Genomic DNA, 72,089 nt, shown 5'->3' on the forward strand with positions numbered 1-72,089 from the left:
TTAAAATCTATGCATCACCTCAGCTGAGGGCACAGTATGTGTTCATTAGCCAGCAGACCTCATTCTTCAACCACCAATGACCTAAATTAAGGTATCCTCAAGTAATATGTACTCAGAAACTTTTGAAGCCCTTAAGAGTTAACCTTGTGCTCAACACTGTAGATGCAATTAGGATAGAATTTGTCGATATATATCCCAAGAATGCAAAAAATTTACCATATCAGTATATAAATGGCATTTTGGAAGATCATTTGGCCAATCTAGAAACATTCATTGTGATAGCGACTGACGCTTCGGTTTATGGAGAGAAGGCTGGTGTAGGAATCGTATCATCCTCACTAGAGTGGGCTTTCTCAATTCGATTACCTGACTTTACACCTATTTACCAAGCTGAACTACTGGCAATAGTCCTTGCATTGCGTAAAGTGCCGCAAGATCTATCAGCGGCGATTATTATAACAGACTGTCTCTCGGTCTGTACTGCCTTAAGCTCACCAACTTTTTCGCGTACCTTAGAAACTTTTTTACTCGCTCATTCCTACACATGTGCGACTCGTCCGACTAGTTTGGGTGCCAGGCCATAGAGGATTAGCTCTGAATGAGCATGCAGATGCACTAGCTGTATCTTCCCTTGATTGTCCTGTTTTACCTATTTTGCCTACTTCTGAATATATCACAGCAGCAAGTTTTGATAAACGCACAACGGCCAATAACTTTGAAAAATCCCCTTTGTTCGTATCAGACTTCACACAGCTAAAGTTCCCTTGGAAGAACAAGTGGTGTTCATCAAGGAAGGAAGAAATAGTAATTACCAGGCTGCGTTGTCGAGTCCCCTCATTGAACTTTTACCTTCACAGGTCGGGTCTGGCACACTCGCCTTTGTGCCTTTATTGTAATGAGAGGGAATCTTTGGAGCACTTCTTTTTGTCATGCCGAAAATTGAAAACTCAAAGGAAAAATCTACTAGAACCCATACCAAAGTTGGGCTTAAACTTGACACTTCCGGTGATCCTTTCATTTGGCGCGGTCGCATTTGGATTCAGCCACAGGAGGGTTTTTACCGCTGTTACAAATTTCTTACGAGAATCAAAAAGAATGGGCTACTAAAAATAGGTAACTTCAGTTGATTTATGTATAACTTTTTTCTTTTTTGTATGTTTATGTTTTTTTTTCAAGGTTCTTTTTTTTAAATTTAACACCTATATTAACTAATTAATGCAACCCTCTCTTTCAAGAAGTGAATTAATTTAAAAAGCAAGGCACCGTCCCATTTATGGCCTATCCCCCTAGGTGGGTTGCGCCAAGGTGTTGAGGAACCAACCAACGAACCAACCAAATGCGAAGGGGTGCACACGGTATGCAGTGTGTGTGGAGAGGAAGAAGAAACTGCCCAACACTTGATAATGTTCTGTAAAGGGCTTCACCCTATAGTTAAGGATGATGGCGCAGAGTTTTTCAAAACACTGGGGTTTAGGGAAGGGAGGGCAAAATAGGCTTTAAGCGGGTAGACTTAACTGGAAGGAGGTTATCCGATTGGTGGCTAAAGTTAAGGCACGAGTGAAAATTAATTCCTTTACTGCAAAGTACGAATCCTCAACTCCACTATATTAAGGAAAAAAATAGTTATTCTAATGGTTAGTTCACTGAGTATTACGGCTAGGTGGCGTTAGCCGCCGCCCGATCTAAAGGGTACAACGATGACGATAGTAATAACGCGAGAACAAAACGACGACACAGAGACAAGAAGTTTCGTGTCCTTCTTGTCTCTGTGTCGTCGTTTTGTTCTCGCGCTATAACTATCGTCATGCCATACCAACTAGCCCAAGCTGCCACACTTCTAAGTTACTAAAAGGTACAGCCACATCCATTCATCCATTCATCCAGTCCGTACGTGTTGCCAGTTTTGCTGGGTGCGCTTGCAGTTTTGTGGTTTGTGTGCCCGTTCGACAATCTGGTCAGATTCTTGCGCTTGTTCGTCGAATACTTCACTTTACATGCGTAGTAGCATCAAACTCGTATTACCTGAGCCGTTAAATGCGCGGTACTTTAATCACTAGATCATTCAGAAAAGATGGCCGACCATTTCTGATTCCAAAGTACAGGCATCACACGATATAAATTTGATGGCTATCCAGTACAAGTTTCCTGATTGCATTAGATGCGGAAATGAGTCAATCACGGTCCATAAATTCACTTTCGATAGAAAGCTCCCATGTGACACTCGCAGGCTCAATCAAGCCTTGTTATTCGCTTTCATGGCTGCCCGAGCGCTGAAAAAACTTTCGACTTTGAGCGTGCGGCTAACACTCCAGGGTTTCTTGGCATGGAGCAACATATGCGGCTGCGGACTAGTTGGTATTCGATACTTCAAACCGCTCAGTGCTAAACACAGCAGCACAAGTTAGACGAGGATTAGCGCCGACATCCGGTTGAAACTTATCTCAACTCCCAAATGTGTTGCCTACACCCGAGATAAAAACAACATGCTTATGCTGAAAACAAAAAAAAAAATCGAAGTAAAGCATAAAATCAGAGGGACCACAAAAAAAAAACGAAAAGCGGTGACATAGAACAAGCCAGGTAAGCCAGTTCTTTGCAGTCAAAAGTATTGAACGTTCTGGGTGTCAACATGATGATTTATTTATTTGTATGGTTTAACGTCCCAAAACCACCATATGATTATGAGAGACGTCGTAGTGGAGGGCTCCGGAAATTTAGATGTCCTGGGGTTCTTTAACATGCACCCAAATCTGAAAACACGGGCCTACATTTCCGCCTCCATCAGAAATGCAGCCGCCGCAGCTGGGATTCAATCCCGCGACCTGCGGGTCAGCAGCCGAATACCTTAGCCACTAGACCACTGCGGCGGGGCACAGGTGCCATCATGAGGATGAGTGTTATAAACTTGTGTTTTCTCAGACAGGTTCTGGCAATCGTTTTCTTATTATGAGAAGCCAAACAAACGTTTCTACCCTTGTATTTTACTTTTTGCAAATTTTTCTGTAGCCATTTGGTTAGAAACTTTCCTGTTTGACCAACGCACTGAATAAGCAATCTCAGTTATGTGCTTGAACTAGTGTTGTTGGAAAACCTTTGAACCATAGCCAAGCTCTGCACGGCAAAACATTGTTTACTGTGCAGTAGGCATCGTTTACAGGATACCTTGGTTCTGTGCAGACAGTTGCGAAGGCCAAATAGATGGGTGCCTAAATATAGGGTTGCAGGAATATTGTCCAAAGATAAAAACCATAGAGATGGTTCTTTAGCTTCCGACTGTTGAGAATGTGCTTGCCAACCTCTGTTCGAAAAAACACAAGCTCTTGCAGCTCAACTTTATGATAGCACCAGGATTATCATTGAGGCTGCATGAACAGCTAAAAGAAGCTGGTGAGATTGAACCTTCGATGTTACTATCTGTTAAAGAACTGGCTTACCTGTATTCATCGCCATGTGCTATTTTGCTTTAGTTTTTTTGGTTTGTTTCAGTGCCCTTTGCTTAGTTTTTATCCTCTACCATGCGCATGTTATTATTTTGGGTGGGGGCTATATATTGTATGTTGAATAAAATTTATATTGGAAGCCTTTGCTTGCCTTCGTGACACTGGTGTTGCTTTATCTGTTGACTATTTTCAAATCTTTGTGCAGATGCGTTATATGCATGTTGATATCAACAGAGCAATAAACTAGAACACAAGAAAAATAAATACACACCACTGCGTCTAGCAACTATCCTAATAAGAAAGCACACCATTGGAAAAAAACCAAAGGTATCGAACTCAATGGCATGATTTGGCCGCAAAAGAGACACACACAAGAAAAGGAACACTCAAACGACAAGCACAGGCGGCGTTTGAGTGTTCCTTTTCTTGTGTGTGTCTCTTTTGCGGCCAAATCATGCCATTAAGTAAATACCAACTAGGCCAACAATCAGTATTATTACAGTATCGAACTCCCCTGATCTGGTGGATGACAATCACAAAGTTTAGTCCTGAAAGGCTAGCACAGTGCAGAAACTTGAAGTGGAAGAGGGGATGACAAACATCAAATAATGTTATTAAAAAAAGGCTTTTTTACCGCATCTTATATATGGGACATTTTTAAAAGAAATTTGTCATCAAAATTTGAGAGAGTAGACGATGCTGGCTTTCAGAATAGCTGAAATATGCATGCTCATTATGAAATAAAAAATATCTACACCGTTATGTTCTGGCTGCACGGGGTGCTTAGGGTGCTTGTGGAACACAAGCTTGAGACCAGTTAATCTGCGTAATTCACCTGAGCACATTTTCAAGGGAAAGAGGCAAGAAATAAGTGCAAGTGTCATTTAGCAAAGTGACACAACTTTCTTCCTTGTAAAGTACAAAACAGCTGCTGAAGTTCTGAAAATGCTCGCTTGATACGTTGCGAAATTTAGCAGCGACAAAAGAAAAAATTTCCGTATTAATTCTTCTCCAGAGACGATTTGTATGGTCGATCGCATGGCCTCGTCAGTCAGCCCCTACTAGGGAATCTACTTTTAATTAGAATAAAAGTATGAGCTTCAGTGTCTTTTGTGCAGGCTTGGTCACTCAAGAAAGGTTGGCGGGACACATGTTTCAGGCATCTGATTTAATCTGCAACCAGTGCAGAGTGTTGTTCTCCCGTGATAACAATGGGACAAAAAAAAATTGAGGCAGATTTTCAATAGTTGTGCCAAGCCTCAAAGAAGTGATACTAAACAACCCTCTTTGTTTTGAGTTATTAGTTTATTTCATCCTCCTATTTTTTATTTATTATTCCTGTCTTCTTTCTTTCAATTTATCTTGTTGTCTATTTAAATTACATTCTATATCCTTTTTTCACCTTTTTCCCTCACTTTCTTATTCTGTTTCTTCGTCAATCTTTCTATGCGATACCTTTCTTTCTCCCCACTTTTTTTCCCTGTTCCTCACTCTCGCTTATCTTCCCAAACACCTTGCACACTATACTGCAAAAAACTATGATAAATTCTGCTAGCGTGCCTGTATAGCCGAGTGGTTGTTTTCGCTTTGTCAGTACATAGATTCGAATGCAATTTTCTTGAGAATTTTTTCCCAACATTTTGTTTGATTTTTTTTTGTAGTGCATCTCTAGTTCATCAGTGTTAATGAATCCCATTCCGGACGTATCGGTGCATGTGTACTGGGAGCGAAGCACAGCAGGACAAAGATGAACAAGAGGCCAAAAAGCATGTGCTGGTTCATTATGATGGTTATTTTTGTTCTCACATCGCAAACCAATCCTCTGCTTAAACAGCTCTATTTTTGAAATATGAAAAAGGTTGTCACATGCACAGTCTTTTACTATGTTCCAAGTGATCTTCCAATTCGGTTTTATATATGTGTGTGCACCATCTGAGTATCAAAGCATTTTTTAGCGAAATAAAAGTATTTTGACGGTTTTTACCTATCCATCTAGCTAGCTGCCTATGTCTGGGTGCTCGCGTGATCACCTCTCTTACTAGTGCAAAATAACAAAGACAAAAACGCCGACCAAGGTGAAATACACAGAACTTTAAAAGACGTTTCGGCTCCCTACACGGGAGCCTTGTTCACAGTGACCTCAGTCCGACGGGATTCGGTTGGACTCTTGACTATATAAACTCTCTTACTTGTACATACCAATACTGGCATGCAAAAGTATGAGTGTATGACAAACTTGACTGAGGCATCAGGACTTGAATGGCATGAAATACCTGTCAGGTAAATCATGAAACCCTTATTCATACACATCTGGTGCATACCCATGAAATGCGGGTATGGCCCACAGGTTATGAGCCCACAGTAAGGCTTTGCCTTCTCAAGTATAGCTAAAACAGACATTGTAAATTTTACCCTAATAACTTTAAAGAGCTTGCGTGAAAAAAAAAACATCTTCTGCCCGTTTCACTGACAATGCTGGTGAGTAAAGTATTTGTAGACCATAAAAGATAAAAATCACAATTAAAGTCAAAAGTGAACCCAGGCATTCTGTGAAGCTGTGAATTTTTCAACTCTAGAGTTGTACGACTGCTTAAAGTTGCGTCCACCATGGTGGATCAGGGGCTAAGATGCTCACCGGCTGACCCGAAGTTCGGCAGTTTGATCCCGGCCACGACAGTCACTTCTCTAGGACTTGTCATAATGCAACAAGCGAGTATGCCTACAAACGGTTGTTATTAACATTGACGAAGCGTTACCCAACCCGAGCTGGTTGAAGCGGAAACTCAGCAAGCACGAGCTACACGAACGTCGTATTCTTTCACGCTGGCACATACTATTTGCTTATATATGAAATCAGTGCCTTACAACTTCTCAATTCTGAAAGCTTGATTACCACATGTATTCAACTATAAAGAAACGATGTGCCTTATTTTTATCATGCTTCACCTTGTTGCAGGGAGCAAGAGAAGATGCATTACCATTTATACCACAGTGTACACTGTATTTTATCACAGATAGATTTTTGCCCTCTGTGGTCTTCAATGCAACCAAAAAACACTCATACATGTAAACCCTCCTATGTTGGGTGCCTTATTTATAACTGCATGCTTGCTATGGCAAAAGGGCTAAGAAAGCATGTGTTCCTGGGAAACATCCATAAAGTGGCTTGTAACAAGCTCGTAATCAGTGTGTCTTCATTCATAAGACTACTATGGTGCACAAATCACTGGCTTTTGCCTTCTTGCTGAACGAGTTTGCAACAACGAAGAATTTCTAATTTGTTCACATTGTGTATGAAAAAATTTAGTTTCCTCAATCTCTTACTTGTCAGCAAAGTAGAAGGTGACATTCTTGTGTGCCTTAAAATAAACTGAAATTCATAACTCTGTTTCTCGTGTAGGTTAATTTATGCCACACATGCAAGCACAGTCCATGTACAGTTCTAGCCATGTTTCATGCAATGCAGCAAATGAAAAGAAACTTTCTGTTGCACGGTAAATGTATGATGAAACAAGCCTTGTGGGGATCACAACTCAGGTGACAAATTGCGAACTGAGATTTTTCCATGTTATACAGAATTATGCGGTTGCATTAACAAAGAAACAAACAAAAACCGTTTCCAAGGCAACAAACAATATTGCATTAATGCCCGGCTGAGTATTATTGTTTTCTATTGGTATGACTAATTTCTCCAGTAATATTTTTTATGTGGCTATGCAGAGCATCTTCTGATACACAATGGGGCAAAAACAACCTGCGTCTGCAGCTTCAATCAAGCCCCCCCCCTTTTTTTTTTCGCAAGCCTGCCTGTTCTACAAAAAATTTGTACAGTAGCCTGCTTAAAGATGGGACTGTGCTGCATTTGCCAAGATTGAATTTTCGCCATGCAGTTTTTTTACGAGAAAGAAATCAAATAGCACCATAATTAAAGGATAAGGTGAAAATGGCAAGCGCATGTTGTGTCTGTTGCTTTCTCTAATATATCTACAGTGCTGCCTGATTTTCCCCTAAAATAGATGTATTCTGCAGTAGTACACCTTCAGTGCATGCTGAAGCCAACAATGAAGAAAATGCGAACATTGCAACGAGGCCAAAGCACTCCTCATTCTGGTGCCCTCGGATATTGTTTACACTTAGGCCCGTGCTTTGAAGCAATTAACTTTCCATGGTTCGATGCAGTATCCAATATAGTGGATGTTCTCCTGGGTGGGAGTTTGATATAGCAGATACTACTTAATAATGATCAACAGTATTTAAAAACTGCTTTGTGTCATCACAGTGAGCATGCCACAGCTGCACTGAAAATCTTTTTTTATGGTAGCGAAAATCGTCAAGCGATGCCTTGTGCATTGTAAACCCTTGAAGGGATCCTGCAACACCTTTTGAGCATGCTGATCGGTAATCAAGGTTCGCTATAGCGCCGAACACGACCTGGAATTACAATACATTTTTCAGGTCAGCTTTTCTTGTGCCGACGAACGACGCTACTAGCTCAAAAATCGCTACGTTACGAGCCAAGTATCGGGCAATGGCCGATTTGGGCATGCGCTTCATCATTAGTAAAGCCGCTGCGGGATTCTGCCATTTGTCTAAGAGTGTGTGTGATGGCACTGAAAAGCCGTGCATTTGATAAAAAAATTAACAAACAAATATCATTGCTTAAGCACTGCGTCCAAGTGGTTAACCCGCGAAAACTGAAATGTGTGGCCCCAGTGTTGGGCAGTGGGTTCAACCCAATGCTTCTCTGGGGCCTTTCGCAATTATTGGTTACATCTGCGTGCTTCTTGATGAGGTTAGACACATATTTGGCTTAATTACCGCAGTGTTTATTTCACATGCCATACATTGTGTCTCTCAAGATCGCGATCATGGCGGAGTGTAATGAATGGTTAAATGCGTTTCGCAATGCCATAATCACATTAGTTGTTCTCGAACCGCAGGCGGTCACAGAGGTCGACACCAAAGTCAATGTGGCACGGGAGAAACTAGTTGAAACCTGGCGTTTGTCCCGGTGAGCTCACTTCCGTAATCATCACATTGACGCCGCGTTTTTGTAAGCCTTTGAAATTGCAAGCTAATTCGGCTGCGTGGTTTGCAGAATCCGCCTGCCACTGGCACTTGCGTTCCTGTTCGTGATTTAGCGCAGCTTGGAAGGCTGCAGATTATTGGTACGGAGATGCTGCAGGCTCTCGACCTCCCTGGCCTGTTTTTGTGCCCCGGCTGCCCCATCGTCTTGGCGAATGCGAGCTCTCCGACTCTTCTACTGTCGCCGTTCTCCTAGAGTTGTCCTTCGCATACCCATGTGGCAGGTTTCAGAAGAAACTGATGCACGTGTGCTCAGCGCCACGGCTGCGACAGGATGGACGACGTCACAACACAACCAAAAGCACGCGTGCTTGGGTACGATACTGCGAACAACGTAAGTGATAAGACAGCCAATGGAGATTGCTCGTAACACCGCTGCTGGACTGGTTTTCCTTTCTGCTAGCCATGTACAGCTTTCACTGTAAACAAAAAACTGCCCTAGGAACGCACCACGTATTTTCATTTGCAAAGAAACCATTTCGTGCAAATCATAAGGTTTCTTCATTGTGCCGACAATACGAGCCTTACCTTGAGGGACAAGCTGAAAAGGTTGTGCCCCCTGATGAAACTTCTAAAGGCAAAGTTCCTGCAGCACTTTCAGCCGGTGCGTCAGTTCAGTTACGACAAAAGCATGATAGAATAGTGGGTAGTCATGGCTGCAAGCAGTTATTACGCAGAGAACCTATCTGCTTTGGCTACAAAGTGATAGCCATTTTTCGCCTGAATGCGAAAAATGGCTACCTTGCAAACTTGATCGTCATGGCTGAAGTATACCTAGGAAAATGGGAAGACATTGTAACAAGCATGCCTTATGAAAAGGTTTCGGAAAAGTGGCAGTGCCTTTCCTTAAAATGGTAGAATTTCTAGTCGGAGTTCGTACCGCCATTTCATTTTTATTTCAACAATCTCTTCCCCAGCCTGCACTCAGGTGCCTGCAAGAAAAGAACTAGCACAGTGAGGCAAAACCGTGTGCCGAAAGAACCATGTGCCCCATCGCTCAGCCTGATTTGATCAAGCGCATGACCCATGGATACGAAGAGCACGCACTTTCGGATGATGGGATAATGATCGTACGCTGGATGCACAACTCTGTCGTAACAATTGCAAGAACCGTGCATGGCGTAAAACACATGTCCTCTGCAGATAGGTATTCCCGTGCGCAGAAGAAAAAGATCAAGTCCCTCACCCTAATGCCATTACTCAGTATAACAGCTTTATGGGAGGCACTTCTTAGATGGACGCAAATGTAGGTACCCACCTAATTGCAATCTGTGGAAATAAATGGGTGGTGGCCTATATTTACTAGGCTCTGCGACGTATTTACTAGGCTCTGCGAAGTAATGGCTGGGTGCTTATCCGCAGCTCAGGATCAAGCAGCGCTCAACTTGACTTCCGAAGGCAAATTGCTCAAAGCAACCTGACAAGATAGAACAGCAAGCCAAACGAACCTGGTCGTAGAAGAATGTTGACGCTTCATGACAGTGCGCTTCAAGACAGCGCGGTGTGCACACAGTGCATGAAATGTGACGTCGGCATGTGCATTCAACACTTTTTACCATATCACAGTAAATATAGTAAATAAGTGCCCAGCAGCTCAATATTTATATTTTTCACAATGTGTTAAGGCCAGAAATAAATTTTTTCGGCGTGTGAGGTCCGATTTGCGGCAGTTGTTGGCTTGAAAAAGCCAATGCATCAAAAGTCATTCACACCCGTCAGCCTGAAAGTTCGTGATGCGGCAATGGATGACGTCAGCGCCAATCTTAGAGGTCAAAAGAGCTCGCAGGGAAAGAACTTAGCAGGGACGACATTGGCATTATGTACGACGGTATGAGGCAAAAACATGGCTGCAAAGTGGCATGACACTGGACTTAGTTTTTATTTCGCAGTCCTGTCAAACTTCTTCCTAGCTTGCTGTTGGCACAACGCTCTGCCAGGTGGAGCCAGAGTTTCGCAAGTGTTTCATTGCCCTGTCCATAGGCGAAATGTCAGTGAGGAGTCTGCTCGAAAAAGCCGAGAGGGACAAACTCATAGTGCTGGCATATTTTACTCGCAGTGGCCACTACAAGAAGGATTGTTCTTTTTGGTGAGAATATTTCATTTGATTTAAGAATACCTTTCATAAATAAAAACTCAATTCTAACTTTAAACTCGCTTTTCTCATAACACAAATTTTGCCACTTTTTCCAATGCGCCCCTCCTTTTTCGGGCACTTCTAGTGCTCGGATCTGCATGAAATTTTGCCCAAATTTTTTCCAAAGTATGACAAATGCAATTATCTAGTTTAAATTTCAATATTTTATTGTATAATAAAAAGTTGTATGTATACCTTTACTAGGTAGGTGCATTATAGACTTCTTATGTTTATTATTTTTCACTAATAACACATATTTTGTATGTGCTTCCTAAATAGTTATTTTGCACTCTACACTATATTTGAAGCAGTATGAATGGTAAAAAATTATAGAAGTTCAAGGATGAACCGAGGGGGAGGGGGCAAAAGGGTTAAGGTTTTCACATTGTCATGTCGCAGAGCGAAAAGTGTGTAACTTCTTTGCTCTAGGGTGAATACTTAAAAAAAGTGTCAGAGTAGCATCTCCCCTCAAAATCTGTCTTAAGGCAGGAGGACATGTCGACAAACGAGAAGGAAAAGTTGGCCCAAGTATTTATCGAGCATCAATTCATACACGCAGGCGGCAAAAGTCTGGAACATGGTTAGTAGGGTAGCAGGAAGACCATGCACATTCACTCCTTGGTAAACACACAGGGGGACAGCTTGGAAGATCAGGTGAACTCCCTCGGCGCACTGTAAGTGAGGCTTTCCGAAGATACAAAATACAAAAGCAGAAAATAGAACTTAAATATATAAAATACGAGGCATACAGCCAACCTCTCAGCTTAGCTGAGCTACTAACAATACCAAACTACTGCAGTAATTCTCCCCCAGATTCCAAATGTTGAAAAACCTGCCCTTTGAAACACAAATAACCTAACTTTCCTTGTACAATGCTATCTGGTTGTCTGGCGCATATCCTTACTTGGAAAAAGGTTACTGTTATTTTCATTTTGAAACAGGGCAAGAACCCTTCCTCCTTTACAAGTTATAGGATCATCATGGCACTTGCTAGCTGCCTCTATAACTTTCTGAAAAAATGATAAACCGCTGTCTTGTACCTATTCTTCAAACAATCTGCGCGACCAATTTCAGTGCTGGTTTCCAGAGGGTACATCCGTCACCGACGACCTGATATGTAGAGAAGCACAAGTCCGAGAAATTTTCGTCCACAAACAGTACTTTGTGGGTACTTCGATATCGAAAAGGCTTAAAGCAAGGCACGGTGCTTTGGAATATTAGGAGACTTGTCTCCCCGTGATGTGCGAGGCGGAATTTTCATTATTATGAAAAGTTACTTGTCAAGTTGGATATCTGGTGTCCGAGTGGGCAGCATTCTTTTCCAAACATTTGTCTAAGCGGGAGTGCTGCAAGGTAGTATAATTAGCAAGGTGGTACACTTTTTATTATAAAAATGAATTCCTTGCACTTGTCTATCCTCGGCAATACATTTTACTGCACGTATAGTGATAATGTCAAGATTGGCAGCTGTGTCTTGTAAACTGGTAATGGAGTAGCAGATTCAGCTGGGTTTGAAAAAGGTCTCAGAATTAGCAGAGGAAAACTGGTTCCAACTTAATCCACAAAAAAGCAAAGCATGTGTGCTTTGTTCTCCGAAAAAAAAACATTACAAACTGAAATTCAAGTGCACGGTCAATGTCTCGTAATGCCAAAAAAAAATTAATAGGCCTATACTTGACACCAAGCAAACCCTCGTACCACACACCAAGTACAGTCGACTCTTGTTAATTCAAACTCAAACGCACCTCTGAATTTTGTTTACTTATCGAAAGTTCTCAGATGTACAACTTCAGGTGAGGTGACACCACACATTATAATTAGGCATAGGACTTGAACCCTAACTGCATGCAATGAACAGAAAGCAGAGATGTAGGATCCACGGTTTATTGGCCATTTACTGCTGATCAGACCTTTTTCAGAAATCGTGAATTGCCAACTGCTTTTTCACGATTTACCATGCGTGTGCTTCATTTCCAACATTTGTTTACTAGCAAAGCCCGTTTTTTTTTTTGAAGGCCTGAGGTGCTTTTTTTTTTTCATTTTCACACTGTTATGATTTGCATGCATAAATGTAAATTTTAAAATAGTAGTGGCAAAGCAGCAAATGTTTTCTGGTATAGAACCTCAAAAAGTATTAAATAACCGACTGGTGGGTTGAAAGAATAGAGGGCTGACCAAAAAATTGCACTTTGTTTTATTCACTGAAAGTATGAATTATAGAGAGCTTGAATTATCGAGAGTCTATCGTATTTAATTAAGAAACAGATGCATGAAAGCCGTGAATGTTCTGTATGTGTTGTCACACGCTATGTGGGGTAGTGACAAGAAGTGTCTGATGAACTTATATCGCAGCCTGAAACGCACTCACCTATACTAAGGGACAATAAGTAGGTCGTGCATTTTTTCAATGGGGGGCGCCGAATGGAACGGCCGGGGAAACGTAGTGTATAGGTGTTCCGTGGGGAAAACACTGCCGCCCGTGCCCGATGCAGGCTGCCATGCTCGAGGGCTCACGTTGCATGGCGCGTTGTTTAGAGCGTAGCTATGAACACGTTGTGGCGATATAGGTGTGAGCAGGATGACAGCGCTACTTGAGGACGTCCAGGAGGGTTTAGAGCTGTCACAACGAGCGAATCGCGTGGCATGTGTGAGGGGATAGTATGCCTACTACCACTACGGATGCCACGTCCTTGATGACAGAGTATGGGCCCAATCGGATATGTAATCGTGCAGCTGATTGACGCAGTGACTGCCTTTATAAATACCTTGTTACTTTTATAGATATACTTTAAAAGATTAGTGACTCCATCTTCCACCCGTAGTGTGTCCAGTATTTCCAACAGGTTTTTTTGAACCACGCTATCGTACGCTCCCTTGATATCCAAAAATGCTAACCACAGGGGCCTGTGTTTTTTTCTGCTATTTCTATGCACTGCGTCAGTGAGAACAGATTGTCTTCCAACCTCCTGTGTTTTCGAAACACGTTCTGCAGTTCCCCCAGCACTAGTCGGCTGCTGACCCGCAGGTCGCGGGATCGAATCCCCGCTGCGGCGGCTGCATTTTCGATGAAGGCGGCAATGTTGTAGGCCCGTGTGCTCAGATTTGTGTGCACGGTGAGGAACCCCAGGTGGTCGAAATTTCCGAAGCCCTCCACTACGGCGTCTCTTATAATCATATGGTGGTTTTGGGACGTTAAACCCCACACATCATCATCATAGTTCCCCCAGCACCCCCTCAGTCTCTATCCATGCCTGCAGTCTTCCCTTTATACAGAGTGTTCATGGGATGTAACTACCACCGTTGTCGCCCTCTCCCGCCATACCTGGGTACCTCTCTGGGGACCTATGGAAGTTCAAGTGCTGCGGTGCGGTTTGTTGCGGGCCGGTAATCTGTTGCTGAGTACGATGTTGAAAGGGAATAATTGTGTTTTTTTTTTGTCGTAATTGAACGAGCATCCGCCGTGGCGTCTGCCTAAGCAGGCGTTTGGTGTGTAGCGACACCACGGACCCAAGGTAACGGGAGGCAGGGGGAAGGTCGCAACAGAGAAGCATTGGTCACCCTGGTGCAGTGTCTGGCCATTACCTCCCACATGCATATTTATTTACTTATTCAAAATACCTTACAGGCCCACTGAAGGTCATTGAGTAAGGGGGCATCAGTATACAAATGAAATATCAATAAAAGAGAAAAGCAGACGAATATATATATATATATATATATATATATATATATATATATATATATATATATATATATATATATATATATATAAAAGATTACAAAAATCAAGGTGCAACTGCGTTATACAATATTACAGTGCAACGAAATCAGGTTATCACGAAAAATTTCACTGTTACAAATGAATACAACATGAGCCGGAAGAACGCTCCAATATGCAATGGCTCGAAATAGTGATGAAAAGGTAAATGCCTGCATGTGACCATGAATGCGCATAAAACTACGTGCATTGTGAATGCGCTGGGAAGTGCGCGCAGGAGAATAAAGTGGCAAACAGTGAATATTGTTATTATAAATGTACCTATGAAACAGACATAAAAGAGCAATGTTGCGGCGAATTTCTAGCGACTGAAACGCAAGGTCTTGTTTTATTAGGGTAATGCTTGAATGATAGTAGCAGTTTCCGGAGACGAATCTCGCTGCCCTATTCTGGGTGGCTTCCAACATACGTGCCAGGTAATTTTGATATGGTGACCATGTGGATGATGCATACTCTAGCTGTGGGGGAACATATGTAATATATTGCCACAGTTCGACCATTGCAGAAAACGCGTGCCACAATTCGCGTTCTTAAAAGCCGCCACACAAGTAGCAAAAGCCGCGCCATGGAACTCCGTCCTGCACGCGCCACGATGCTACGCTACGGGGCTGGCTTGAGACTCGAGGGGCAGATGAAGAGACCGACGAGGTTGGAGTCAGCGAGCAAGAGAAACTTTGGCTGACCATTTTTTGTTTTGGGTTTACGGGCACAAGTTCGCCCTAAATAAAGAGTTTATATAGTACCAGGTGCTATAATTATTCGTAACAGTATGATAATGCGCGTACGTTAGAAGGAGTGTTGCGCAAGTTTCTGCAGAGATATCCGAAAGATTGAGAGGCTTTCGACGAGACAGCTGCTATATGCGTAGTCCAGGATATAAGGTGAACGCGTAAATATTTGTAAGATGGTGTAGCTGACACAACGGCGTTATTAATCTTATAGCGAAATGCTAAATTGGTATGCTTTCGATTGAACGAGGATAACTTGCATTTAGAGGCGTAAAGGACATCTGCCAAGTTTCGCACCACCGAAAGGTTAAGCCAAGGTCATTTTGGAGAGTGGTAGGATCATTAAAACATTTAATGTGGCGGTAGAAGAGCCGGGTTCATGCCTGTGCCTGCGTTCCTTGTTCCATCCTCAGGGTTGCGGTCAAGTAGCCGGCGGTTACTTTTATTTTATTTTATTTTATTAGATCTACCTCTTGTTCCGCAACTGTTTTAGTGCATTGATAAGTGTAACTTCTTCTCATTTCATGTCTGTTTCTTCTCCGGGCCAGAGGCCTGCCCTCTGGTCAGCCTCTGTTCCCCCTCAAGATCTTCCTCTGGAGTTGTTTCTCCGCAATGGAACCCGTAGCGTTCCTGTCGCTTTGGTGCCGACCACCGGTGGGTTCACCCGCATGAAAAACCCCAAGACAATCCAAACGGAACTTCGTGCGATCACTCCCCACTCTCTACTGATAACACAGGTTCGTCAGTTTGGACGCGGGGGGATACTATGCTGCTCACCAGACAAGGCCTGCATCCAAGACCTTCTAAAGTGCACTACTTTTGCATCACATCCGGTGAGCTCTTTTATCCCACCTCATCTAGCTTGCTGCAAAGGATTGGTTCGGGGGGTAGACGCAAGTCTAAGCCCAGCAGAAGTCTTGGACATCTTTTCCCCAGCAGGTGTTATTTCTGTTTACCGCTGTACCAAACAGGAAAACCAACAGAAAGTTCCCACTGAAACTCTAATTGCCGCATTCGCTGGAACAGATCGCCCTTCGGAGATCAAGGCATGGCCGCTTATCTATAAGGTCGAAGCTTTGGCTCCCCGTCCGCTGCAATGTGCTAAATGTTGGCGCTTTGGACACAGTACTAAAGGTTGTCGATCAGAGACTCGATGCCGCATATGCGGAGCCATATACGGGGCTGGTCATAGTACTGCTGAGTGTCAATCAGACAATAAGACATGCTGTTTGTGCAAGGCAAATCACGCTGCAGACGATCCTAACTGCCCTGCAAGATCAAAGCAACTTCAGGTGATTGAAATCATTGAGAGGAGACGATGCTCTCGTAGAGAAGCAATTGCAGAAATTCAAAGCAGGAGTCAGGGTTATGCCGGTATAGCAGCTCGTCCACCTCTTTCTATGGATGCATCACTTTCTCAGTCTATTTCTGCTAAGGTAGAAAAGGCCGTAGAAAAAGTATTAGAAAAACTTTTACTCAATCTGTCCGACTCACTCAATAGTATTATGGATTCACAGATGTCGCGTGCATCTGATCGAATAACTAAGCGTATCCAACCTCCTAGTGCCTCAATTAGTAAACCTGCCGAACATCAGTCAGATGTCTCTATCGATAATGAGGCAATGCTTTCTAGTCCTAACACAACTGAGCAGGAAGGTATATCTGATTCAGAATCAATAATTAATCGGGACGTAGATATGGATGCTCGCCTTTTGAAACGCACCAGATCACCCACTCGCAAACTTAATAATTCTTCTCATCCAAAAACAAAAAAGAGTGTGAAGGAACCTAGGACTAAAGCGGACTTCTTAAAAGATAGTATCTTAGATCAAGCAGTTGCTACTGCTTGCTTATCATCATAGCGTATCTTAGAGTACTTCAGTGGAACTGCCGTTCAATTCTCTCTGCAACTACAGACTTATTATACCTAATTTCTCAACAATCTCCAGACGTCATAATTTTACAAGAAACTTGGCTGTCTGCTGATCAAAACTTCTATCTGAAAGACTATCAGTGCTTTCGACGGGACCGAGACTCACGTGGTGGAGGATTAATGTTTTTCATTTCATCCAAATTTTGCCATAAAGCACACTTAGTTTACCAACATATATCACACGATTATGAAGTATTGGTTCTGCAAATTCACTTTCCCGGATGCGCGCCACTATCTATAGTCAACAACTACTTTCCGGCTGGAATACAAGATGAAAGAGCCCTTGACGTGACTGCGAGATTTTGCAAAAACAGTATGCTATTTGCGGGAGACTTCAATTCCCATCACGTTTCATGGGGATTCCGCACTGATTCATCAGGAAAGCGGTTGTGGGACTGGACTAATCGGAATAACCTTATTTGTTGGAACTCCAGACTTCCGACATTCGTTCGATGTAATTCGAAGTCCGTCTTAGATTTGACATTCGCTAGCTCAAGTGTGACAATATCGTCTTGGACTGTTCTTGATACCGCTACAAGTAATGATCACTGCCCCCTGGTATTTGAAGTCAGCATTCCTTTAGTGACGGTAGATCGCCAGGTGCAAAGTTTTGTAAACTGCTCTAAATTTAAAAAGAACTTACAGTCAACGCTGTCTTCCTTGCCTAATATGGAAGCAAATATGAAAGCTATGAGCCTTTGTTCCACCCTAAAGTGTACAATTAAAAAATCACAGTTGACTATATCTTCAACAAAGGGAAATTTCATATCTGCCTGGTGGAATGCGGATTGCGCCAGAGATTATAGACGCCGCAACGCTGCATGGAAAAAACTCCTCACCAACCAATGTCCGGCTGATTGGAGAATTATTTATTTGCTAAAGCTACCTTTAGGAGAACAGTTTCATAAGCGAAAGACGATTATGAAGAAAAACGGTACAGCTATCTATTCAAGAGCGGCAACAAGAAAGCTCTATTCAGATTTCTCCGTAATCGTAAAGCTATTACAGCACACGTAAATATTGACTCAGTTATTTTTTCTCCAACTGATTTGGAAGAGACATTAACGGAAATTGCAATAGAATTGGAGAAGAGATTTACATCACAAATCAAAATAAAGTGTGCAAAACCGTCATTCGGAAATGATTTTATTGAAGTAAGTAGGGATGAACTTGCGCACGTCGTTCGTATTCTGCCAAACACAGGTCCTGGACCAGATGGCGTCACTTCAGAAATGTTAAAAATATAATTCGACATTTCTCCTGAAGACATCTTTAACGTTGTCAACTATTCACTTGAAAATAGTTGGATACCTCCTGACTGGAGACTTGCAAAAATAATACCGCTTCTTGAAAAACGGACTAGGAATGCAGATAGATAACATTAGGCCAATCGCTTTAACATCACACGTAGTTAAGTTAATAGAAAGAATACTTTACATTAGAGTTACGAAGTTCATAACAGATAATGCGATACTCAGTGCGTGCCAGATTGGATGTAGACCAGGTTACTCTATATGGTGGGCGCATGTTGATTTAGAGGCTCGTATAAAGCTTGCTCGGCACAGACGAATTTATGCGGCCCTAGTAACCCTTGATTTAGCCAAGGCATATGACAGTGTTGAACATGCTACTCTTAACAATGTCCTAAAAGAGCTTACGTTCCCGCAGTACATAACAAATTGGATATACGAATATACGAATACAGAAAATTTTATTGCTTCCAACGAGGTGTTTCCACGCCGAAGTATAGCCAAACGAGAGGTGTTCCTCAAGGCTCTGTTCTATCGCCTGTGCTATTTAACATTTTGTTAAGTTCAATACCACAGAGTGATAAGGTACACGTATATGTATATGCAGATGATATCGCGTTCTTTGCATCTGAAAACGATATTTATTCACTACATTCGACTTTACAGTGTTATTTGGCAACATTGGAAACCTGGTTTCAGAAAATTTATATGAACCTGAACGTAACTAAAAGTGCTATAATAGTTTTTCCGTTGGACGCACCAGTTACTATTTCTCTTCAGTACCATCAAGAAATAATACCCCAGGTTAATTGTATTAGATATCTGGGTGTACTGTACGATCAAAAACAGAGCTGGCGTGAGCACATTGAATATATTAAAATTAAGGCTACACGCGCTGTTGGAATGATAGGTAGGCTTGGCCGCCTCCGTTCCGGTCTTCGCAGAGATACGCTGATCATGATTTATCGCATGTATGTTCGTCCGATTCTTGAATTCGGATGTGTACTATTCTCTGGTGGACCAGCATACAAAATAAACCCCCTCATTCTCTTAGAACGGGAAGCCCTACGTAGTTGTTTAGGTGTGCCAAAATTCACAGCTAACAATGTTTTGTATCAAGAAGCTCGGATGCCCACCCTTGCTTGCAGATTTCGTATTTTAACAGTAAACACCTATTTAAAATTTTCTGAATCCACTTTAAGAAGGCGACAATTTGTATTTTTTGCCGAGCCTGGTGTCTTTTTCAATGAACATTGGTCCCGTGTATATAAACCCCAAGAGCTATTTGTTCAAACACTTCTAGATGCTTTAAATGTTAATATATTCGAGATCACACCATCTGTCAAACCAATTGGCCAAGTGCAAATAGAATTTGACGATATCTTCCCCATGAATGCAAAACACTTCCCCTTTAAATATTTGATTGCTTTATTAGAACAACACCTGTCTCAATTATGTACTAATACAGTAATTGCAACGGATGCATCTATGAGTGGCGAGAAGGCAGGTGTGGGTACTTGTTCTCTCTCATTATTCTGGTCATTTTCATTACGCCTCCCAGATTATACACCAATATTTGAAGCGGAATTAATGGCCGTTATACTAGCTATTCGTAAACTTCCTGCGACTCATTCGACAGCTGTGATAGTGACTGACTCGTATTCCGTGTGTTCATTCTTATCATCGTCGTCGACATCCGCAGTACTAGAAACTTTTAAATCATTAATCCCAGCAAACATTCGTCTAGTTCAAATGATATGGGTGCCAGGCCATCGTAGTATATTTATAAACGAGATGGCTGACAAACTTGCGCGAACATCTCTTGATCTTCCGATTGTGCCAATCGTGCCTCCTACAGCTTATGTAACAGCAGCGAGGTTTAGAAAACTTTCCTTTCTTGAAGACTCATTAAAAACCATGATACCGAATCCAGATTTCTCGCACCTGCACTTCACATGGAATAATAAATGGTGTCCCACGCGTAAATTGGAAGTCTTGGTAACAAAATTACATTGCCGTGTACCACCTCTTTTAATTTCTACTTAAACAGGTCTGGTCTGGTGCAATCCCCTCTGTGCTGAAGCTGTAACGAACCTGAACATATCGACCATTTTCATATCACATGTCACCGATTCAAAAATCAAAGAAAAAACTGCTTCGAAATTTTATTCAGAAAATTAGGAATATCACTTAATACTCCCAATATTTTGTCTTTTGGGGCCACTTCATTGGGACACAGCGACAGGAACATCTGCGGGGCTCTCAGCGAATTCATATATAACACAAGAATATTACCTTGCTGAGTCAGCGATCAGCTCTCGAATTTTACTAGTCACACTACCACTTATTATTTAGCTGATACACTGCATAGATTCAACATTCAGGAGAATTTCATAGAACGATTCCGCCGCAGATATTCAAAAAATTCTATTATTTGTCCCCTCCCCTTTTTTCTTTTTTTTCTGACATTGCGCCAAATTAATTTCACAGTCAAAACACAGTAGTCATATTCCCCTAATCTAGAAAATCTCTGGGTATTTACTTGCATTAACCACCGGCTTCTTGGCATCCCCCTTAGTGGGTGAGAGCCACAAAAGTAAGGAACAAGCAAGCAGGCAAGAGACCGACGAGGTTGGAGTCAGAGAGCAAAAGACATTTTGGCTGACCATTTTCAGTTTTGAGTTTACGGGCACAAGTTCGCCCTAAATAAAGAGTTTATATAGTACCAGGTGCTATATTTGTTTGTAACAATCTGGTGGAGGTGCGGGGTATGATTCCAAGCCCATCACAGGCAAGGGAGAGAAGTCCAGATCCCAGGAGATTGGAGCCAGCAGAATTAACACCTGTGCACCAACGCACGAGTCGCCGACTACGTGGTGAGCAGCCCGAGTTTGGCCTCCTAATTGACCCATCAAGACCTGTCGAGACCTCAAGCACAAGCGTAACTGCGATGGCCACCCCGTTCATGCCATCTCCATCGCACCTGATTGTGGATTCGCCACGTACATTAGAGGTCTTCCACGCCGAGGACTGGCTTGAAGGCTTCGAGCGCATTGCACGTTTGAATAGTTGGGACGAAGCCCGAAAACTTCGTTACGTTTACGTCGCCCAGCAAGATTCGGCACGTACGTGGTTTGAGAACTACGAAGCGTCCTTGCTGTCGTGGGACGACTTCCGACGAGAGCTAATCGACCTATCCGAACACAGACTGCAAAGAGAAAGCAGAGGCTGCTCTTCAGGCGAGGAACCAACGGAATAACGAGAGCGTGGCCATGTACATAGAAGACATGTCGCGGCTCTTCCGCCGAGCCGACCAAAACATGGCCGAGGAGAAGCAGTTGCGGCACCTCATGCGCGGAGTAAAAGAAGAAATTTTTGCAGGCCTGGTGCGTAATCCACCGCAAACAGTGGCGGAGTTCCGGTCCAAGGTAACGACCGTGGAAGGACACTATAACAACGTGCGCGACTGTACAACAGAGACTTCAGCGTCTCTTCAGTCAGGGCGCAGTCAACAGCCCTCCCCACCAACGTTGACGTCCTCCGGGAAATGGTGAGGGCTATCGTTAGGGAGGAGCTCCAGAAACTGCAACTCCCTCAAAGTCCTCCGGCGATGCCCTCAATCGCGAACGTTGTACGAGAAGAAGTGCGGCAAGCAATTATTCAAACACAGCCTAAGGTGCCCCACCACACGCAACCGGAACCTCAGCCACAGCTGTCGTACGCGCAAGTCGTACGGCAAGACATCAGACGCCCGAACTTTGCGCAAGCTCTCGTTATGCCACCGACCTTTCCTCGCAGTACGCCACCGCCGATGCCAGAAGCGAGACCCCGCAAAAGTGATGTATGGCGCACGGCATACCGGCGGCCCCTTTGCTACCACTGTGGGGAGGCAGGTCATCTTTATCCGACATGCCACTACCGTCGGGTCGGGCTACGTGGCTTCCCAGTGAATGCACCCTGCCCTCGTAACGGTGAGCGCCCTTCCGAAATCGAAGAATTTTTATCTTTGCGCTATGCCTCTCCAAACACTCAGCGACATGAATCGCGGTCGATTGTAAAAATGCGCAATAGGTCGCCGAGTCCACACCCATCATCTACTTTCCCGAGGCGTCGTTCACCAAGCCCGTGGCAGGAAAACTAGAACCAGCGACCTGTGGAGGCACGGCCGCTGATTTTCGGAAAACTAAAAACCGTTCATCGTTAACCGCATCAGACTACGACACTGACACATTGACGGAGAAGCGCAGTAATGGTGACGTGACATCCGAGCTACAAGTAAGAATCGATGACGTCGAAACCATAGCGGTAATAGATGCAGGTGCAGACTACTCAGTAATAAGTAGTATTGTCGCAAAGAAGCTGAAGAAAGTGCTCACTCATTGGACCGGACCGCAGATACGCACAGCCGGAGGGCACTTAGTCAGCCCCGTGGGATTGTGCAAAGCGAGAGTGGGAATGAGAGGCCATGTGTACGTCTGCAATTTCATTGTTCTCCCCGAATGTTCCCGTGAGGCCATTCTGGGCATGGACTTTCTGCAAGCAAACAGTGCCATCATCGACTTGCAGAAATCCCAAGTTTCTTTCTCTACAGAGAACGCTGTTGCCATGTGTTATGCGGAGCAACCAATTATTTCGTCACTTCCTATTGTGGATGAAGGTGTGACAGTGCCGCCACATAGCAGCATGACAGTTTCTGTGAAAAACGACGTTTTTTGTGAATATGACGGACTAGCTGATGGAAATATCCAACTGCTACTCACGAAGGGGATACGCGTGGTGAGAGCTCTTGTGAACCTGCGGAACGGATATACTGATGTGCTATTGACTAACTTTACCAACGAGGTACAGCATGTGGTGAAGGGAGCAGCCACAGCATCACTTCATGACTACGTACAAGTCTCAGATGTTTGCACCAAAGATAAAGTGCCCACAACGACCTTAACTGTGGATAGGGTCCTCGAGAAAATAGATATTGACCAAGAGTTTTCATCTCTGCAGAAAGACCAGATTGTGGAGTTGATCAAGGAATTCGCAGAGTGTTTTTCCTCTTCATCGAAAGTCGGACGTCCTTCTGTAGCAAAGCACCACATTGTAATCGAAGGGCATGTTAGACCAGTATGTCAGCATCCATACTGAGTAGCTCCGAAAGAAAGGGAGGTGATAAAGAAGCAAGTACAGGAGATGCTTGACGACGATGTCATACAGCCCTCCAAAAGCCCAAGGGCATCGCCGGTAGTACTGGTGAAGAAGAAGGACAACACCATGCGGTTCTGTGTTGATTATAGAAAACTCAACCTCGTCATGAATCGAGACGTGTACCCACTCCCACGAGTCGAAGATACGCTGGATAAACTGCGCAATGCTCACTTTTTTCATCGTTGGACCTAAATAAAGAGCGGGTACTGGCAATTAAAAGTCGACGAACGAGATCGTGAGAAGATGGCGTTTGTGACACCCGACGGACTCTACGAGTTCAAAGTACTCCCATTTGGTTTGTGTTCTGCTCCCGCTACCTTCCAGAGGATGATGGACACTGTGCGGTCTGGCCTCAAATGGCAGTCATGCCCTGTATATCTTGATGAGGTAGTAATTTTGTCCACTACGTTCGAGCAGCACGTACAGAGATTGAGAACGGTACTGGACGCTATTCGTACGGCTGCACTTACGATCAAACCCAAAAAGTGCCACTTTGGATTCCGGAGCTTCGGTTCCTTGGGCACATTGTCAGTTCTCATTGTGTCCGCCCAGACCCGGATAAGATCACTGCGGTCCGTGGACTACGTTCCTACGTCCTCCGCAACAACAATTTCTACAAGAGAACTCTCAACACACAGGTGAAACGTTCCTACTGCTGATACCATCATCACTGCGAGCGGAAATTTTAAAAGCGTGTCATGATGACCCATCGGCAGGTCACTTGGGCATTAGTAGGACCTTGGCAAGAATCCTCCAGAGATATTACTGGCCAAGTCGAAGTACCACGACTTTTCGTCCGTTGTCTACGTTCCTACGTCCTACGCAACAACGTTCTCTACAAGAGAAACTTTCAACACACCGGTGAAACGTTCCTACTGCTGATACCATCATCACTGTGAGCGGAAATTTTAGAAGCGTGTCATGATGACCCATAGGCAGGACACTTGGGCATTAGTAGGACTTTGGCAAGAATCCACCAGAGATATTTCTGGCCAAAATTAGTGGATTCAGTACAGCATTACGTAGGATCATGCCGAGAATGCCAAAGACGCAATGTACCACCCCTAAAGCCAGCAGGTCTTTTGAGAACGATAAAGCCACCGAAAGTCTCGTTTGAGCAAGTCGGAATGGAATTTCCCAAGGCCAAGAGACAAAAAAGCTATGCAACGTTTTCCTGGGGCTTTGTGCCTACTACAGGCGCTTCATTGAAAACTTCTCCAAGATTGCGGAACCACTGACACGGCTTACGAAGGAAGGCGTGCCATTCATCTGGAACCAAGAGCAAGAAGATGCCTTCCCAGGCAGCACAGAAGGTTGGCCCAATATTGGGGATAGATCGGCATTGCCTGGCCCATGAACGGCCCAGTTTTCACAACGTACCGCCAAGATTGGCTATGCCAGCCAAATCGAACGGCGACGTTGGACCAGCGTTGACAACGTACCCCCAATATTGGTTCTGCCAGCCGAATAGAACGGCTATGTTGGACCAGCATTAACAACATTTCGCCAATGATGGCTGTGCCAGTCTATTAGATTGGTTATATTGGGCCAGCTTTCAAAACTTTCCGCCCATATAGGCTGTGCCGGCCTATTAGAACGGACACATCGGGCCAGGTTGTACAAGTAGCAGCCAATACGGGCGGAGCCATCCAATAAGACCGGCATTATTGGCCCGCCGTTTGAACGTTATTGCCGGCGTCAGCTGAAAAGTCAACATCACGATGTCATAATATTAGAATATGAGCCAATTTCTGCGTGTGCTGCTTTTTGGCGCTGTTCTGGCCCCAATTCACGCGCCGATTTTTCAAGTTAGAGAGAGAGTAATATATGTGCCGGGCACAATATTAGAACTATCTTTTCGTCATTAAAACATGCCCCGCCGCGGCGGTCTAGTGGCTAAGGTACTCGGCTGCTGACCCGCAGGTCGCGGGTTCGAATCCCGGCTGCGGCGGCTGCATTTCCGATGGAGGCGGAAATGTTGTAGGCCCGTGTGCTCAGATTTGGGTACACGTTAAAGAACCCCAGGTGGTCGAAATTTCCGGAGCCCTCCACTACGGCGTCTCTCATAATCATATGGTGGTTTTGGGACGTTAAACCCCACATATCAATCAATCAATCATTAAACCATGCACAGCTCGTTGAAATGCATAATCGTTGGTTGAAGTTGTGCAAGGTAGACTTTTTAAGTGAGAAAAAATTACCGATCAAGTTTCTCTGTCAGACGTGACGTCCGATGCGGTGCTATCTGTACGTATGACGAAGCTGCTGCGGATACCACTGTCTTACGCGTGCATGTAGACGTCGAATATCTGACGCAAATCTTATCGTATCATGTGTCGGGCTAGCTATCTACGTGACCTATTCGAATCTGTTTTGCGTTCACAGCACAGTACGGTTAACGGCCGGCACTTGCTGCTGCTTGACGTGTGGGAAGAGCGGGGGTCGTCAGTTGCGTTATGGTGACTGAATCATACAACATATGCAGTTGCCGTGATCTAACACACAGACGCGCGTGCGCACGCACGCACGCGCTATATTCATGCAACGACCACACGAATTCCCAACAACATCGCAGCGAACGGTTGGTAAGGTGTTGCGGAGTGTGTGGGCGTCGTAGGCCACCCTGTCGGTGCCCAGCTCGCTGCGAACGTGAATTTCGGCGTGGAACGCATCTTTTTTATGTACTTTTTTTACGTGTGCCCAAAACGGTAGGCTGCGCGATACGAAAAGTACGACACACAAAAAAGAAGAAACGTGAATGCATAGGGCAAATCGTTAATAACAAAAAAAAAAAACACGCACGCTCACGCCACTGCAGTGGCGTGAGCGTGCGTGTTTTTTTGTTATTAACGAAGCACATGTGCTTCCATAAAACTTGACAGCCAAGAATGATGAAGTATTCATTTACATACAAATTACTATGAGTTGCTGAAACTCACGCAAAAGAACATAATTTTCTTCCTTGGATATTGATCGAGTGCCTTGGAATTATGCTATGTGAATTTGACAGATCAACAGTGCATTATGATTCCCACAAGAAGGGGCCACAATCTTGGCAAGTAATAGAAGTACTCTTCCCACCTGATGTGCACCTAACGTAAAGAGGCCTTGTTTCTCAAGTTAGCAAGTATATATATATATATATATATATATATATATATATATATATATATATATATATATATATATATATATATATATATATATATATATATATATATTTATATATATATTTATATATAACCACTGGAAAAATATACCAGGTGTAACCAGAAAAAGGTGCACCTGCAGTTTTAAAGTTTAAAAGAAGCAATGACATGCCAACCATCCAAAATAGAACGCCCGAGAAAGGAGCATCAATCAGTATTACAGCAGCTAAAAGCCTGCTAACAGCTGAAGGTAGTCATGCTGCTCTTCCATTCAAGTATAGTGTACACTGAGAAAAGATACTGAAGATACACCATCAGCAAATGACAAAAGCAATACAGACAGAGCTTTCTCTTATAATACAAAAAGTCTTTAGCTGAGGAGGCAAATAAGTCATTGGCACACAATAAGTGCACAAAAAAAAAAGCTGTCGCACGAGGCTGTCAGCGCTTAGACAACACAGGCAAAAATACAGTAGACTGAAGAAGGGAAAACCCATAGCAAAAGTTACCATACTCCTGAGTTCTTGCTTTGCGTGCAAATGAAGCTAGCGTGCTGTTGAACACTAGATTAAAGCACCACAATCAAAATCTGGAAGTCAATGCTTTAGGAATAATACAAAGTACTGAAGAAGGATGCAAAGAGCATTCCTGTGAAGGCAAATATAAAGAAAGACTGAAAGCTCTGTGGCCCTGAACAAGACAACACCACAACCAATCGAAGAGCCGTTCGGACACATCAGCAGTTCTGGCCAACACTAAAAAGTCACAAAAACATACCTTTAATGCCTTTTTTACAAGAGAACTTCAAAAGAAATGTGCATACACCAATGCCAGAAGTATCGATGGAAGCTATTACTCATATTCAGCTCTTCATTGAAACAATGACAGAAGATACATGTACCTGGATGCTTAATTACTTTGGTACAACTCAAGAGCGTCGACACCAAGTGGCAAAAAAGTTATGATGGAAGACTACAATGTGATCAAATGCACACGTCAACCACCAACCAAGGTCCTATGCTAGAGTGAATATCGCAAAAAGTCTTGAACGCCTAATGTCACTGGCTCATACTCAGCGTTATCAATCAAAATCTTGACCTCCCACACAGCATATTATTTCAACAACCTGCCACCTCTCACCATGTCATGAAACAAGCTCGAGTATACACAAACCCTCCTCACCGTTAGGTAGTTAGATAGCTCCACTAGTGCTTCACTCTCGGAACACATAGACCAGGGCCGTAACTAGACGGGTAGTAAGGAGGTTCTGAGCCCCTGAAGTATTTTCATGCTCTGACTTTTCGTCAACAATAGCTTAATCTGGGCAAGTTGGTTCATCGTGGTTGTGTTCTAGTAACAGTGAGAGAAGTTCAGGAAGAGACAAAAAGGACAGGAAAGAGCGCTGACTGCCAACTAAATTTTATTGAAGGTACTACGCCCACTTTTTTACAGAGTACAAGAACAGCGCTCATGCACAACGACACATGTGAGACCATGATAATATATTCTTAACTGAGAAAAGAATACTCTCTCTCCGAATGGATGAGTGAAGGTATACTGATGCAATGGTTCATGGCCTTCCTGACAAGAAAATGCTTTCACAGTCTCTCTTTCATTTCTTGTTCTTGCTTTCTTCAAAAACAGTGTTTTATGAAACATAGAACTGCACTTACATTCTTTACAGTGTATGGCCATGCGACTACCATAGCCATTCTTAACATTTTAAGCATGCTGTCTTGCTCAAACATTGGGGCATTGCCCAGTTTGTCTTATGTTTACGTTTCCATGTGTCAATAGTATCTCATACACAACATTATATTGGCATTCAGTATACCTATTCTCGTGACGAATGGTGATATAGTGGCTATTCCTGTTGCTTTTTAGTACACACACTTTTGAAAACTTGCAAGGGATGGCAAATAACAAGATAAAATCATATCGGCTCGCTATTTTCTTTATATTGTGAAACACCTTATGTATGTACGATATAGCATGCAAAGATCTTTGGACATTCTGTTTTTATTTTGGTCCTGTTTTGTTTAACTTGACTTTCTGCAGGAGGGTTTAGCACACGGGTGTGATGGTGCTGTTGGGATATCCAGCATCCTTTAGTCTTTTAATCTGGTTTTTAAGGCTTACCTCATCCTTGTGGTCACATGACTTTTGAAGGGTGGCCTCAACGTACGTGGTGGCAATTCCTCTGTGTAAATTGTGTAAATGTGTAATTATGTGTTATGATGTACTAAAAAAGATGTCCCAAGAATCAGAATAAGTGACAGTAGTCAAAGTTTTTGTCACTGCCTTTATACAAATACCAGTTTATTTGTAGCCTCCTGCAGTATTTTAGGGCCTCTTATATAGATAGGATGTTTTCTCACTTTTATTACATTTTTGTATTGATGATGCCATATGCTCAGGAGGTAGAATGTCGTTATGTTCTTTCTGATAACTTCTAGCTTCTGAGCAAAGATAATGTTTCAGAAAAATGAAAAAAGGCTAGCATAATATTAAGACATGGGAAGAAAGCAGAGTTTATCAAAAATGAATGCATTAGTTGGGAATGAGAAAAAAAGATGGATGACAGGTCAGTAATGTCAATTAATTTATATTAGGACACATGAAATGTAGCAGAGGGGGGCAGGTGATTAGTTCCAATGAGATCGAGAAATTATCAGCCATAATATGAAATTGGCTCATACAGGACAGGAAACATTGATTGGGCTTCCACCCTGCAGTGGACATAATATAGGCTTAACGCTAACAATGAGCAAAGCCTGTGAAATTAATGCTCCATGAAATGAGCAGTACTGCACAGATTGCTGTGCTAGACTTCCCATTTTGCATGTTTTTACCAGCTTATCCTGCTCGCTGTTCAGACACAAAGCTTCACCAGAAAAACAATGTTATACTTGGTGAGGATAATGCCAGTGAATCCACTGTTTTATCTACACCTTTCCTTGCTTAAGTCCTCCTCCAAACTATACGATTTTTCTTGGAAATGTTCTGCTTACAGCACACCAACCGATCAAGTGAAACAACTTTATTGGGGTCCTGCAGGGCGCGCCCTAGTATGCAATCACCATTTCACTTCACGTTACAACATACTGGTGGTAAAAATATTCTTTGGCAGGGTACAGAAGTGCATGCACTGAGCTAGCTTGTGCAGCGCGATCTATTCCAGAAAGCTGAACCTATGTTTGGTACAGAATTTTGTAACCACACGATGCTTGCACAGATTAAATGTGGCCACACATAGCAACTTCTGAGCTTTTTTATGAAATGATCTCACAGTATCTGAAAACATTTGTTTTTTTGTTTACTTCATAGTTCCCAGTGAAATATTTCTCTTGTTCCTCTCATTGAATAATGGCATTTGGTGTGACTAAGGTGTTCCTAATTCCTCACTATGAGATTAGAAAAACGACTCTCCTTTAAATTGCTTCACAAGCATTTCCTAAGATATTGAATGACACTGCTTGCACATGTACAAACATTTGCTAGTTTTATTGAGGGTTGATGATAAAGGCAATCAGTTGGTGCATCCAAGCCGGACAGAGATTGACTGGCCCTGAAAAGGGCCGTTTAGTTATATATCTTGCAGCTTGTTCCAGGTAGACAGGGCTTCATTCTGTAGAAATGGTAACTCATCACACTGGTTCCTCAGCATGAAGAACATAACTTGATGCTAACACTGACTCAGATGTTCTGAAATGTCATACAGGGTACATGAAGGCTGGGTACATGAAGGTTGCAGTTATACTAACTGTACAGTCAGCATGCTTGTGTGATATGTGCATAGCTGCATCAAAGCTACGTGTGAGAATTGCGTGAACAGCTGAAAATCTCAATGGCAGCATAGCTTAAGAAGTATGTCATCCCTTTTTTGCCAGTTTCCAATATCATCCTTCCCTTTTCATGCATCTTCTTTCAATATATCTGGGGTTTTAATTCCCAAAACCACGATATATTAACGAGAAGCAAATTTTGAAGATCTGGTGTTCTTTAACATCTTCACTTGTTTGCAGCGCAACACCAGAAACACAGGACAAGGAAGGAGCAAAAGAGAAAGAAAAGACGGCGCCGACTCTGAAAAAGACGGCACTGACATCATGACACGCACATGTCGTGATGTAATCTGCCCAAAGAGTGGCCTCCCGTGATAATAGTGAAGAATTGGGAATAGGATCTACCAGTAAGGGCTTTGTGTGCAATTCACAAACAGTGAAAAAGATCCACCAGGGGTGAACCTCAGGTACATGGTGCACTCTGGTTGAGAGAGAGCAGAGTAAAGCAGATGTGCCAGACAGGAGATTATAAATGGTTTTGTCTGGAGCTGGTGCCAGACCGAGCTCTAGGATTAATCGTAAGGGAGTATTGAGCGCCAGGCCAATCTGATTCCATTCCTGTGATGGGGTGCAATGTGATGACAGGTGCGAATTCCATTTTCTTTTTTTTCCATGGGTTTAGGGAAATAAATTTTCAAGGATCAGATGAAAATACCTCCGACATACATAATAACATGCTTATTCTTGGGCGTAGTCATGCCTAGCCACCAGATTGGGAGAAAAAGGAATGTTTCCCGAAATGTGCGATAAAGTGTTTGGTGCTACGCCTTGACGGAAGTATTGATAGGTGCTTTGGAAATCGGTACGCCATTTCTGTAATCGTTAAATATGCAACTGCTTGTGCCACTGCTAGGGATAGCGTGACACTCCCAGCCATTTCGGGGTAAGCCGTTTTAATCTACATGAAGATGTTAATGAGCCCGTTCTCCATCACAGAAGTAGCAGTGGCCATTCCTTCAACTAGGCCTACTGCAGCGCCAACTAAACGTCTGCATGAATTTAGTGCTAATACTGTACATAATAATCAGCACGTGCCTTGGGTTCACTTCGATGGTGTTGTGAATTCATCTTGCGTGACAATGGTTTAAGTTGCATGCGTGCCTTAATCATTATTGCAATAGGAGACCATGATTTATCGTCACGCATGGTGTTGCTTAGCTCGGTCCTCAGTGTTCGAAGCAGGTTCCGCCTTGTGAGTGCATGAGAGAGGCACAAGAGTTGATTTCTGCTCTGTGTTTCTATAATTCCCTGGCCTGTATTATACAGGAAGCGGATAGTGCTGGTGTGCGTCAGCTGCCTCGGTGCGCTCTCAACCGCCTGCCTGGTAAGACTGATAGCTCATTCTATCAGCGCCTTGTCGTACTCCCTCCTCACACTGCGACATGTCCTCCACTTGGAGGACATGATGACGGAACAAGATGATACGAAGCCCAAAACCGCAATGTTTGCAAGCCACAACCCGAGCAAACAATTCAACGGTGAGGCCAGAAAATCCTAGGCCTGGAGCAATAAGCCAGAGAGCATATTCTTGGCTGGATAGATGGATGGATGTGGCCGTACCCTTTAGATCGGGCGGCGGCTAACGTCACCTAGCCGTAATGCTTAGTGAACTAACCACTAGATTTTTTTTCCCCTTTAAATAGTAAAGTTGGACGGGTACTTTGAAGTGAAGGGTTTAATTTTCAATCGTGCCTTGACTTTAGCCACCAATCAGATAACCTCCTTCTAGTTAAGTCTACCCGCTTAAAGTCTATTTTGCCCTCCCTGTCCCTAAACACCAGTGCTTTGAAAAACTCTGCGCCATCATCTTGAACTATAAGGTGAAGCCCTTTACAGAGCATTGTAAAGTGTTCGGCAGTTTTTTCTTTCTCTTCGCACGCACTGCATATTGTGTCTACCTCTTCATATTTGGCCCGATATGTCTTGGTTCGCAATACTCCCGTCCTGGCCTCAAACAGTAGAGAACTACCCTGAGTATTATCATAGATTCTTTCTTTGGCAATTTCCTGCTTAAAAGTTCGATAGATCTCTAGTGCGGACTTCTTAATCACGCCAATTCTCCACATGTCAGTCTCCGTTTCCTGCAGTTCCTTTTTAACCGATAGTTCTTTCTGGTTTGGCCACCTGCTGTTTTCTAAGTATTTACCAGTCAATTTCCTGGTTCGCTTCCTCCATTTTGTATTGACATTCTTCATGTACAAGTAGCTGAAAACCTTCATAGCCCAACGCTCCTCCCCCATTTCTCTCAATCGCTTCTCAAATTTTATCTTGCTGCTAGCTTCCCTGCCATCAAATGATGTCCATCCCATATCACCTTGTACTCCCTGGTTTGGTGTATTCCCGTGAGCTCCTAAAGCAAGCCTACATATTTCACGTTGCCTAATTTCTAATCTTGCTTGAACTTCTGACCTCATGCACAAGACCGCGTTGCCGAACGTCAGCCCAGGAACCATGACCCCTTTCCATATTTCTCTCACAACATTATACCTATTGTAATTCCACAGTGCCCTATTTTTCATCACTGCTGCGTTCCTGTTATCTTTAGTCGTCACGCATATTTCGTGTTCCCTCAGGTACTCGGTCCCATTGCTTATCCGTATGCCCAGTTATTTGTATTTATCTGTTATCTCTAGCATGACTTCCTGTATTCTAAGCTCACTACCTTTGTTATCATTAAAAATCATGACTACTGATTTTTCCTAACTGAATCTAAAATCTAACCTATCTTCCTCAATACCGCAGATGTCCATCAACCTCTGCAAATCTTCCTTGTTGTCGGCCATTAGCACTATATCATCTGCGTAGATTAATGCTGGTAGTGCCTGATCAATGAGTTTTCCTTGTTTGACTAAAGAGAGGTTGAAGCCAAGTCCCCTTGCCTCTAATTTGGCCTCTAATCCTTGTAGATACATCATGAATAAGAAGGGTGACAGCGGGCACGCCTGCCTAAGTCCACGTTTCACCACTGTGGGCTTGGATACCTGTTTTTCTCACTTTTTAACTACCTTGTTAGTTTTATAGATTTCCTTTAAACGATTAGTGACTCCATCTTTTACACCCAGTGTGTCTAGTATTCCCCACAAGTCCTCTTGAACCACGCTATTGTACGCTCCCTTGAATTTCTGCAGGCCGGTAGGAAGCTTCACAGCGCAGCGCCTGATCTTGTGAAACAGCGCAGCCATGCAGGCAGGGCATTCAATTCCCTCCCTATTTTTTGTATACTACTGTCCTTGTGTACATCGTAGAACACATAACAGTAATGATAGCAAACAGATCATTGATTCGGGTAGGCTTGGTGTTTTTATTTAAAATGGAACAACGAGGAAGCTGCTGAAGCTCGTGCCTGTATACAGCTGCTTTATATGGAGATAAAACTTTAACGAAAAAAAAATGTAATGATAAACAGTAGGCTCATAACAAACAACATTTCTCTGAGGGTGCATGGAATATATGTCCCACGCAAGGCTATGCATTGCAGTCCTTACTGCATTAATTATGTACACGTACTGCAGGGCATGCAAGTGTATGCAGACACACGCTGACGAAATGACATTTTTTGCTACATACAAACGTGCGCCGCACCAAATAAGACGCACATGTTTATATAGTCAGGGAACACTCGTGAATATTGATGAAATCACACAGCTCGCTTACAGTATAAAACAAACACAATTGCGAACAATAAAATGTGACGCTGTTTAAAGAGGCGGACCCAGGTTACGAGGAGAATTATCAGTATGGCATACACACCACGTGTAAAGCTTTTGCAACATCTAAAGAGACTAAATACGGAAAGTTGCCTTTGTAAGTTAACATGACAGTACCAAATGGAGAAGCCACACGAGAGAACAATTCATCGTGGGCTAAAGAATGTGTTTTAAATATTATACACAGCTTTGCAAGACAATATCGACGAGTTTTACTCGCCTAGGTGTGGGAGGTGTAGGCCTGATAAAATGCGAAGTTGCTTCAGAGCCTTTCTGTCGTAATATTGCAATTTTATTCAACTCTTTCAAACGCGGCACCGTAAATTTCTACTGGGAGCTCGAACACGGCAAGCAGGTCGCGGGGCAAAATCTTTGTAACATTTTATTACCGAAACAGCGATACTAGCAATGCTTGAGCTGCACTTGCTGTTTTCTAAATTGTAACCTCCTCAATCTCATCACTGTGATCAGGAAACAGAGAGGAAAAGTACAGCAGTAGTACGTAGAGAAATATTCAATTTCAAGCCCTTTAGCAATATCATCTAAACAAATTTCCAGTTCACTGTTGAATTCTCGATGGAAACAAACAGCTGATCAGGGAAGCAAGCTTGGCTTGGCACTGGCTTGGCCGTTCATACAGAGCCAAAAGCCGCTGCAGGAAACTGGATTGCGGATCGTATTGAGACAAAATATTTTATACATTTTTGTTTTCTTTGTTTCCTCTCTCTAATTGCTCTTGTGATGGCGTGGACCGCGCTTCGTGATCTAATGTACCGGCGCACTGTTTTTAAGTTTAGTATGGCGCACTCTAATACATGATTGCGTGCTTTAATTTAAAAAGGTTCGCGAGTATGGCAGCAACACTGCAATGTCGGGAAGAGGCACGGGGAAGAGGACAGTAGTAGAACCAGTAGCAGCTGCATGCCCGGGTGGAGCGACTGATGCCCAGATGGAGGAATGTCAACCCGATGCCTTTTGTGTTGGCCGTTCTGGCAGTTCCGCCGACTTTATAGAAAGAGACGACCCCGTCGCTTGTCCTCTTCTCTTTTTTTTCGGGCATCAGCGACAACATTGACGGACGACGTGTTCGACTTCACCGTGCACGTGAGTATAGGTTGGTTTTTCATTCGAGTGAATTCTTGTTCAGATTTGCAACTTGTCGACTCCATCCTGATCACGTGTCACCGGCAATAAGTCACATACGTGTGATATTTAGGTGAAATAAATGATAATGCACATTTTCTGCTCCATTTGCGTGACTTACAAGATCGATCACTCGCATCCTTCAGTTCACGAATCAACGCGCCTGCCTTAAAATTAGCTAGCTGCTCGCAAAGAAATCATACCGAGGCAATTTTCTTTTCTGTGAACAATGCACCGTAGATTTGTCTTGAATAACAAAAAAAAAACTTGAAAAATAAATGTCGCGACCTTTTAGAAAACGCCATGTCTAAGAGCTAGACGCGGCATTTTGTAAAAGGCTCATTAAATTCAGTATGTTTTCGTAGTTTCTGCTTGAAATTATTATTGTCTATGAATTTCATGGCCCAATCTTTTGCTTTAGCTGAAAATCTCGGCGGCAAAAACTTTGTTCAGTGTCCCTTTAAGGGCAGGTGTAGATGCCATCATTTCAGTCGCAAATCTTTTTGCTAGTCGGTCGGCTGGTTAACAATAAGGGTACTAACTAGAGTTCCAGATTTCATCAGCAACACATCGTCATGGCTTCATCAGATGCTGCATTATATACATTCTATCCTCGTTTTTAAATAGGTGTACCGTATGGTCCACTGTTACAGGAAACAAGCGAGCTCATGGACAGTGAGCCATGTAGTGCTAACTGGCAGCGAGGCTTGTGAATGGGACGCATGCGCATAGAATGACCAACATCTGCATTTCTTGTCATGAAGTTTTGCGGGACGCACCATACCTGTCATGTTTAGAGTGTAAATATACGTATCATTTAGGTGCATGTTCAGGAGTAACAGAATCGGCATATAAAAAGAAATATGCAGCGGCGAAGAACTCGTGGAGCTGTGCAACTTGCAAAACGTCGAAAGCTCGAAGCAGCAAGTGTGCTGAACTAGAAAATGTGGAGCAGGAAATGAACCTCGCAAAAGAAATAGGCGAAATTCAGAAGAAATTATCACTACTTCTTTCAATGAAATCGCAAGTCGATGCTCTGGCAGGTGTTGCTGACACTGTATGTGGTATTGAAAGGTCACTACAGGAAATGTCAAGCAAGTATGATGACGTGCTTGCCGAAATGAAGCGACAGAGTACTGATATGAGCAATTTAAGAAAGCGAGTGGAAAAACTTGAAACGCAGACTAACAATAGTGAAGTAGAAATGCTTAAGCAAGAAGTTAATAACCTTGATCAATATAGCAGACGCCTTAACCTGGAAATCCATGGACTAGGCGAACAAACTAATGAAAAAGTAATAGAAAAACTTAATCTTTTGGCTGATGAACTGGAGCTTCCAAAATTATCTGGAAAGGATATTGAAGCCGCCCACCGACTGCGCACTAGAGCAGGCACAGACGGGGGTGATAAGCCATCGCCTATTATCGTGCGTTTTTCTGCCCGGTGTACTCGTGACGCTTGGCTTGCAAAAAGAGGCGAGCTACGAAAAAAGAATTCAAAGGTTTTCATCAATGAAAACTTGACTGCACAGAATAAGCGGTTGTTCTGGCAAATGAAAACAAAGGCAAGAGAAATGAAATATCAATTCGCCTGGGTCAAGGACGGAAAATTCTTCGTTCGGCGCAGTGAACGGGACAGAGTAATACGGATTAAGACAGCCAGTGACCTCGACCATATAAGATAACTCTAAAAATGACACTTTTTTTTTTTCGTGCGCCATATAAGCATATGGCTGCTCACGACAACACAAAATACCATGATGCTGATTCATTTAGGCGTCTCAAGGCCTTACGTGGCACCAAGCGATTCTCTTTGCTTCACCTTAACACACGAAGTTTAAAAAATAAACATGATTCTGTTAACCTTTTTTTAGACAACTTAGATCATGAGTTTGACGTATTGGCATTCACCGAAACTTGGTTTTCCAATGACTGCCCCGCTGTAAACTTTTCGGGATACAACTGCATATCAGTATCACGACCTAAAAAAAGAGGAGGAGGCGTTGCTGTGTACATTAAAAACCACTTTAATTATGAAGTTATTCCAGAATACTCAATCATTGATGTTCACTATGAATGTCTGCTTGTGAAGTGCTTTAACACAATGCTAGCCGTTCTATATAGGCCTCCAAACGGTTCTGTAACAAAATTTATTGAATTTCTAGAGCGTGTTTTAGAGCACTGTTCATACGTTGGTCTACCTATAATAATTAGTGGAGACCTGAATATAAATTTTCTCTCTGTGGAGTCACCTGCACAGATGCTACTTGATGTTTTTCTTTGTTTTGGCTGTCAAAATGTCATTGATGTACCTACAAGAATAGCGAGCAAATCTGAAACTTTGCTAGACGTTTGTTTTACAAATTATGAAATTGGTCAATCTGATGCCGGAGTGTTAATATCAGACATAAGTGATCATTTGCCCTTCTTCATCTTTTTTACGCCTCACATGGCTCAACACAACCAACGCAAACAGCCACCTATTCTTTTAAGAAAAATATCTGCAGAAAGGGTTAATTATTTCAAACATTTGGTTGAAGGAACTAGCTGGGAGCCTGTCTTGCAGATAACTGATCCTACCGTCTCCTATGACTTATTTATTAGAACATTAAAAGAACTCTATTACACTGTATTTCCCTTAGAACAGCTTAAAAAACATAAAAAATCGAGAAAACCATGGATTGATGCCTCTTTACTGAAGAGAATAAAGACCCGTGATAAACTATTTGCATTGTTTATAAAAACAAAGAACCTTGATCAGTTAGCTGAATACAAAAAAATGAGAAATAAATTAGCAGCTGATATTAAACAAGCACGTAACTTGTATTACGAGGCTAAGTTTACTAGCATTGCTAACGATTCCAGGAAAGTGTGGAATTGCGTTAATGAACTACGAAATAAAAACGAAAGAGACGTAATATCGGAAATATTGATTGAGGGCGTATCATATACGGGTAGTTCGCTGGCAAACAAGTTTAATGAGCATTTTTTAAAGGCAGGTGTTTGCACGTCTTCACCGACAAATGATATCAGCTGCACTTCTTACATGAACAGCTCAGATTCAACAATTTATATGTATCCTACTACACCGGAAGAAATATGCGGCTTGTTAAAAAAGTTAAAAAGCAACAGTGCCTGTGGTGTAGATGAATTGAAGGCAGTTCCTCTTAAAGTAGTCGCTCATGCTATCTGTTTACCTCTATCGCACATATGCAATCTTATTCTAAGCTCTGGAACGTTTCCCAACGAACTGAAGATTGCAAAGGTATCAGTTATTTTTAAAGGAGGAGATAAAAACGATCTCGGTAACTATAGACCAATCTCTGTTTTACCTATGTTTTCCAAGGTTATTGAAGAAGCTATAAACTTCAGGCTTACTAATTTTTTTCAGCAAAAAAACATTATCGTAAAAAATCAATATGGTTTCCAAAAGAAAAAATCCACAGAAATGGCATTACTCGATATTAAAGATAAAATAGTTGACAACATAGAAAAAAAACTATTCACGGTAGGGCTTTTCCTTGACTTTAAAAAAGCATTTGATTCCGTTAAGCATGATGTTTTACTGCTCAAACTATCCAGATACGGTGTCAGAGGTATAGCTCTAGACATTGTAAAAAGTTACCTAGAAAACCGTGTGCAATACACCAATATTGGTAATGCGAAATCTGAATTCGGTAAAATTACATGCGGCGTGCCACAAGGGTCAATCCTTGGCCCACTCTTGTTTATTATGTACATAAATGATATAGTTAACATACCTCTTACACCTGACATTATTTTGTACGCCGATGACACGAATGTATTCTTCTCTGGGCCAGATATTGACGACCTTATGTTGAAAGCGAATATTTGGCTACAAAACTTATCTACATGGCTTAGGGCCAACAGGTTAAATCTAAATGCTAAAAAAACAAAATTTGTTGTTTTTAGACCTCGTAACAAAACATACATTAGTAAGAATATTATTAGCTTTCAGGGACAGCCTATTGAACGCGTTGCGTCTCTTAAATTTCTCGGTGTCTTTTTTCACGAATATTTAGATTGGTCTGTGCATATAAATTACTTGCGAAAAAACATCTCTCGAGCAGTTGGCATACTATGCACGTTGCGCAGCCTATTACCAGTATGGTTAAAAAGACAGATTTATTACGCAACCATACATTCGCACCTTCACTATTGTCTTCTGATTTGGGGAACGACGACAAAAACTAACCTCAAAAATTTATATCTATTACAAAAACGAGCTGTGCGATTAATTGAACTTCTACCTTTTCGTTCGCACACAGCCCCTTTTTTCGAAAAACATAGACTGCTAGTCATTAATAATATCCGATATAAAAAATTAGCAATGATTATATATCGTGAAGTTAAATCTAATCGAATTGAATTTTTCAGGAAGTATCACGAGCGTAACCACAGTCATAATTTACGACATATTAGTTTCAAGAAAGACACGCTTCGTACAAATTACGGTACACAAAAACTAACTTACCAAATTCCCCACTTTCTTAATGAACACCCCACTGTGATGGCATTAATTGAACAAAGTTCCTCCATTTATGTTTTCAAAAAGAAGATACACACATTCCTTCTAAAAACTCAAACAGATTCTCATACCTCTTTCGATTCATTTTATTTTATGTAACTTTTATGTGCTGCTGTGACTTCATGAATTTTTTTTTTTTTGCTTTTGTCTGCCTGTTTGTTGTGCGTAAATAGTCTCTTATTATTTCTTTATGTGCTAATTCATAATTGCTGTTCATTTCTTTGTTAATACTGGCTTGATGTAAAAAAAAAAAAAAAAATTGTAAATGTTTTTTGATATTGTATGTATCTCAATTTCTCAATTTTTGTACTGCTATATATAACCTGTTTATGTATGTGTGTACATAGGGGGTTGGCGCTTTGTCAGGCTTTCTTTGCCTTTACGCCGATCCCCTAGGCAAACTGTGTACACGGGTTGTCTGAAATTAAATCAATAAAAAAAAAAAAAAAAAAAAAAACGTAGAATCGGGGTGCGCCCAGTTTTGTCTGCCATTTCTCCGCCTGTACGCATGACAGCATTGGAAAGCGCATCCGTATTTTAGCTGCACAATTTATCTAGCCCAGTGCCTCCTGCTTCAGGGATTTCCTGTGAGCACAAAAAATGCATGATTTTAATCGTTGCTGCAGTGTTTTGCAAGTTGTCACCGTAAAGCACATCATATTTTTCGCATAATGCTCGCTGCAACTAGCAAGTTTCGATGACTCAAAATGCTGTTCAGGTCTGATGTAGCAAACATTTTAAGCTCGTCCTCGTGACCATGAAATATTGGTTTATTAAATAATGGAAGGCAGAGTTGGTATCAGTTCATTTACAGTGTGAAAATGAAAAGTTCGAAGGACCGTGCCTCGCAAGTAAGCCCCGAGAGCATGAGCAGAGAAGTAGCAGATGAGGATGCTCATGCGCTGCATTTCCAAATCTCACCAGCACTAATGCTTGACGGACTGCTGGCCACGCACTAGCGTGTTTTTTCTGAAACAGTACTTTGGCCCTGTAAGCAAGTTCTTGAAGGGCATAAGTAAAACGTAGAATGGGCCCCCTAAATGCACCCATCCTTGAACCATTGGGCTTATGAATTAGTGCCCTTTTCAAAATACAACTATTCTGAGCTATAAATTGTGACAGAACAGTGCACGAAGTTTAAAAATGGGAAAAAAGTCTTTAAATGTCCCCTTTATACATAGTGTTCTTGTGATGTCACTTCTGCCGTTGTCGCCCTCTCCTGCCATGCCCGTGTAACTCCCTGGGTACTTACGGCAGTTCACGTGCTGCAGTGCGGTTTGTTGGGGGCTCGTCATCTGTTGCTGTGAACAATGTGGAAGCATTGTGGTTTTTTGTTGTCTTACTTTAACGAGCTCATTGGATTAGGAAGGCCTCGCTCGTTCACTCGATACAAGACCAGATAATCAAGATGTGCGACACATATACCAGCCACGGCGTACACCGACTGCCCGCCACAACCTACGAGGGCCTATTATCTTGCTTTCACTACAAATTGCCTTGCCCAAAAACAAGTGAAAGCTCAAAATCTCTCGAGCCGCAATTTTAAGAGTGGATGTGCGAAGCGCAGCTGCTCCCTTCGAAAACTAGTCGTGCAGAGCTAGGCAAGTTTACAAGAGATATAATATTATGAATATATTGTCACGGCCTACGCCACCAAAGTAGCAATGCCTCCCCCCCCCCCCAAGTGTTTTAAACAGTGCTGATGTTGAGCTTGAGCCTCTTTGATTGCAATTTGTGGAAATAGTCGAGGAAAATATTATACAAGGCAGATAGCGACATTGCGTGGTGTGTGCCGCGGTAATGCCAGTCATCACTTTATTTTTCGCATATGCTTTAACACACTTTTCACTTTGTATTTTGCTTTTGTTGTACGCTAATGTACAGTGGAGTCACTGAACATGATAGAGACCGTGTATAGAATCAATTGACTAATTAAAAAAAATCATGACGCCCAACTTGAGCCGATCGGCTATACTTCAAAGTGAACTAATATTGTTTCCCATTCTTTATAGTTTGTTTCAATGCAATACCAAATCTCCGTGATCGCCATCACGATTTTAACCGCCTTCCTTGCCATCATGATTTTAACTGCGGACAAGTTTGTATGTACAGTATCTTGGTAAGCTATATCTGTTTGCAGGTAAATACTTGGCTATGGCACTTACCCGTAATGAAGTTGCACCTGAAGATGCAAATATTGCAAAGTTTCTTCAAGTAGCTTTTGTTAATCTGCACCAGCCAAATACGCTGGTACTTTTAGGAAAATCGGAATGTGCGTTCTCAATTTCAGGTTATAACTTTCAGCGAAGAAACACTCTAAGCTCTGCTCCCTCTGCGTGGACTACTAAATCAACTTGCCTCACTAGCAGCTCATAATTTCTCAAACTTGCATCGTGAGGCAAAACTAAACGGGTGCAAGCACGAGGAGACAACATGGCAGTTGTAGGCAATAGATTCGGTTGGTGCCCGGGCATGTTGGTGGCGCATTTCGGAAGTGACGAAAAGGCGCTGCGAGATGCACGTGCACACTTTGTATAGTTGCTGTATTGGACAGCAAACTTTTTTTCTTATCTGAGCAGTTTTACCAAAGGAAGCTTCATCATATGGCGTGATAAATGAAGCGAATCCACAGGTTGAACCACATCATAGCCTCGCTGTGCTTTTGTACTTTTTTTAGCTCGCAAAATTTATTTGTACATATAAGTGACAACTTGCCAGTAATAAGGCAGCACTTGTTTCTTTACCATATGATCATCTCCGGTGTGCTGCTGCCTCAATATTTCAAATTATAAGCATTTACACCATTGTATGCTAACTTTTCCTTCAAAGTGAGACAAGCCACATGTGTATCGTAGATCAAGAAGCATGCCAGTTTTACGTACTTGCAAGGTAAACATCAGAAATGCACAGTTGATCGAAAATACTAGTTTAATGGTGCATCTACATAGCAGAGCACCTGTGGCACCTCGGGAACAAGATAATGCCACATATGTTACAAGAGATAATTAAAAAAGACAGGGGACGTTCCGTGAACAAATAGAAACAAAAATAAAATGGCACGTGGCAGCGAGCGAAGGCGGCAAGGGGGGGGGGGAGCCCGTGGGACTTCAGCGGATGAACGTAAGGTGTGTGTTTAATATGTGGAAGAAAAAAAATTCAAAATTTTGGCGACTGAAATGAGGGTGACTTAGTGAGTGCGCTCATGACGAGAGTAAACACGGTTACTATTTTTTTTTTTCAAATCTCTTTTGAAAGCCACAAAAAATCTGTATGTGGTGCAGCCTAACAGAAGGTCCGTGAAGGCAAATTATGAATTCGTCGTTGTAGAAAGGCTTTTTTTTTTTTTCATGCGCACCATCCTCGCCGCGGTGGTCTAGTGGCTAAGGTACTCGGCTGCTGACCCGCAGGGCGCGGGTTCGAATCCCGGCTGCGGCGGCTGCATTTCCGATGGAGGCGGGAATGTTGTAGGCCCGTGTGCTCAGATTTAGGTGCACGTTAAAGAACCCCAGGTGGTCTAAATTTCCGGAGCCCTCCACTACGGCGTCTATCATAATCATATAGTGGTTTTGGGGCGTTAAACCCCACATATCAACAATCAATCAATCATGCGCACCATAAATAGTGCTCAAAATTTAATTGCATATGTTGTTTTCATCCTTGCTGTATTCCGTGCTGTTTATGATGTAAAAAAAAAGTAGCACGCTGAAGTGGTGCTGCTTTCGGGCAACAGTTGAAAATGGCGGGGTGCATGAATGCGGAATACTGCCGCTTACACTCAAATCACTCTTGTGGTCACCTCCCACTGTTTGCAGCATGTGTTGTGTATACACAGCTGCATATTTCCTAGCTAGAAAAATTTGATTTTAGGTGTTTCACGCCATTTTCCATGTAACTATTCCACGATTGCACACACTGATCAGCAGGCTTTCAATTGCGCTGAAGGACACAGGTGCCATAAAATTCATAGTCGATTCTTTCAAGAAACCGTATGTAAAGGCTGAAGCTTCATGCGTACATACACACACATACCATATTGTTTTTTGTACTTTATGAAAGCTGCGAAGGTCTCATGTGCCTCCAAGCGTAACCTGTCTTATTTATTCTCCATCACCGCAAAAGTTTTGTGAGTTTAAAATAAAAGTACTTTGCCCATGGCCACTTTTGGGTAATTTTTTTGTGTAGGTGTTATTTGAGCAGCCTACAGTGTTTACTTTATAAGCCTGTATGTATATGTTGCATTATAAGGATGCAGAATGTGTGTAGCTGTACAATATAGATGAAGTGTAAAAATTAAGTGTGTCTATTGTAGTGTTTTTGCAAGCAATCTTACCCCCGTATTCTAGAACGTCCCTCCACTCAACGCTTCACCTTCACTTGAGATGGCTGATGGGAGCGCCGTCTCTAAGCAGAAAAAATTGCGATTCTCGAGTAGCGCAGCGTCGCTTTCAAACGAGCAGCGGCACAGTGCTCAACTCTGTCAAGTGAAGGGTGAAAGCCGAGTCGGGGAGCGTTTATGAATATGGGGGTTAGTTTTGTTGTCTTGTTAACCTGCCATTAACACTGGATTGCTGCTACTTTGCTCTAGCTGTACAGTGCTCTCCAAAGCTCAAGGAGGCACCGCACGGGGAAGGCTCGGAGCAAACCATGCGTGAGTTTCCTTTCATTGTTACACTATGCACGTATTAAGTGATAGACTTTAATGTATGCTATTTGTATTGTGCAAGTTTTTGGGGACATACAACTTCCAACACATATGTTCTGACGAAAATCACGCAAGAATGAGCGAAGCTTGTGCAAAAATTATGCAATAGTGTAAGAAGCTTTTGCAGAAGTCTGTGAAATGAAGTTTTGAAATTTTGTGGCAATGTGTCATTGTACAGTGGTCAACAGTCTTGCTCAGCATGCTTGACTGCAGGGCTCCCGTCTGGACAGGCGCATCTACGGAGTGCCTGATGCATGATGGGCCAAATGTCAGCCTGCACACTGGTGCCTCTTATCCCCGTTTGTCTGTTACATCAGTGTCTCTTGTAAAGGGGATCAACTGTGCTACCTCTTTTTTTTTCGAATGTAATGAGTTCTTTTTCCAGATTATTGTTGTTTTAAGGTAGAGCCTCACATTTCTATCAAATACTGAAGATTCTATTTTCCTTCTAGATGCTATGAAGTCACTGCTTGTGTTACAATAGAGTGAACACTGTTATGAGAAAAGCTACTTTATGGAGTTAACTCACTCCATATTGACTTAACACACAGAATTGGTGAAAACTACACTTCATTCCAGCTGCATTAGGAATAATATTCATTTGCATACTTCTGTTTCTTTTGTTTGTTTGTTGGCTGTAGGTTTGGAGTATAGGGTGGCCAGAGGGCACTGTGTAGTCTTTCTTCATCTTCCCAATTTTGTGAACATCAATTGATAGCCGTATGGGAAGCAGCCAGCATGCTGAAACAGCGGTGCAAGCATGCAAGATGTTCACCATTGCATGCAGTCAGTTGCTGTGAGCAACCTACTGCATACAATTAACTGCGAGTGGTGAACTAACGCTGTACTATGTGTGCCTCCTGGAAAGCTGCAATGGTAAAGTGCCACAATCGTATGGACAACATGGATAACACATGGATAACATCGCAATTTGTTTGTTGAATAATTTTGCAACAGAATCAATGGAGTTTTGGATAAATTTGTGTATCTGCCTGGTTCATCAAAGCTACAGAGTCAAATGCGGTATATACTCGCGTATTATGTGTACTTTTTTTGTCAATCCGGTCATGTGCGAAGCTAGTTGGAATCACTGGCCTAAAAGCTCAACTGGGAATATATGTTGCAGGCGCTGTCACAGCTGTCTCAAAGCGGATTGTCATTTGTTTGCTAAGCCTGTTCAAATGCCCCCATTTTCTTGAAGTTCTTCCGAACAGTGCTCACAAAAACCAGTTCCCACGACAGGGTTATACCAGAGAACATAAGTACTCTCCAATAATTGTCGGGAACCCAACGTAAAGTAAGACGCAGACAAGGAAGCGCGATGCCAACACAGTGCTGTGTGTGTCGCCCTTCATGTGTGTGTGTGTCCATTCCTTGTCCCAGTCTTCTATTGCGTTGTGTTCCCTCCGATATCTAACCAACAAACCCAAGCTTCTATGCTAAGTCTTATTCAACGCACTCTTCTGCTGGCTCCCATACTGAATATTGCATGTCGAAGAACTCCACGCTGATGTGCTTAGCGGTAGCACGGTTTCAGTTTTCTTCGGTAAGCTTTATAACAGCAATCTGCCTCGTATATAATTATTGTAGCCTATCACAAGGAATGGTAAAAACGCAATGGCCAGATGGCGAAACCGAAAAAAAAAATGAGTGCGAAAACCTGCCTCATCTAGTGACAGGTCCTTGCACGCGTTCAACATCTGTGCTGTGTCTCTGGAATACATTCTTGCCGTGGAAGAGGTGGGAAGATAGGAGGCAAACCTTTAGGCATTTCGGACTACACATAAACAGGTTTCAGTTTTCAAGTTCGATATTCTAGGGAAAGCATAAAAGTTCATGGAAGAAGGGACCTTGCACTCAGTCCATTTTGTGTAAGACTGCACTCACCTGCTCGACAAGAGATGTGCCTGACCAGAGCATCATGAAGTCAAATGTGTCTGTGTGTGTGCTGGCAAGGTGGCTCGGGCTGGTTGGGGAGGGCAAAGTATGCGAGCAAAAAGTTTCTTGTAGTAAAGCAGGCTGGCTAATCATACTGGTGAGCAAATTATGTGAGGATGCAAATTGTGCGAGTAAATATGGTATGTACTCTTGTATGTTTCAGCTCTATTGCTACGGATCCTGCGGATCCAACTTGGCATCCGGCAGCAACAAAGAGAGGTTCTGCAGGAGGTGCGACAGCTGAAGCACAAGGTACGGCTCTTGTCCGTGCCTCAGCACGCACAGCGCCCCTCTGACCTTCCCCGGCTGCCTGCTGGTACAATTGGAGAAGTGGAGGCAGCAGAGGCAGCTGTGCAGAGTAAAGCTGTGGCTGCAGCTTTGGTGTATATTTCTTGATTTTTAATATGCCTATGTAACATGCAGAAATTTAGTACTGCTTTAGGTGTTTCGGGAAACAAACTAGTCAGGTTATCTCATGAGCCACTGTACTACAGTCGAATATGAATAATTCGTACTCCAGAGGCCAGAAAATTTGTTCAAATTAAAAGAAGTTCAAAATAATGAAAGTTACCGTAATTACCTTAATCTAACAAGCACCTTTTTTCCGGTTAAGAGAGTTCATAAACCGCATGTGCGCTAGAATCGAGTACGAAAAAAAAAATGAATATGGTCATTCTATTGCCATCGCCACTTACAAAATGGCCGCCTCCTACGTGCGTCGGCATGGCGCGTCGGTCATTTCTGCCTATGTGTTTCCCATGCGCGGCACTTCATACGTGTGCTGAGGAGTTCGTCATCTTGTAGTACATTAGCATCGACGGCATGGTAGGGCCGACTCCAAAAACTCGACGAGTGCACCACAATGCTGCTTCTAAAAGAAAAGTCGTCGCGTGTGCCGGAACGGACAAAAATCGGGCCGCATCGCGGTAATTCGGAGTTCCCGAAACGTGCGTGCAGGACTGGCGGAAACAAAAGCAGAATATTGTCGACAGCAAGGATTCACGCAAAGGCTTCAGTGGACCACAGCAGGGTCGGTTTCCACAAATTGAAGAGCTGCTCGGCGAGTATGTGATTAAGCAGTGAGCGGCACAGTGGCCCGTGACGACAGAACTGCTCCAAGTGCAGGCTATGCAGTTAGCCTTTGAAAAAGGGCTAATGCAGAGCCATTTTAAAGCGAGCAGGTGCTGGATAACGAACTTAATGAAGAGAAAAGGCTTTTCCCTCCGAATGCGAACGGGCATATGCCGGAAGTTGCCGGAGGAGTACGAAGAAAAGCTTCAGAGTCTTCAGAGGTTCCTCCTAAACTTGCGGCACAACAACGGCTACCTGCTTGGGCAAATCGGGAATGCCGATCACACGCCCCTTTACTTCGACATGCTTGGCACCACAATTGTCTAGGAGAAGGGGGCGAAGCAAGTTTGTGTACTGACATCGGGCCACGGTAAAACTAGAGTGACAGCAATGCTCTGTTGCACGTCAGATAGGCATAAGCTTCCCCCGTACTTCATATTTAAACGGAAGACGCTCTCAAAAAGAGTCGTTTTCGCGAGTGGTGTGATCAAGCGGGCCAACGAGAAAAAAGGGTGCGCGTTGCAACCGATGTCTTAGTTTTTTTTTTTTTTTTTTTTTTTTGTCGTGGAAACCGGGCGCGCGTTACAATTGAGGGCGCGGTAGAATAGAGTAAATACGGTAAACGAGCGGAGGGCTCACCATGCAGTGATGCATGTGCATGGAGAAGTTTTATTCACAAATTACAGGACATCCGTCGTTAATTAAAGTTGTCAATACATGTCTGTACACGTTGGCCTTGCAACGAGTCAACAAGATTTGCGTGCAGTTTGCAAAGCATTTGTACTTCGGCTTCAGTATTCTCCTGGCAAAAGAAGTTACGCGCGGCAATGTCCAGTGCTGACACTCTTCGAAGACAACTGTGTTTCCACTGTTACCATCTGCGCTGCAGCCGGAGCGTGGCCAGCACATGATGAGAATGGAGGAGCGTCTCCACCTGGAGAAAAGCAGATCGGCATTCGAGAGAGAAACACTCCGCGGCAGCTTTTTTTTTTTTCTCTCTTCATGCGCGGTGTTGAAAGGATAAGAGTCTCTACATAGCAGGAACGAAAAACAGGGAAGCGTGACACTGGCGCGTTGCAGATCGGCATGAGAGAGCCAACTCTCTGCGACAGCTTTTTTTCCCCTCTTTCTCTTCATGCGCAGTGTTAAGAAGAGAAGGGTCTCTACGTGGCAGGGACGGAAAAAGCCGAAGCGGGGCACAGGAATGTCGCAGATTGGCATTTGGCAAACATTCCACCGCAGTCTTTTCTTTCCTTTTCTTCATTTTCTTCTTCAAGCACAGCGATGAGGTTTCGGAAGTGCCACCGCAGGATTGGGCGGGGTGCTGAGAGCATTTTCGGAGCGCGGTATAGCTTTGATAGGACCACAGCGTCAGTTCGAATTAAGTGTGTTGGAATTAATGAGATTCGACTATATTTACTATAGTCTGTGAAGTCCGAGTGAACTGTCCTAAGCTAGCAGACGATGTAGGCGGCATCGTGTGTTTGATGGGCAGTGACTAGCAATAGCCTGCTTAAAACAGACATTCAGCAATTTTGTTCATTTATCACCCTATTTCGTGTCCGCTGCGGCTCTCTCTACTTTGAGCTACAGTTCACCCTGCCTTGTGTTAGCCGATTTCTTACTTTTTTAAAAATCTAACATGCACCCAATTTCGCAGTGTGAAGAAAAATGCACCTTTGTTTATTGTGATGAGATTTCTATAGCGACATGCCTCTTTGTTGGCTATCACAGAAAAATATAAACAGCAAATGGTGCGACCATCTAGTGCGACCTTTATTTTTCTATCAGTTTCATCTATGACCAAGATTTGGTCGCTCTAAGGTTGCCTCTTAGTATGCCTTGATCATGTTCATTTATCTTGTTGTGCTCTGCTTACAATGCATTGATTAAAAACATGTCCTAGCTTCTTTTTGAATTCCACATATTTTATCATTTTTCACCTGTAGAAGCTACTCCTGGTCAACATTCAGGCAAAGACATTGTAACCTCGAAGAAACGTGTATTGGAATTCGAGCACTGTACAAAGTAATTATACTATTTCATAGCTAGAATCAATATTTATGAAGGGTTATAACAGTGTTGTATTTGATTTCATAACAGCGAAACTGCATTCAGAGAAGGACTCTGAAAGGTTCTCACACTGAGTGTGAGAGGGCTGATGTGGAAACCATTTTAGGTCAATTGAGTTGAAGTTAGCGAAAAAAAACAATGAAATGTTGTGATGCCCAAAAATTCAAGTTGTTGTTTTCAGTGTCCTCTTCTTGCAGATTTTTATCATGAAAACATTTCGATGTGCTGTTGCGTTTACCCCATCTATGCTTCTTGCATTTTTTTACAGCGCAAGCAACTCCTGCAGATTGGGGGACTTGACCTCCGAGAAATTGGTGTGAATGCCATGAAGGCTGTATTGGCACATGACGTGCAAGTGCTGTACAGCCTTCATGGCAGAAAAGGGAAAAGGGCCTTTGTGAACCTGAGGCTCTGTAGATTAGTGACAGGTTAGACTTGTTCATTGTTTTATGTGTGTGTACCCTTGTGTATTTTCTGTACTGCAGTGCTTCATGTGTGCTATGGTATTTTTGTTCTTGTATGCAGATGTCATCCGCCAAAAAGCAGGGTGCGACCAGGCGGAGGCCCTCAACTTTATTAAGAGGTGGCTGCCAGGGTCTGGTGATCGCTGTGGGGGCAGGAAGCGGCGCTTCAGAGAAGCATTTGTTGTGGAGCAGCCCGATGATCCCCACTCTCAGAGTGCAGATTATCGGCTGCTCGCGGCAGCTGGCTTCCTGCCCAGCCACAGGACAGGGCCTTGACAGCACCACTGTCACTGTGCCCCCAACGCAACCTGACCTGCAGTAGAGCGGGCCTTTTTTAGTTGTGTATATATATTTTTCAATGTATACATTTTTTGTTGTACCAAATAAATAAAAAAACAAAGAATAAATGGTCTGCAGACTGTCGGTGGTGCACTGTTCGGCTAGCTTATGCTGATTCGGAAGCACCATCACCATGTTTTAGTTACAAAAAAATGCTCTAAACTATGAATATCCTCGATTACCATGTGGGGGACATACGCTTTCAACATTTACTTCCTAACGACTTTTTTCGATTTGCTGTACCAAATACCAGTACCAAATAACGCACTCGCTATTGCAAAAGATAAATTGGTAAAAAAATAAACTACACTTCTAGTGTTAGCAAAGGGAATGAGGTATTAAAGATGAAATAGATCGGGTAACTGCTTTCAGTTCTCAGCATTCAATTTTCTGTTGCCCCAAGTATACAGGGCTGCAAAGCTACAAGAGCGGGTCATCGAGGCATATTGTTTAAATCTTCTGGTTTGAAAAATTCCCTACTAATAATGGTTACATAATGGCAAGCCAATCAGTAGCCAATATTCGTCGTGCAGGAAACATCGGTGTAATAACGGCATTTGATTGGCTGCAATGTGGCCCTGGATTGGTCCAATGTCGGGCGTACATCCGTAGCCAATATTCGTCGTGCAGCAAACATCGGCGTAAAAATGGCATGTGATTGGCTGAAATATGGCCCAATGTTGGCCGAACATTGGCAGCTTTGTCGGCAATACGATGGGCCTTCGTCGGCCCAATGTTGGTTGCATACTGGCTAAAACATCGGCAAAACGTCGGCCCATCATTGGCTTGAACGTCGGCCCGACATTGGAAGAAGTTGCACTTCCGACGTCGGCCCGACGTCGGTGCCGATGTTAGCCGATGTTGGTCCAAGATTGGTCCAACGGTGGCGTGCTGCCTGGGTTCTCTTAGTTACGACGGCGTTTGCAGTCACCTCCCATACTTGCTCATTTGGATGAAGATTCCAAAACAGACATTCATACGGACGCCAGCAACGTTGGCCTCGGTGCTATTCTTGTTCAGTGGCAGAACGGGGAAGAAAAAGTTATTGCTTGTGCAAGCCGCAATCTGTCGAAAGCTGAGTATAGTTATTCAGCTACAGAAAAGGAATATCTCGCAGTTGTATGGGACATCAGTGAGTTCCGTCCATATTTATACGGTAGGCCTTTCCGAGCCATCAGTGTCCACCATTCATTGTACTGGCTTGCGAACCTCAAGGAGCCTTCCAGAAGACTTGCTAAATGGAGCCTGCTTCTACAAGATTATGACATCACCGTAGTCTACAAGTCTGGCCACAAGCACAATGACGTGGATTGCTTGTCACGAGCCCCAGTCCAGACCTCTTCTTCTGAGCATGAACAAGACTCCGCATTTCTTAGAGCTGTGAATGTGTCGGAGACGGCTCATGATCAGCGAATAGACCCGGAATCACTTCTGCTCATACAATACTTAGAGGGGCAGCAAGTCGAACGCAACAACGTTCTCTACAAGAGAAACTTTCAACACACCGGTGAAACGTTCCTACTGCTAATACCATCATCACTGCGAGCGGAAATTTTAAAAGCGTGTCATTATGACCCATCGGCAGAGCAGGTCACTTGGGCATTAGTAGCACTTTGGCAAGATTCCGCCAGAAATATTAATAGCCAAAGTTGGTGGATTCAGTACAGAATTACGTAAGATCATGTCAAGAATGCCAAAGACGCAAAGTTCACCCCTAAAGCCAGCAGGTCTTTCGAAACAGATAGAGTCACCAAAAGTCCCGTTTGAGCAAATCGGAAGGGATTTGCTAGGACCATTTCCTATGTCATCGTTTGGGAAGCGCTGGATAGTTGTAGCAACCGACTACATGACCCGGTACGCCGAAACGCCATCTCTTACAAAAGGAACGGCAAATGAAGTGGCTCAGTTTTTGTGACCCAGGTAGTGCTGCGACATGGCGCACCTAAAGTCCTTATAGCTGACAAAGGAACTGCATTCACTGCCAGGCTAGCACAGTCTGCCATGAAACTAACGCACACCGACCAGAAAAGAACTACCACGTACCATCCGCAAACTAACTGGTTAACAGAAAGGCTGAACAGGATGCTTGCCGACATGATCGCAATGTATGTGGACGTCGAGCATCAGACTTGGGACACCATATTACCGTATGCTACATTTGCATACAATACCGCAGTACAAGAGACAACCCACTTCACGCCATTTCAGCTTGTTTATGGTTGGACAGTAATAACAACATTAGACGCGATGCTGCCCTTCAATAGCACGAATGAAGAGGACCCTGACATAAGCGAATATGTAGAAAGGGCAGAAGAGGCGCGACAACTAGCACGGAACCGCATCATTCAACAGCAGGATGTCGACGCGCACCGTTACAATCTAAGACGAAAGGACGTTCAGTACTCCCCTGGAGACCAAGTGTGGGTCTGGAAGACTGTACTAAAGGTGGCCTATCAGAAAAGCTTATGCGGCGCTATTTTGGCCCTTACAGGGTTCTTCGTCAGCTAGGCCCACTAAACTACGAAGTGATCCCTGAAGGTCGAGTATGCAGAACACGGCGCGAGAATCTCTCGCAAGTTGTACATGTAGTACCGATAAAACCGTACTACGACAGGAACTGAACAAGTGAACTGACTCACGTCGTCTAACACAAGGACAAGTCCTATTGTTTAGAAACTGTCAGCCAGCTCTACGCATCGGGGCGATGCGTGCTAAGAAGGAGACTGATGCCACAGCTCGGCCATCGCAGAAGACGCGTGCCACAATTCGCGTTCGTAAAAGCCGCCACACAAGTAGCAAGATAGCCGCGCCATGGAACGCCATCCTGCACGTGCCACGATGCTACGCCACGGGACTGGCACGAGACATGAGGGGCAGACGAAGAGACCGATGAGGTTGGAGTCAGCGAGCAAGAGACACTTTGGCTGACCATTTTTAGTTTGTAGTTTACGGGCACAAGTTCGCCCCTAAATAAAGAGTTTTTATAGTACCAGGTGCTATATTTTTTCGTAACAATATGATAATGCCCGTACATTAGAAGGAGTGTTGCGCAAGTTTCCGCAGAGATATCCGAGAAATTGAGAGGCTTTCAATGGGACAGCTGCCATATGCGTGGTCGAGGATAGATCCGATGTAAGGTGAACGCCTAAATATTTGTAAGATGGTGGCGCTGACACAACGCCGTTATTAATCTTATAACGAAATGCTAAATTGGTATGCTTTCGATCGAACGAGAATAACTTAGCTTTAGAGGCGTTAAGGGACATCTGCCAAGTTTCGCACCACCGAAAGGTTATGTCAAGGTTATTTTGGAGAGTGGTAGGATCATTAAAACATTTAACATTTATAGTTGCGGTATATGGCGCAATCGTCAGCGAACACCTTAACTGCGGATGAAAAGTTATCGTGCAAATCATTATTGTATATTAGAAAAAGTAACGGACCTATTAAATTGCCTTGGGGAACACCGGATGTGACGTCGCAAAGGTTGGATGAAATGTCGTTGATCCCTATAGGTTGCACACGTGAAGAGAGGTAGCTTCGTAGCCAAAACAAGATTACTGAATCAATACGGAGTGCGGCCAATTTAGAGATTAAACGACAATGAGGGACAGTATCGAATGCTTTGTTAAAATCAAGGAAGAGGCAATCGGTTTGTTCGTTAGCGTTCATATTAAAGTGAAGGTCAGCCGTGAATTCGAATAACTGGGTGTCTCATGAGTAGCCTTTTCTATTCTAAAGCCACGCTGATGGGAGAAGAAGTTGTTTGATTCAAGGTGAAGTCAAACTACTCACGGCCCTCAGTCCCCAGCAGCTGCGAAGCAACTGACCACGGCGGCGGTCAGATCTGAAACGCAGCCAAGTGTGCTAAGAATCTCTGGATCTGGACAGGCCGCCATTGGAACCTGAACTTGGTAACGTTTAATGCTAGAACCTTGTCTAGTGAGTTAAGTCTAGCTCTAGTATTCGAGGAGCTGTAGAGTATTAAATGGGATATAATAGGGCTCAATGAGGTTAGGAGGGCAGATGAGGCCAATACGAAGCTACAGAATGGGCACGTCCATTGCTATCGGGGCTTCGCTGTCAGAAGGGAACTGTGAGTGGGGCTTCAAATTCACAAAAACATAGCTGGCAACATAGAGGAATACTATAGCAATAATGAAAGGGTGGTAGGTATTGCAATTGAACTCAATAAGAGATACAAGATGAAGGTGATACAGGCTTACGCGCCTACACCCAGCCATGATGGCGCTTCAGTTGAAAGCTTCTATGAAGACGTAGAATCGGCAATGAGTAAGGTAAAAACACGGAATACTATACTAATGAGAGACTCTAATGAAAAGGTAGGAAAAAGGCAGGCTGGAGACCAGGCAGTACGAGATTATTGCATGGGTACTAGAAATGGCAGAGGAGAGCTGCTAGTAGATTTTGCAGAACGCAATAATTTAGGGATTTCGAATACCTTTTACAGAAAACAAGGAAACCGTAAGTGGACATGGAGGAGCCCTAATGGCAAAAATAAGAATGAAAAAGACTTTATAATGAGCGCACAGCCAGGCATCGTGCAGGATGTGGAAGTGGTTGGCAGCGTACGATGCCGTGACCATAGAGTGGTACGGTCTCGAATTCGCTTAGGCTTGAAAAAGAAACGAAGCCCATCAATGAACTAGCACTGAGAGGGAAAGTACAGGAATGCAGAGTCTCGCTTCAGAACAGGTACTCGGCTCTTATCGAGGAAACCAACCTTAGTGTAGATACAATGAATGATAATCTGATGAATATCATTACGGAGTGTGCAATGGAAGTTGGAAGCAGGGTAGTTAGAAAGTACACTGGCAAGCTTTCCTCAGGAAACGAAGAATATTATTAAGAAGCGTGAGAATCTCGTACAACGGACAAAATACAACTGTCAGAGCTTGCAAAGTTGATTAAAAAGCGCAAGGTATCTCATGGAAGAAGGTATAATAACATGGAGAGAATTGAACACGCTTTGAAAAACGAAGAAAGCGTCAAAGCAGTGAAGAGGAAACTTGGGATAGGCAAAAATCGGATGTATGCACTAAGAAACAAAGAAGGCAAAATAACTACCAATATAAATAGGATAGTTAAAATAGCGGAGGACTTTTACAGAGATCTGTACAGTAGTCGGGACAACCACGACTTTAATACTATAAGAACTAGCAGTAACCCAGATGACACCCCACCAGTAATGATAGAAGAAGTCAGAAAACCTTTAGAGAGTATGCAAAAAGGCAGCGCTGCTGGTGAGAATCAGATCATCAGATCTGCTGAAAGATGGAGGTCAGATTGTGTTAGAAAAACTAGCCACCCTATTTACGAGGTGCCTCCTGACGGAAAGAGTACCAGAGTCTTGGAAGAACGCTAACATCATCCTAATACTTAAGAAAGGAGATGACAAGGACTTGAAGGATTACAGGCCGATTAGCTTGCTCTCTGTAGTATACAAGCTATTTACAAAAGTAATTGCTAACAGAGTGAAAAAAACATTAGAATTCAATCAACCAAAAGAACAAGCAGGATTTCGAACAGGCTATTCAACAATCGACCACATTCATATTATCAATCAGGTAATAGACAAATGCTCAGAATATAACCAACCAGTGTACATAGCCTTCATAGATTACGAGAAAGCGTTTGATTCAGTAGAAATATAGGCCGTTATGCAGACACTGCGGAATCAGGGCATTGATGAAGTACATATATACATCCTGGAAGAAATCTACAGAGGATCAACTGCTACCATAATGCTTCATAAAGAAAGCAACAGAATACCAATCAAAAAGGGTGTAATGCAGGAGGACACAATCTCCCCTATGCTATTTACCGCGTGCTTACAGGAGGTTTTCAGAAGCCCAGAATGGGAAGAGTTAGGGATAAGAGTAAATGTAGAGTACCTTAGTAACCTGCGCTTCGCGGATGATATTGCATTGCTGAGTAACTCAGGCGACGAATTGCAACTCATGATTACGGAGTTAGACAAGGAGAAAAGAAAGGTAGGTCTTAAAATAAATCTGCAAAAAAACGAAATTAATTTATAACAACCTCGGAAAAAAGCAGCGCTTTGAGATAGGTAATAGTGCACATCAAGTTGTAAAAGACTATGTCTATTTAGTGCAGGTAGTAACAGCGGAGCCGAACCACGAGATTGAAGTAACTAGAAGAATAAGAATGGGGTGGAGCACATTTGGCGAGCACTGTCAAGTTATGAGAGGTATATTGCCATTATCCATCAAGAGAAAGGTATATAACAGCTGTATCTTGCCGGTACTTAGCTACGGAGCAGAAACCTGGAGACTTACAAAGAGGGTTCAGCTCAAATTGAGGACGACGCAGCGAGCAATGGAAAGAAAAATGGTAGGTGTAATCTTAAGAGACAAGAAGAGAGCAGAGTGGATTAGGGAACAAACGGGGGTTAAGGATATCATAGCTGAAATCAAGAAGAAGAAATGGACATGGGCCGGGCATGTAGCGCGTAGACAGGATAACCGCTGGTCGTTAAGAGTAACTAACTGGATTCTTTGAGAAGGAAAGCGGGTTAGGGGGAGACAGAAGGTTAGGTCGGCAGATGAGATTAAGAAGTTTGCGGGGATAAATTGGCAGCAGCAAGCACAGGACCGGGTTAACAGGCGGAACATGGGAGAGGCCTTTGTGGACTTAGTCAGGCTGATGATGATGATGATATGTATGTATATATAAGTATAATTATATATATATATATATATATATATATATATATATATATATATATATATATATATATATATATATATATATATATATATATATATATATATATATATATATATATGGTGGTTGAGTGGCCGTAGCGTTGCATATAGTCTAGTAGATCCTCCGTGAGCGGTCACAACGTGGTTTATTTCGACGTTTCGGCCTAGAGTCTGGCCTTCATCAGGAATGCCTTCATCAGGAAGGCCAGACTCTAGGCCGAAACGTCGAAATAAACCACGTTGTGACCGCTCACGGAGGATCTACTAGACTATATATATATATATATATATATATATATATATATATATATATATATATATATATATATATATATATAAGTATATGTGTGCATATAATGTGTACATATAATGTATATGTGGATATATATTTGTATGTTTATTTGTGTATGTATATACATATGTAAGTTTTTAGTTTTGTGTACAATTATGTATGCCCGTCTGCAAGGACCACGACGTGGTCTGCAGTATGTACTAAATAAGTAAATAAATAGAAAACTTTAAGCAGTCGTACAACTCTGGGGTAGAAAAATTGACTGCTTCACAGAATGCCTGAGTTCTCTTTTGGCTTTAATTGTCATTTTTATTTTTTAAGGTCTACAAATACTTTACTCACCAACATTGTGAGTGAAACGGGCAGAGGATGTTTTTTCACGTAAGCTCTTTAAAGTTATTATGGTAAGATTTACAATTCCTGTTTTAGCTATACTTGAGAAGGCAAAGCCTTACTGTGGGCTCATAACCTGTGGGCCATGCCCGCATTTCATGGGTATGCACCAGATGTGTATGAAAAAGGGTTTCATGATTTACCTGGCAGGTATTTCGTGTCATTCAAGTCCTGATGCCTCAGTCATGTTTGTCATACACTTATACTTTTGCATGGCAGTTTTGGTATGTACTAGTAAAAGAGGTGATCACGCGAGCACCCAGACAAAGCAGCAATCTAAATGGATAAATAAAAACGGTCAAAATAATTTTATTTTTCTAAAAAAATGCTTTGATACTCAGATGGTGCACACACTTATCAAGACCAAATTGGAAGATCACTTGGAACACAGTAAAAGACTGTGCATGTGACAGCCTTTTCCATAGTTCAAGACTAGAGCTGTTTAAGAAGAGCATTGGTTTGCGATTTGAGAACTAAAATAAAGATGATAATGAACCGGCACATGCTTTTTGGCCTTTTGTTCATATTTGTCCTGCTGTGCTTCGATCCCAGAACACATGCGCCGATACGTCCGGCATGGGATTCATTAACACTGATGGACTACAGATTGAGTAAAAAAAAAAAACAAAATGTAGGGAAAAAATCTCAATAAAATGGCATTCGAATCGTTGTACTGACAATTCGAAAACAACCACTCGGCTATACAGGCACGCTAGCAGAATTTATCATAGCTTTTTACATTATAGTGTGCAAGGGGTTTGGAAAGATAAGCGAGAGTGAGGAACAGGATAAAAAAGTGGTTAGAGAGAAAGGTGTCGCATAGAAAGAATGACGAAGAAACAGAATAAAAAAGTGAGGGCAAAAGGTGAAAAAAGGAAATAGAATGGAATATAAATACACAACAAAATAAATTGAAAGAAAGAAGACAGGAAGAATAAATAAAAACATAAGAGGATGAATTAAACTAATAACTCAAAACAAAGAGTGTTGTTCTGGATCACTTCTTTGAGGCTTGGCACAATTATTGAAAATCTGCCTCAATTTTTTTTTTGTCCCAATATTATCACGTGAGAACATCACTCTGCACTGGTTGAAGATTAAATCAGATGCGTGAAACATGTGTCCCGCACACCTTTCTTGAGTGACCAAGCCTGCACAAAAGACAGTGAAGCTGATACTTTTTTTCTAATTAAAAGTAGGTTCTCTAGTTGAGGCTGACTGTCGAGGCCCTGAGATCGACCATGAGAATAGTCTCTGGAGAAGAATTAACACGAAATTTTTTTTTTATTTTGTCGCTGCTAAATTTCTCAAGGTATCAAGCGAGCATGTTCAGAACTTCAGCAGCTGTTTGGTACTTTACAAGGAAGAAAGTTGTGTCACTTTGCTAAAAAACACTTGCACTGATTTCTTGCCTCTTGCCTTTGATAATGTGCTCAGGTTAATTACACAGATGTAACTGGTCTCAAGCTTGTGTTCCACAAGCACCCTAAGCACCCTGTGCAGCCAGAACATACTGGGGTGAAATATTCATGCTCATTATTTCATAATGAGCATGAATATTTCAGCTATTCTGAATTCCGGCATCGTCATCTCAAGTTTTGATGACAAGTTTCTTTTAAAAATGTCCCATATATAAGATGCAGTAAAAAGGCCTTTTCAATTACATTATTTGATGTTTGTCATCCCCTCTTCCACATCAAGTTTCTGCACTGTGCTAGCCTTTCAGAACTAAACTTTGTGATTGTCATCCACCAGATCAGGGGAGTTTGATACCTTTGGTTTTCTTCCACTGGTGTGCTTTCTTATAAGGATAGTTGCTAGATGCAGTGATGTGTATTTGTTTTTCTTGCGTCCTAGTGTTATCGTTGTGTTGATTTCAACATGCATTCAATGCATCTGCACAGAGATTATAAAATAGACAGCACAACAGCAGATAAAGCAACACCAGTGACACGAGAGCAAGCAAAGGCTTCCAAGTGAAATTTTATACAACATACATTATATAGCCCCCACCCAAAATAATAACATGCACATGGTAGAGGAAAAAAATTAAGTGAAGGGACACTGAAAGAAACTAAAAAAAACTAAAGCAAAATAGCACATGACGATGAATACAGGTAAGCTAGTTCTTTGACAGATAGTAACATCGAAGGTTCAATGTCACCAGCTTCAGCTGTTCATGCAGCCTCAATTATAGTCCTGGTGCTATTATAAAGGTGAGCTGCAAGAGCTTGTGTTTTCTCAAACACAGGCCGGCAACCACATTCTCAACAATCAGAAGTCAAAGAACCATCTTTTTTGTTTTTACTTTTTGACAATATTCCTGCAACCCTATACTTAGGCACCCATCTATTTGGCCCACATAACTGTGTGCACATAACCAAGGTATGCTGTAATCGATGCCTACTGCACAGTCAACAAAGCTTTGCAGTGCATAGCTTGGCTATGGTTCAAGGGTTTTTCAACAACACTAGTTCAAGCACATAACTGAGATTGCTTATTCAGTGCGTTGGTCAAACAGGACAGTTTCTAACCAAATGGCTACAGAAAATTTTGCAAAAAGTAAAATACATTGGTAGAAACATTTGATCGGCTTCTCATAATTAGAAAAGGATTGCCAGAACCTGTCTTAGAAAACACAAGTTCTTACCTCATCCTCATGATAACACCTGTGCCCCTCCACAGTGGTCTAGTGGCTAAGGTATTCGGCTGCTGACCTGCCGGTCGCAGGATTGAATCCCGGCTGCGGCGGCTGCATTTCTGATGGAGGCGGAAATGTTGTAGGCCCGTGTTCTCAGATTTTTGTGCACGTTAAAGGACCCCAGGTCATCTAAGTTTCCGGAGCCTTCCACTTCCGCGTCTCTCATAATCATATGGTGGTTTTAGGACGTTAAACACTACAAATAAATAAATCACCATGATGACACCCAGAATATTCAATACTTTTGACTGCAAAGAACTGGCTTACCTGGATTTATTGGCTAGTTCTGTCACCGCTTTTTGTTTTTTTGTGGTCTCTGTGATTTTATGCTTTACTTCGATTTTTTTTTTGTTTTCAGCATAAGCATGTTGTTTTTATCTCGGGTGTAGGCAACACAATTGAGAGTTGAGATAAGTTTCAATTGGATGTCGGTGCTAATCCTCGTCTAACTTGTGCTGCTGTGTTTAGCACTGAGCAGTTTGAAGTATGGAATACCAACTAGTCCGCAGCCGCATATGTTGCTCCATGCCCAGAAACCCTGGAGTGTTAGCCGCACGCTCAAAGTCGAAAGTTTTTCATCGCTCGTGCAGCCATGGAAGCGAATAACGAGACTTGATTGAGCATGCGAGTGTCACATGTGCACTTTCTATCGAAAGTGAATTTATGGACCGTGATTGACTCATCTCCGCATCTAACGCAATCAGGAAACTTGGACTGGATAGCCATCAAATTTATATCGTGTGATGCCTGTACTTTGAAATCAGAAATGGCCGGCAGCTTTTCTGAATGATCTAATGGTTAAAGTACCGTGCAAATAACAGCTCAGGTAATACGAGTTTGATGCTACTACGCACGTAAAGTGAATCATTCGACGAACAAGCGCCAGAATCTGAGCAGATTGCCGAGAAGGAACGCAAACCACAAAACTACAAGCGCACCCAGCAAAACTGGCAACACGTACGGACTACCACACCATCACAACCGCACGCACAACAGGAGTAATATCACGGATGTCAGAGAGCCCTGAAACAGGTTGATGAGTCCTAGACTCGTGGCCCTAGACATCGTGGCCTTCACGCAGGCTCAGGCGAACCACAAAATTCAGCGGTTCCAAACGCGAACACAATCTAACAATTCACTTTCACAAAGCTCATTGCAATAACAAACAAAATCATAGTGTGCACCAACGATGTGAACACCGAGCCGACCATAAGGACGAAAAAAAAACTGAAGGGTTCCAATTACCGAATATCTGAAGACTTCTCCCGCAACACACTACAAGCAAGGAAACATCTCGCTGAATTCGGAAGAGCTCAATGGCAATCGTTCAGACTTCGACATAACAAGTTAATTGTTGGTAGCAATACTTACATGTACGACCACAATTCACAAAAGGTTGTACAGCGCCCTTTAAACACTTAAGCCCCAGCCATGCCACTCCGCGAAGAAAGTCTTTTTCGTTTTTATATACCAACTTGAGAAGCATCCTTCCTAAAGCCGACATCCTTCAAAGCCTAATTAATACAATGGAGTCCGACTTGTTCGCGATTACAAAGACATGGCTTAACCCTTTTATTACCGACACTGGGTTGCTACAGCACTTCCCAGATTTCGATATGTTTCGATGTGATTGTACTGTAGGAAACTATGAAAACGACGACGAAGAAGCAAGAAACGGCAAGCCACAGCGTTGGTGCACACGCGGGACTCGAGCTTGCGCTTGTTTTGTATTTTCAGCCTGTTGACGTTCCTCGCTCTTCTGGCATTCCTTGGCCTTCCAGTAGGTCTATACGTAAATAAACTACGTGACATCTGGTGGAGGTGTGTAGACTCCCATACAAACATGAAAATTCACTCCCGTAAGCTTCCCCTTCTACGTGACACGAACATGGCCACCGAGACGCCTCTCCAGGTGGGACCTTCAACCGTCCACGTCACTTGCGGCGCCATGTATCCTAAACGAGACCCTCCTATCTTCACGGGCTCCACTGAGTCGGATGTCGAAGATTGGTTGGCGAGGTACGACAAAGTCGGCGCAAGTAACAAATGGGACGACCCAAGTAAACTGGGCTACGTCACGTTCTACCTTGCGGACACCACGCAACTGTGGTTTAATAACAACGCAGCTGACATTCCTACGTGGTCTGCATTCAAGACTGCTATTACGGACGTCTTTGGACGACCTGCGGCACGCAAGCTTCAAGCCGAGCACCGTTTACGTCACCGTGCACAGAACCCGGGCGAGACCTACACGGGCTACATTAAAGATGTGTTGCATCTATGCAACCGCGTCAACTCTACCATGCCTGAGGAAGAAAAAAATCAGGCATATTTTGAAAGGCATTGACGACGGCGCCTTTGAGATGTTGCTCGCGAGAAATCTCCCGACAATTGCCGTGCTCATTTCTCTCTGTCAGAGCTTCGATGAGTTGCGTAGGCAGCGCGCAATTGCTCGTCAAGCCCTCACGATGCCAGACCCACTCGCTAGCTTGTACCTAGCTGCCCATCCTACCGATCAGCAGCCGCTGCTTTCGACAATCAAGGACTTCGTCCGCGAAGAGGTAGCACGCCAGCTGTCACTGCTGCCACTGACACATGAGCCCGCGCAAGCTTTGGCACCGGACCTACAACACGCCATTCGAACCCAAGTCGCTGAGGCCCTTCCACCGATGCATCAGCAACCACCTGTCACTACGCCTCTCAGGTACACCGCCGTTGCTGCTCGGCCTACGCAACAGCGTATGCCGTATGCCCAACCTGCCACGCCGCCCTATGTCGTGCCTGCAACCCCAATTGCTGCGCCGTATCCCTACGCGAGATCTCCAGCTCCATTTTACCGTCGAGCAGACGCTTGGAGGACGCCGGATAATAGGCCCACCTGTTTCGCCTGTGGTATCGTTGGACACGTTGCCCGCCACTGTCGCCGAGATCCCCCGCCAGTTGGCACCGTGGGCAGGCCAATGGCGTCGTCTAGGACGCCATCAAGGTACACCACTGACGGTCATCGACCCTTCGCAAACCATCGGTCACCATCGCCCCGACGACGCTCCCTATCACATATACGTCGCCGACCTGCTACGGAAGAGGGAAACTGATCGCTGGAGCTCCTGAGGCAACAGCTGCATACCATTGGAACTGCTTAAAGCCTCCATCTTTCTCGCCGCAAAACGTTTCTCGCCGCATCGATGTTGAAGGGACCGCCGCACAAGCGCTTATCGACACAGGAGCCGCCGTTTCCATAATCTGTGAGACCTTATGCCGCAAATTGAAAAAGGTGACGACGCCTCTTTCGGGCCTGATGCTCTGCACGGCCAACTCACAGTGCATGGAACCTACAGCTGTGTGCACAGCACGTGTCATTATCCAAGGTGAACTTTATGCCATTGAATTTTTTGTGCTGGCATCATGCTCCCACGAAGTCATTCTTGGATGGGACTTTCTTTCGCGTCATCGGGCCATCTAAAATTGCTCACGTGCAGAACTTGCCCTTACACCGCTGCCAAGCTATTGTTTGGTAGATTCTCCTTCTGAAGCTTACAAACTTGTCGTTGTTGCAGACACAGAAATAGCACCGAGAAAATCCACCCTTGCAGCCCTGACCTGTATGGCCACTCCTGCCGGAACTGTTTTGTTCACTCCGTCTGACGTATTTACCCGCCGCCGTAGCCAACAACTGTCCTTTGCCGTACTCACCGTAGAATCCGGCGCTACCGCCATGCTCGTTGCGAACTCGCTATCGTCGCCAGTTACCTTACTTCGCGGAGAATGTTTGGGTAACATACAAGACGTTGACCTCTTGCGCCCTCTGTAGTTTGCCGAACACCCACCTCACCTGCAGCTCAATGCTATGACACCACTTGTGGCCACACTACCCGCGCCATACTCAATCCAGCCCTCTGTTGCCGCTGAGCTATCGCTAACACAAAGACGCGAACTCTTGTCCCTTCTTTGAGAGTTCCGTGCGGCGTTCGATTGCGCTCAACCATCTTTGGGTCACACAGCGAACATCATGCACCACATTGACACCGGTAATAATGCTCCCTTACGCCAACGACCATATCGAGTTTCAGCGGAAGAGCGCCGTATTATCAACGAACAAGTCAACGATATGCTCAAGCGTGGTGTCATCCAGCTATCGCAGAGCCCTTCGTCGTCCCCTGTTGTACTTGTGCGCAAAAAGGATGGGTCTATCCGATTCTGGGTCGACTACCGCCGGCTCAATAAGATAACTCCGAAGGATGTGTACCCATTGCCACGCATCGACGATGCTCTCGATTGCTTGCAAGGAGCAGAATATTTCTCCTCTTTAGATTTACGCTCAGGTTATTGGCAAGTTCCAATGGCTAATCCTGACCAATCGAAGACTGCATTTGTAACACCTGATGGGCTGTATGAGTTTAGCGTCATGCCGTTTGGATTCTGCAACGCCCCAGCTACATTCGAACGGATGATGGACACCATCCTTCGTGGCTACAAGTGGAACAAGTGCCTCTGCTACCTGGTTGTTTTTTCTACATCGTTGTTTTTTCTCGTGACTTTTCGACTCACCTTGTTCGTCTTCGTGCTAATCTTACGTGCCTCACCTCTTCTGGCCTTCAACTTAACATCAAGAAGTGCCATTATGCCGCACGTCAGCTCAATATACTGGGTCACGTCGTCTGCAAAGAGGGTGTTCTCCCGGATCCGGCGAAACTCCGCGCCGTGGTCGACTATCCGAAGCCCTATTCCATCAAGACGCTTCGAAGTTTTATCGGCCTGTGCTCGTACTTTCGTCGATTTGTGCGGAACTTCTCTTCCATAATCGCGCCTCTTACCAACCTGTTGACAACTTCCAAAGGCATTTCTGCTTGGTCCAAACAGCGCGACGAATCCTTCACCGCGCTTCGGCGGTTGTTATCATCATCTCCAATACTACGTCATTTTGACCCCGATGCGCCTACGGAGGTCCACACCGACGCCAGTGGTGTCGGTCTTGGTGCTGTATTGGCTCAACGAAAACCAGGATACCAAGAATACGTGGTCGCTTACGCGAGTCGAACCCTCTAGAAAGCCGAGTGTAATTATTCCGTCACGGAGAAAGAGTGCCTCGCAATTGTCTGGGCTTTGACGAAGTTCCGCCCATACCTTTATGGCCACCCTTTCGAAGTCGTTACGAAACACCACGCTGTATGCTGGCTATCATCGCTCAAAGACTCGTCGGGACGCCTTGGTCGTTGGGCACTTCGCCTACAGGAATATGACATTCGTGTTGTATCCCGCTCGCCGCTACCGGCTGACCCAACCTCCTCGTCACCTTCTTCAGCTGTCATAACACCAATTGGCTTCACAGAAATGGCATGGGAACAACGCAAAGATGTGTGAATTTCACAACTCCTCGCCTTTCTGACTGATCCGTCAGCTAATTTGGTCTCAAGAACTATCCGCCGTCAAGCCACACGTTTCGCTAATCTAGACGACCTCCTCTATCGGCGGAATTACACGTCTGAAGGTCGGAGGTGGCTGTTAGTGATACCCAAGCACATGCGTTCGGAAATCTGTACAGCTTTCCACAACGACCCGCAAAGCGCTCACGCCGGCGCTCTCAAAACGTACAACCGTCTACGTCAGCGGTACTACTGGCGCGGCATGTACACATTTGTTCGCAAGTACGTACGTCCTTGTACTGCATGCCAGCGACGTAAAGCCCCACCTCAACGCCCTGCCGGTACACTTCAGCCTCTGCCTTGTCCAGCGCGTCCATTTGACCGCGTCAGTATCGACTTGTACGGACCACTTCCCACGTCGTCTTCTGGAAATAGGTGGATAATTGTCGGCGTGGACCACCTCACGCGTTACGTGGAGACGGCAGCACTACCTGTAGCAACCGCGAGGGAAGTTGCGTTTTTTATCTTGCGCAACTTCGTTCTTCGCCATGGTGCTCCCCGCGAACTTTTGAGTGACCGGGGGCGTGTTTTCTTGTCTGACGCCATTCAAGCCTTGCTCGCTCAGTGCAACATGGTTCATCGCATGACGACAGCATATCACCCGCAGACGAATGGCCTCACAGAACGATTTATTTGCACTCTCGGTGATATGTTCACTTCAGACCAGACCAATTGGGACACTGTCCTTCCATTCGTCACGTATGCGTATACCACTGCTACGCACGCGACAACAGGGTTTTCCCCTTTCTTTCTGTTGTACGGACGCGAACCATCGTGCACGCTGGACACTATCCTCCCATACACGCCCGACTCCTCTGAGTACACTGAAATTTCTGATGTTGCCAGGTACGCAGAATATTGCAAGCGATTGGCCCGTTCACTGACAACCGAGGACCGAGGCCACCAGAAGCTACGGCATGACACCGACTGACATCTCTCTACTTTCACGACTGGTGCTCTTGTTTGGTTCTGAATTCCACCAAGTACTCATGGCCTTTCTTCGAAATTACTGGCACGATACCACGGGCCCTACCGCATTCTCGCCCGTACGTCACCAGTCGGTTATGAGGTAGAGCCTTTGACACAGTCTCAAGACTTACGCCGTCGTGGCCGATAAATTGTGCATGTGAGTCGCCTGAAGCCGTATTATGATTCCGCTATAGTGACTACGCCTTAAGTCGCCAGGTTGGCTACGCTATCCACCGGGGGCCAATGTAGGAAACTATGCGAACGACGACGACGAAGCAAGAAACGGCAAGCCACAGCGTTGGAGCGTTGGTGCACACGCGCGACCCGAGCTTGCGCTTGTTTTGTATTTTCGGCCTGTTGACGTTCCTCGCTCTTCTGGCGTTCATTGGCCTTCTAGTAGGTGTATACGTAAATAAACTACGTGACAGTACTTATAAACTGGTGGAGGCGTACTAATAGGTAGCCATAAAGATCTTCAGTGTAGCGAAATTAAGATATCATCGTGCTTAGAAATCATGTTTGTTCTTTGTAATGCTTGTTATCCCCCCACAATCATCGGTGTTTGCTATCATCCCCCTGGTAGTGACCCCCATTTTGTATCTGAATTCCACGGGGCTATTCGCTCCTTAACTGAATCTTATCGAAATTTTCCGATACTGCTTTTCGGCGACTTCAATTTCCCAGCAATACCTCGGACTAACCTAGCATGTGTTACTTCCAAAGACAGTATTGAGAGCAATTTTGTCCATTCATGTCTAACGTTTGGACTTACGCAATTAGTCGATGAACCTACGCGTAAGCAGCGCGTGACAGCGATAACTCCCTTCATATTCTTGACCTTGTTCTTACTTCTGAGCCTGAAAGAGCGTCCCAGATGACGTTACTACCACGACTCAGTGACCACTTAGTAATCTATGCGTCCTATTCTAGTAAACACCATTCAACAAAAACAACAAAAAATATAACACTGTATGATAAAGGCAATTATTCTGCTATAAACTCAGATCTCGAGCAATTTGTTGCTTTTTTTCTTATCGACCTTTCAAAGCGTTCGGTCGAAGCTAATTGGCTGCTATTAAAAAACAAAATGTTAGATATATCCACTGAGCATTTGCCCACGATTACTGTAACCAAGAAAAAATCCCCGTGGTTTAACATCACATTAAAACACCTAAATAACAAAAAGAAACGACTCTTTCGATCAGCAAAGCGGTCCAATAGCGCATGTGCGTGGAACAAGTACTGCAGAAAAATAATTCGATAAACTTGCTAACAAAGAAAAACCTTTCGTTTTTCACACACATTACCCCCTTTGTTAAGCAACAACCCCGAAAATTCTGGCGCACAATTAACCCCAGTACCTTCCAACCTTTAGTACTGCACAACGATGAAAATCATCCAATTCCCGATCACGAGGCCACCGAACAACTTAAAAGCTTTTTTTCTTCCGTGTTTACTGTTGAACCTGTCCATAACTTGCCTTCATTTCTTAATATCAACCATAGTGAGATGCCGGACATCACATTCTGCTCAAACGGCACCGCAAAACTAATCGACTCACTGAAACTCACATCTTCATGCGGCATCGGTGGTATCCATGCGAAAATGCTCAAAAAACACGAAATCAATTGCTAGTACACTACTCTGTCATATTTTTGAGCAGTCGCTATCATCAAGAGTGGTGCTTGAAGATTGAAGAGTGGGCAAGATTGTTCCAGTACCCAAAAAAGGTATTTCATCTCTTTGCAGCAGTTATCACCCCATTTCCCTTACTAGCGTTTGCTACAAACTAATGGAGCATGTTATTTACTCTAACATCGTCAAGTTCTTAGTCAGCAATAACTATTTTCATTCCAGTCAGCACGGCCTTCGCTCAGTATTTTCATGTGACACACAACTAGCTTCATTTTATCATAATATCAGTTCCAGCCTCGACGTAAATATACCTCTTGATGGCCTCTTCTTAGACTTTGAAAAAGCATTCGACAAAGCCCCACATCAATGGCTACTACTAAAACGTTCTCGTCTAAACATTAATACAAATGTATTTAATTAGATGTGCAGTTGTCTTACCAATCGCCAATAATATGTGCATGCTAACTCCATCGCATCTAGCCGTTCCTCTGTAATCTCTGGTGTGCCGCAAGGTACAGTGCTCGGACCATTACTTTTTCTCATTTACATCAATCACCTTCCATCAAACATCTCTTCAAGCATTCGCCTCTTTGCAGACGACTGCATCGTATACCGTCCCATCGCAAACAGCGCTCACACTACTACACTTCAAAACGACCTCAATCTAATTGTATCCTGGTGGGATAAGTGGTTAATATCTTTAAACATAAAGAAAACTTCATTGGTATCTTTTCATCGCAGGTCCCGTCACCAGTTAGCAGAATACACCACTTCCGGCACTGCAGTCTCACCTGCTGAATCATACAAATATCTTGGTGTCACATTCTGAAGTAACAATTCCTGGTCAGCCCATGTGATTAACATAACCAACTCCGAGAATCGCACTCTGGGTTTTCTACGTAGACACTTAAAGACTTGCGCCCCCATCAGTTAAACTAATATCGTATGTCACAGTTGTTCGTCCAAGATTAGAGTATGCATGTTCTGTCTGAGATTGGTGGATCCTCACCAATCTCACTTATCCAACATTCTAGAATCAATTCAAAACCGTGCTGCGCATTTTATCTACTCTGAATATACCTACCATTCCAGTGTTTCCAAACTTTAAACTCGTGCACACTTTTCTAATCTAGAATTACGACGTCACATATCTCGACTATGCCTTTTTCGCAAATTTTATCATGCCCCCATCGAAGTTTCAGCCATCCTGCCAGTCCATTGCTCATCAAGCCGCACGAACCATTCAAGCGCAGTGTATCCTCCACCAGCCCAAAGCACCGCACATCTTCGCTTCTTTTTTGGGACAACCGCACGGGACTGGAATCGTCTGCCTACAACCACCGTGCACCACTCCGACCCGCATCAGTTCAAGATTGCCCTCGAATCACTTTTTTTAATCTGTAATTATTACCCATCCCTCATGTAATACCCCAGCTGGGGCCTTTGAGATATTCAAAATAAATAAATAAATAAATAAATAAATAAATGAATAAATAAATAAATAAATAAATAATAAGGGTGACAGGGGACACCCCTTCCTAAGCCCCCGTTTTACCTCTGCAGGCTTGGATACCTGTTTTTCCTACTTTATAACTACCTTGTTACCTTTATAGATATTCTTTCAAAGATTAGTGATTACATCTTCCACGCCTAGCGTGTCCAGTATTCCCAACAAGTCCTCTTGAACTACACAATCGTACGCTCTCTTGATACCCGAGAATGCTAGCCACAGGGGCCTGATTTCCTTTTCTGCTATTTCGATGCACTGCGTCAGTGAGAACAGATTGTCTTCCAAGTTTCTGTGTTTCCGAAACCCATTGTGCAGTTCCCCCAGCACCCCTCATCCTCTATCTATGCCTGCAGTCTTTCCTTCATAATCTGCATCGCCAGCCTGTAGACCACTGATGTCACTGTTATAGGACGATGGTTTTTTATGTCAGCTTGGTCCTCCTTTCCTTTATAGATCATGCTCACCCTGCTAAGTTTCCATCCATTGGGAACTTCACCATCGATTATTGTTTTGCTCACTGCCTCTCTCAAAGCCTGCTTAGACTTCGGACCTGATGTCTTTATCAGCATAATTGGAATGCCATCTGGGCCTGTTGATGTACTACTTGGAACCCTCTTCTCAGCCCTTTCCCACTCTCCTTGTGAAAATGGAGCCATTGCGCCACTCTATCCATCCTTGTCTATTCTGGTGCGTAAGGCACTTCTTTGTTGAAATTTTCGTCACCCTTGTTCTTATATATTCAATAGCTTCGTCCCCTTTAACCTAGTACCTTGAGCTGTAGTTACAAACCGCTGCTCTAGGCTTGTTTCATTTCATAGGGAGTTCAGATGGTTCCAAAACTTCGCAGCTGCTTTTCTGTCCTTTTTATGTACTTCTGCCAGCCACTGAGCACCCTTTATTCTAATCTTTTCAGTGATCAGGAGGGATGCTTCTCTTCTAGAGCCAAGAAAGATGTCCCATTTTCTTTCAACATCGTCTGTCGGTTCACCCCGCTGCTTAGCATGTGTGTGTTCCCTAGAGGTTTCTTGACGTTTTCTTAACTTCCTCATCCCACCAACCCTTAAGCTTGTGTATTCTTTTCCGGGGTGACTTGTCACGGCCTTAGCAAGCTCTAGGTCAAACAGTCTAATTAGATTTGTGTATGTCCACACTATTTTATTATCCTCAGTGATTACTTTCTCAATTGGTTTAGTATCAATTTCTATTTGCCTTTCTGAATGAAAATTGGCCTGTAGTTGCTCATCTTGACTTCTTCCCACTTTCACTGCTCTTCCGGAACTTAGCTTGATACGTTTGTGATATCTACCCAGACTTCTGGAGCCACATTCATCTATGTGCATTCTCCTGAGCTTAGCATACATCCTGTGTGACATCAGTGCGTAATCTATCTTCGACTGCAGCCTTCCTACCTCCCATGTTATTGCCCTTCACACTTCTCGGTACTGTTGGAAATGATCAATCAAGCCTTTCACACATATCCATGATGATTTTGCCTGTCGGGTCGGTATACCTATCTATATCTTCTATGTGCGCATTCATATCTCCTAGTATAATTATCTCGCACCCTCCTCCTAACTCCTGAATGTCATTTGATATGCACTATACCATTGCCCGGTTTTCCTCTCTGGCTTTTGCTCCCGTCCACAAGCACACGAAACCAAGGAGTGTCATTTGCCCAACCACTTTCCCTTTTAGCCATAAATGTTCCTTGCACTCCTGCTTGACCCTTTGCCAGTCTGTACTTTTATGAATGAATGCCCATATACCACTCCCTTTCTGCTGCCTTCTGTTCTATTACAATGTTTCCAACAGTAGTCCGGATTGTTAGGAGGTTGTTCCATGTCCCGAAGATGTGTCTCACACCCCATATACCATCAGTTCCTCCTGCCTCAAC

At 43.5% G+C, this 72,089-nt stretch overlaps 1 protein-coding gene across 2 annotated transcripts; it reads left to right on the forward strand.

Moving 5' to 3' along the window:
• The first annotated feature begins 35,061 nt into the window (after nucleotides 1-35,061).
• Nucleotides 35,062-50,591, forward strand: LOC142786885 (uncharacterized). 2 transcript variants are annotated; one of them, XM_075884581.1, is made up of 4 exons: nucleotides 35,062-35,349; nucleotides 44,522-44,584; nucleotides 46,740-46,828; nucleotides 50,246-50,591. In XM_075884581.1, exons 2-4 carry the CDS (start codon nucleotides 44,581-44,583, stop codon nucleotides 50,504-50,506), a joined length of 354 nt encoding a protein of 117 aa, XP_075740696.1. In that variant the 5' UTR covers nucleotides 35,062-35,349; nucleotides 44,522-44,580; the 3' UTR covers nucleotides 50,507-50,591. The 2 variants fall into 2 exon arrangements, 1 of the variants encoding a protein (XP_075740696.1); XR_012889199.1 differs by lacking the exons at nucleotides 35,062-35,349; nucleotides 44,522-44,584; nucleotides 46,740-46,828 and adding an exon at nucleotides 47,817-50,148 and having other exon boundaries at nucleotides 50,246-50,379.
• Nucleotides 50,592-72,089: the final 21,498 nt, after the last annotated feature.

Source organism: Rhipicephalus microplus, unplaced genomic scaffold, assembly GCF_043290135.1.
Source record: "Rhipicephalus microplus isolate Deutch F79 unplaced genomic scaffold, USDA_Rmic scaffold_36, whole genome shotgun sequence".
Classification (NCBI taxonomy): domain Eukaryota; kingdom Metazoa; phylum Arthropoda; class Arachnida; order Ixodida; family Ixodidae; genus Rhipicephalus; species Rhipicephalus microplus.

Bases quoted from the DNA above. Each gene is read 5' to 3' on its own strand.
- LOC142786885 (XM_075884581.1), top strand. The intron at 46,829-50,245 runs GTACGGCTCTTG...TCTTGTATGCAG, and splicing joins TGCGACAGCTGAAGCACAAG to ATGTCATCCGCCAAAAAGCA.